Source organism: Jaculus jaculus, chromosome 3 (genome assembly GCF_020740685.1).
Source record: "Jaculus jaculus isolate mJacJac1 chromosome 3, mJacJac1.mat.Y.cur, whole genome shotgun sequence".
NCBI lineage: Eukaryota > Metazoa > Chordata > Mammalia > Rodentia > Dipodidae > Jaculus > Jaculus jaculus.
Genome location: NC_059104.1, coordinates 163151 through 218045, shown reverse-complemented (window position 1 = coordinate 218045; position 54895 = coordinate 163151). Strand labels below are relative to the sequence as shown.

Below are 54895 nucleotides of genomic sequence, written 5' to 3'. Positions count from 1 at the left end.
TGGTGACCTCGAGGTAGGCATGTCCAGTTTGCCAGCACAAATAGACTCTGTTCCAATCCACTTTCACTTAGGCCTGGCTTGGAGAATGTAAGAAGGCACAAGTGACTGAGCCTGAACCTCCCTACCTGGCTTTTTTCTTGGATCCTCAGTGAGTAACTGAATAACTGAGACTCTGAGTCAGGTATGGTGGTTTCTCTTCATGTCCTCTGCTCTATTGATGTCTGGGGATGGTCAGCACTAGGTGAGATGGTAATGAACCATAGAGGCACCACCTGCCTGGCCACATGATTGGAGATCATAAGCCAGGACAGAATGCTGAGAGGACTTGCTTTATGAGAAAAGTGTCTTGTGAAGGGTGTGGGAGCTATTGATGTGTCACTTGAATTCTATGAGCTCAAGAGCAGAAAAGTGGTATCTAGGATGAGGGGTGACTATAAATGATGTTATTTAGAACTAACATACACATCAAATAAATTATTTAAAAATTAGCCACACAAATATTTTTAAAACTTGACTAAAAACTTTAAATCACTTCCTTCTACCTACAACAAATTAATTTTTCCAAGATATTGCCTAGGCTGGTTCTGGGTTGCATGTGTAAGAGGATGATTTTGCATTTGCTCTGCTGAAGACCATCTTCCTTGTCACAGGGGGAGAAGTTACTTTACCTCCCAGTAGGCCCAGTGCATAGGTGGTCCATCTCCTGCACTCTAGGTCACCCTTGTAGCAAGATAATCACCCTAAAGCTCACAAGTGCTATATCCCTCTCTTGTAGGTCATCACCTTAAGAATATGTGAATAGTAGGAATTAAGGACTCCTGAAATATTGAAGGACAGTGTCCTTTAAGAGGGATTGTATGTAGCAAGTGAGAACTTCCATGGTGAGCAGAACCCCCTTGTACAAAGGGCCCAGGACCTCCAAAGGCCTAGCAAATAGACCCAACCAACCAACCCTGAGAGACCCTCATCACAGAAACCATACAAGCATCCTGTCCTTTCCTGAGCTTGAGTCACCTGACTTATTTCCACTGTGGCACTTTCTAGCTGTGTCTCATTCATTGTATACATTGTAGGATTCCAGCCTTCTGGAACATGTAGACTCACTAGCCAAATTTTGCAGATTTTGAAAACATCCATTCTATACTGAATGAATTCTTTTATGGCTTCCTTATTCCTGAAGATATTTCCAATGTTGACTTTTGCTCCCTAAAGCATAGTAAATATCACTGCCCATCCCCATCTCATGGCCTCAATATGTCCTGTCTCTGTCCTAAGGTGTCTGCAGTTCTGGTTTTGGCTTCTCTGTGTGACAAATTCACTGTGCAGGAACTCTGCCTCGCTGAGATGAAGCACACCTTGGGATGGAGGGCTGTTGTTTTCCTTAATGTTTGGGGGTAACCATGTTTCCTTCACTATTAGGGGTTTTAGCTAGTAAAGCAATGTGGACTTTTTCTCTTTCCCTCCCCAACCCTAAATCCTCTTGCCCAGGGGAGAAGCCCTGTCTCCTACCAGACATCCACCTCTTAGCCAAAAAGACCTCCACTTGCATCTCCTAGCACCTAGGGTCAGCATCTGAGTTCTGGCACAGAATGCGGAGGAGCTCTCCACAGTCTGGTGGCTCCTGATAATGAGGCTATCCTTCCAGCCAAATTAAGGTTGATTTCAGTGGGAAAATTGACCCAGCAGCCCAAGACCCTGTGCAAGACACAGGTGTCCCCTGGCTCTTCAGTTATGGTGACTGTACTCTCACACTATGTCAGGCTAATATGCTGTTCAATGTTTATAAGTAACTTTGTTCTTTAAAGACTGAATGAATTTGAAGCAACTTGAGATTTTTAAATGGATAAGGCACTTGCTTATAAAGTTTGATGCCCTGGATTAAATTCTCCAGTACCCAGGTAAAGCCAAGTGCACAAAGTGGGACATTTGGAGTTAATCTGTGGTGACAAGAGGCCCTGGCACACCCATAGTCACTCACTTTCTCTGTTTCTCCCCCATCCCAAATAAATAAATAAAAGTAATTAAAAAAATTTACTCTTTCATGGACTAACAATAAAGCCAGCTGTTTGGTTTTTATGTTCAATACCTTTTGTAGGGCAGGCAGACACAAAACCAAAACCTGGGATTCAAGTTGTTAAGGACATATGAAAAGAAAGATGAATATTAAGCATTTAATTAATTAGTTATATAATAAACACTTTATATATTTGATGCAATAATGTACATGATGATCTTCACAACTTCAGGGTATCATTTGGTAACCATCAAAGGCAATTCTAACAAACATTAAAGTTAATATTGGGCCCAGACACGGATTAAGGCCAGGACTGAATACTCAGGAATTATTTGTACTGCTAAAGCCAAAACTAGGTTTAGTTATTTATTTTCTACAGAATATCATTATAAACCCAAGATTTTTAAAAATTCTCTGCTTAATATAAAATCTACAAAATGAGGTGGGCATAATGGCGCACACCTTTTAATACCAGCACTTAGAAGGCAGAGCCAGGAAGATCACCATGAGTTCAAGGCTACCCTGAGTCTACATAGTGAACTCCAGGTCAGCTTGGGCTAGAGCAAGACACTACCTCAAAAAACAAGAACAAAGACTGAAGAGATTGCTTAGTGGTTAAGGCATTTGCCTATGAAGCATAAGGACCCAGGTTTGATTCTCTAGTAGCCAGGTAAGCCAGATGCACAAGGTGGTGCATGTGTCTGGAGTTCATTTGCAGCAGCTAGAGGCTCTGGCATGAAATTCTACCTCCCCCTCCCCACAAATAAGTAGTTTTAAAAGCAAGAAAAAAATAAAATCTATAAAATGTGGTGTGAACCATAGATTGGATCTTGGACATGTTTGTGGAAACCGGGATTGATATTCAACCCCAGATTGTACAGTTTTCTACTTTTAGTAGTGATTCCCTTTGTGTACAAATTCTTACTGGTATTTCAAATACTGTCTTCAGGACAAACTCTGAGGAGCTACTGGGTAACTGAGTCTTCTGTTCTTGTTTGAGAACCAAACTGAAGTTGTACCTCTTTGGGTGGGGTTGTAATGGGGTGCTAGGAGTTCAGGAAAGTCCTTGAACCCTAAACCCTAGGTCCAGCACTTGGGAGGCAGAGGTAGGAGGATCACTGTAAATTCAAGGCCACCCTCAGACTACATAGTGAATTCCAGGTCCGTATGGGCTAGAGCGAAACCCTACCACAAAAAAACAAAAGTAAGCCAGGCATGGTGGAGCACGCCTTTAATCCTAGTACTCAGAAGGCAGAGGTAGGAAGTTCTCATGAGCTCAAGGCCACCCTGAGATTACATAGTGAATTCCAGGCCAGCCTGGGCTAGAATGAGACCCTACCTCAAGAAACCAAAAAAAAAAAAAAAAAAAAGTAAAAATAAATAAATAAATAATTTTTATTCTTTTTTTGTGATGTGTATGGTGTGGTGTACTATGGTGCCCCATATTACCTGTAGTAGGGGGCACTCCCTTACCATGACCAGAGCAGAATGTTGGGTGTCTCACTCTCCTCTTCTACCCAGTCTTGATTTTAGCCAGAGTCTGTTTACTGATTCCAGAGCTTTTAGGGCTCCAAAGATTCTCAGGTCTCCACTCCCCTATCGGACTGGGGTTTCAAGCATACATGACCATACCCAGCTACTTACATGGGATCTGGAGATTGGAACTATGGTTGTCTCAGGTTCTTGGAAATGGACCTAACTGCTGAGCTATCTCTCCAATCCAAAATAAATCATTTTTTAAAAAATTTCAGGTCCCTACCAAGTCTTCTGAGGATGTTTCATTAACAGGATTAGTGAGTATAGTGGACTAGCTGCTCATAGCATATCAGGAGACTGTCATTATTTGGTTTCATTCATATTTGATAATCCAAACTCTGTCTCAATGTTAAACTCGGTTAATTTTTAAATTTTTTTAAATTTATTTATTTTCAAGGAGAGAAGGGATTGAGAGAGAGAGAAATCATGGATGTGGCAGGGCTTCTTGCTGTCACTTTGTGTGTCTGGCTTTATGTGGGTATTGGGGAGTCAAACCCAGCCTGTCAGACTTTGCAAGCAGGCACCTTAACTTCTGAGCCATCTTGCCAGCCCTTGGCTAATTTTTGTTCAGACTGCCAGCCACTGAATCGGATTGTTAGGCGGAACATTGTTCCTCATAAAATGACTCATTCTATCCTTCATGTACACAGAGCTGAGTAGGGAGCAGCACCCACTAAGTCTGTACTCAAAGTTCTAGATACAAAGTCCAGATTCTGATTTTTTTTTAAAGCAACATTAATACTTTGTGTTAACTGATTCCTCTGATTTTGTTATCTCCAAAATTGAGTCTATGGTTCCTGAAGGAAGAAACTGGTGTCAGTCTTAGAGCTCTCTCCCCACTCCCAATGGACCAAAACTGAAGTCTTCCTTTAAAGGACCCACTCTCTTCTCTCCACAGCAGATCCAGCCTGCCTTTCTCCCCCAGTAACTGGCTCCCACATGCCTACAAATCCCCCTCCCACTGACGAGTCTGCCACTCCCCAAGGGCACAGTCATAAAAAGCATCATTTCCCTTACTCTCCTCATTTTTCTGATTACACAGGTGTGTATATTTTCTCTGTCCTAATCTCTGTTCATATATGTACCTTCCTCCTCCCTAATCCCCACACCTATACCTATCTCTGTCATTTCTGCCATGATTCCCCCTTGGTTCTCACCACTTACTGCTTCCTACCATTGACCCAGTGTAGGCTGCCTCCAGTAAACACTGTGGATTCTCCTTCCCCCTCCTCTCCAAAGCTGGCCACCCTGAGCTGTTACAGTCAATTCTAGGCTCCTCACTTCCCCTTTACCCCTTAGCCTAAAGACCCTCTCCCCCAAACCGTTAATTAGATCTTCCATTTCTGAAACTGTGGTCTCAAGGCCGTTGGATTCAAGCCTCCATTTTTTTATGTTAACACCTGGCAGCAGCTATCCTTGCAACATTCTTTTGGTTTGTGTCAGGAAAGCTGTTCCCAGACAGATAAAAACAATGGCTTAAAATAGCCAAAACCTTCTATAACTGATCTTCAAGTCAAATGAAAAAAAAAAAATAAATAAAAGGAAGAAGAACACCTACCACCCAAGTTGCATAAAGCATACCAGGGCTGATGGAGATGACTCAGCACTTAAAAGTAATAGCAGGCTTTGTAAGCAATCTGGCAGCCCAGGGTTCAATTACCCAGCCACACATATAATGCAGAAAGCAAAAAGTGGTTCAAGCTACTGACATTGGTTTACAGCAGCAACAGAGCCTGGTAAACCTATACACACATTCACACATGCAAATAAATAAATATTAAAAATATAACAAGGCTAGAGAGATGGTGTAGCAGTTAAGAAACTTGTCTGCAAAGCCCAAAGGCCCAGGTTCAATTCCTCAACACCCACATAAAGCCAGATGTACAAGGTGGTACATGTGTCTGGAGTTTATTTACAGTGACTAGGAGGCCCTGGCGTGCCCCTTCTCTCTCTCTCTCCTTCTCTCTCTTCCTCTCAAATAAATAATTAATTTTTAATATATACATATATGTATATATATATATACATGTATAATATTGGTCCAAATTGTTATAAGTGACTCAAAGATGGGTCAAAAAAGATTGAGGAAGGTTTAAAGAAAGGCAGAAAATAAGAAAGGAAAGAACTAGACAGAGAAAGAGATGGCCAAAGAGGGGGAGTGGGGACATTGGCAGGAAGAGAAGAGCTGGCCTATTCTAACACGGGGTGGCCTCTGATCTCTTTCTTCACATTTCCTCTTCTGGAGTTGAGTTGTTCTTTTCAAAGCAACAGCACTGAACTAATCAAGCTCTCAAGAAGACACCCACTGGGGTGGAAGGGGACTATTGTTCCCTGTGGCTCTCAACCATTGTTCATAAGCCTCCACAGGCTGAAAGGCCTGCTCCTCTGACCTGAGAGTCATGGCAACCATCATGTGACTCTACAAACAGCCCTGCACAAGCCACAGTGCCCCAGCTTGCTTTTCTCTGAAGGAAGCCTGGGGTTTGTGATTTAAGATGCACAGATTCCCCCTGCTGACCTCTCCATGGGCCAATGGGCACTTGCAACAAGCCTGGGAGAAAGCCTACAGGCATCACAGGAGAAAGGTAGGAGGGATTTGTTAGTCCTGCGCTTGAGTGGACACAGTATATGCCTCTGGATGGAGTGTAAAAGTAGATGTAGAAAGCCAGACGTGGTGGTGCATACCTTTAATACTAGCACTCGAGAGGTAGAGGTAGGAGGATTGCTGTGAGTTCAAGGCCACCCTGAGACTCCATAGTGAATTCCAGGTCAACCTGGGCTAGAGTGAGACCCTACCTCGAAAAACCAAAAAAAAAAAAAAAGATATAGAATTGGGAGGTCAGAATTACAGTTCCTAACATGGCCCATCATGATGTTGCCATGCAACAAGACTTCTGCAAAAAATGTACGTTTCATGTGCCACATTTCAGAACCATACCATCTGCAGCCACAATATGTGTTACTAAAGTACTCAATCCCTCACCAAAGGCTTGAAATCATCTTAAAACAAAGACCCATGGGTCTGCTCTTCATCTAGGCTGCATGCACCAGAGAGATTAAAAACTGCACCTGGCTAAGAGAATTTTCAGAGGCTTCAGGTGATGATGAAGGGTCAACTCACTGTCAGGCTTGCATTGTACCCTAGCCTTATTCACCCCTTTCTGTTCTCCTGCTCTACCACACAGGCCTCCATGGGACATTCCTCCCCAGCTCTTTCCAGGGCCAATTCTCACTTCTTATACCTTAGTTCCAAGGCTACTTTTCTTAGTGAGAATCTTCTCACTAATCCTCCTCTAAGAAGCATACCACTATTTTCTGGTTCCTGGTTCTGGTATCTCATGCTACCTCATTGGATGCATTGGATGCACAAGTTCACCATGTAGACACCTGCTCTGTGAATGCTGATATATTTGGTGTGGTGTTTTCAGCCGATAGTAACAATTTAGTAAAGATCTGTTACTAGGGAGAAGACAGAATCTATAAACATTGCTTCCTCAAGTGATCTTCAAGACTAACCCTATTGCATCTTGTTCTTTTTTATCTCAGGGACTGGCAAGGTGAGATAGCCAGTCAACACATCCCAGCTTACATGAATTACCAGGCTCACTGCCTGAGACAGACACATTTTGAAAGGGCCACTAGGAAAAGAAGGGCAGGGAAGGGCTGTTAAAGCAATTAAACAGCTTAATAGCAGGCTATAGCCCTGGAGTGTTTGGAGGCAACAGCTAACTGCACAAAATGTATTCATCTTTGTAATGACCTAGAGACCTATAGCTGGGGTTTCTGGAGGATCCAACATGGCTATTGCAAGCAACCAATCATGTAGACTGGGCATCCACTTGCATGACACAAAGGTGTGAAAAGGACAAACTGTGATCTCACTGGGAGGACAAAACTGAAGCCAAAGTCAATCACAAACAGGAAGGGAAATCATACAAGGTCAAGAAGCAAATGAGAATGCTAAAGAGGAAGATTTGTGGGTGATATACATGATGGCTAAAGGCATAGCCTCTGAGAGAGAAGAGCCAGCCAGAGGAACACCCTGGTGTCCAAGCAGGGGTGTACTAAAGAAAGTAAAGAGGACCTAAAGCTGTTAGACAATAAATGATGGAAATTGGTAGGATGTCCACTCAGGTGTAGACAAAGGAAAGGGGACAGAGTGTGACTGTGGTCCAGATACCAGGGGCCTCACTGAATGAAGAGAGATGTGGGCATATGTGAGAAGGGTAAGGAGGAGCAAGGCTGAAGTCAGCAGTGAGGAACATAGACCTCTTATCCCACTCCAAACACAACCAGCTGTGATGGAAACCAATTTTCCCTCCATTTGAAGAGTAGGGAACCTCTACTCTTTAAGTAGTTAGTAATTGAAAATTGCTGAAAACACCAGGATTTTGATGCAATAGAATGAAGAGAACACTGTACCCCTAACCCACTGTTAGACCTCAGAGAACCAACTATCTCCTCCTTAGCTTGGCACCTCAGGAGGTATTTTAGGACCTGAGTGCTCTTCCCATCATGCCTCCTCCCTTCTCCAAACCCAATAGGTGCCAATGAAGTCCCTATGGCTTCCTGCTTACTGCCTTTTTTGGAATGCTTCCTTCTCCCATCTGGGCTATCTGGCCTACCTGCTCCCATGGGTTTAGTAGCAGGCTGCACACTGCTGAAGGAAGAATCTCTAAATCTGAGGATATATTAATAAAACCTGGCTTGATCTGTTCCTGCTGCTACAACAAGATACCTCATAGTGGACAATTTATAAATAGTAGACATTTACTTCTCACAGTTCTAGAGGCTGAAAGTCTAAGGCCAAGGCTTTGTTAGATTTAGTGTCTGGTGAGGGTTGCTCCCAAGATGTTCCTTTGTTGCTGGGGCCTCAATGACATAAGAAAGGGAATGAGTAGGGAGATTTCTGATGCCTTTGATAAGGGCTTTAATGTCACTCTGAGGAAGGAGACCTCATGACTTAATCACCTCCCCAAATGTCCCACCTCTTAATATCACCACAAGAGAGTTAAGTTTCAGCATGAATCACAGAGAGACACAAAAAGCCAGACCATAGCAACCTTCAAAACTGAAAAGCAAAGAGAACAAAGACTGGGAGGGAGTTAGGGGGATAAATAGATCAGAATACACTATGGGACAAATACAAACTGTTTAAACTATGAAATTATGGGAGACATTTGAAATTGGGCTAAATAAATTTTGCATGATAGAAAGAGGCCTGGGACAGAATGTTGTGGTTTCAGTGTGAATGTGCCCCATAAGCTCATGTATTTGAACACTTACTTCCAAGTTAGTGACACTATTTTGGGACTTACATAACCTTTAGGAGGTGGAACCTAGGTGGAGGAAGTAGGTTACTGGGAGAAAAGTCTTGATATTTACTTCCAGGCTCTGCTTCCAGTCCTCTCTCTGCTTCCTGACCCACTTAGTTGTGAGCAAACTGCTATAGCCACAGCCATGAGCCACTCGGGACATTATGCTTTCCTACCATAATGAACTACATCCTTTTAAGCAAAGAGCCAACATAAGCCCTTTCTCCCTTAAGTTGCTTGATCCAGGTACTTTATAACAACAAGAAAAGTAACTGTATTGGTTTGAATCAGATAGTCCTCATAACCTCATATGTTTTGAATGCTTGGTCCTGCAATGGCAACTTAGGAAGTGGATCCTTTCAAGAAGAGGTGTGTTTCTAGAGAGGGTAGACCTTGAGGTATATTAGCCCCTAGCTTGTCAATGTTAGTTCACCTCACTCTCTTGCTGATATTTTCCATCTTCTATGTCCAGCCTCTCTCATGCCATGCTTTCCACTGACATCATGAAGCTTCTCCTTGAAACTGTAAGCCAAAATAAAAAGTTTCCTCCCATCGGCTGCTTTTGGTCAGGTGTTTTGTCCCAGCAATGAGAAGGTAACTACAATAGTAACTAACATACCAGATATGTGTCAGGACTTCCACAACCCTTCCTCTGTTCAACTTGTGACAGTAGTCCACAGCATTGATTTATATCTACTCAGTTATTAGGAAGTATATTGCAAAATAAACAACAAACAGCCAGATGAGAGAGAAGCAAGAGTAACATATTAGGAAAAGGGCTCAGAACCTCCACACCTTTTCCAGGCACAGTATCCCCCAGGAACCTCCACAGAGGTAGCTATTGAAAACTAACTCCAAGCCTGTCCCTTGGGATGTCCAGAGTTTCCTTACACAAGCATGCCTGATAAAATCACTGAATACTGGAGATAGGCCAAACCTTCATCTCTACCTTCCTCAAGTTGGTTGGGGGTGAGGGCCAAATTTTCTAATTCTTTACTCATATGGTTGGTCCCTTAGTGACTGGCTTCAGTTCAAACTCATCTAGGATCCTCAGCCACCAGTCAACTCACTGGCCAACAGGAAGATACCTATGGCTTTGGAGAGATCAATTCCATAATATAATAGGAAAGGGAAGTGAAAGGCTAAATATATACATATGTCACAATATTATGCCTGTGTAGAAAGCATCTGAGCCTTCCTGAAGACCACAGTAGCAGATGTGGACAAAAAGAAAGTACAGTGTCCTTGAAGAAATGCTTGATACCATAAAGCACTTTTCCCTGAGTTTTTGTGTCCTTAACAAAATGTCATACTGTTTTCTGGAGCTAGATATACTCATCATAAAGCTTATCTGGTAGACCATGCAAGAATACTCAGGAAATGCTGGAAGTGAAGCATGCTTACAAAGGAGACTAACATAGGATGTGAGATGCTTAAAATACCACAAGGCCTCTGGAACTGAGCATGAATAAGGGACAGACAACAGGAACAAAGGAGAATATTTAGATAGATCCAACTGTATAAGAAAATCAGAAGACAATACAAATATTGTCTTTCTTAGAATACTGAAGACTGCTTACAGTAATCTCCTCACTGTGCTAGAGGCTGGGAGTCCATGATTGAGGTGCAGCATTGTGTCTGCAAACATTATTGTTGTGTGGTGGCAGAGGCAGAGGGCTAAATGCTGAGCATTGTGTCCATGCATGGGGAATACAGAACAGTTCATGTAGGCCCTTTTCACAGAAGTATAAATCTATCTCTGATGCCCCTCTCACTTTGTACTTTCTTGTTCACATCCATAGGATTAAGTTTCTAATCCATGAATTTTAATGACATATTGAAATGATAGCTGTGGTGGTTTAAATTAGATATCCCCCATAGATTCATGTGTTTTGAATGCTTGGTCCTAAGCTTGTGGCAATTTGGGAGACAGAGCTTTGCTAGAAGAAGTGTGTTGCTGGGAGGTGGGATTTAAGATGGTCTTGTACTTCATGTTGCTGGAACAAAACACCTGACCAATAGCACCTGATTAGGAAGAAAGATTTTCATTTTGCCTTATAGTCTTGAGGAGAAGCTTCATGATGCCAAAGAAAAGATGGTAGAGTAAATTCTACTAAACATTACCTTGTTGCCAACATCAGATAGACAATAGTAGCAGGAAAGTAAGCTTCTGTACTGTAGCAAGAATTGCTGGCTTAAACACCATAAGCTTGCCATCAACAACACACACCTTCTCCATCAAAGCTCCACCTCTCAAACTGCCACCAGCTGGGAACCAACATTCACAACATGAAATTGTGGGGGAAATCTGATTCAAACAACCACGGATATTATAACCTAGCTTCTACCTTACCAGAGTTCAGCTTACTCTCTTGCTTTCTGCCAGCTGCTGTGGCAAGAAGTAATGTCCAGCCTCTGCTCTACCATTATGTCCCTGCCATGCTGAAACTTCCCTTCAAGGCTGTAAGCTAAAATAGACCCCTTTTTCCTATCAGCTATTTTTGGTTTGGTGTTTTGTCCTAGCAACAAGAAGGTAACTGCAACAGAAAACTGGTACCAAAGAGTACGTCCATTGCAGAAATAAAACCAATTACGTGGTAGAAGAAATATAGAAGGATTTGAAAGTTTGGGCTGAGAAATGCCTTATTGTAAGCAGAGCTTGATGGACCATTCTGGTGAGTTTAAAAGACCCTAAATGCAGAAAGAACTGTTGACTATACAGGCTTCCATATTAGAGGAAAAAGAACTTTGCCAGAACTAGGCTACAGGCAGTTTGTGTAAGAGGCTGCTGTGCTCTTCTCATGTCCTGAGAACTTAAGCAAAGTTAAATTCAAATGTAATAAACTATGTTTGGAAGAACATAAAGCAGAATGATATGAAAGAATAAAGTTGGCACAGGAAAAAAAAAAATGAAAGTTTAGAGCTACAGATTGCAGCTTGGTTGAGCTGCATTTATTTGAGAGATTACCATCACTGAGATTGGGCCAGGTGTTCTGCATTGGTACAGTAGAAAGTGTGCTGATTCTCTTCAGAAAAGAGGAGCCCTGAGGTAATAAAGCTAAAGAATGTCCTGCTCTTCAAATTTGCTTTTCTCCCTGGACTAACAAATTTGTACCCCACCTGGTACTTGTTTTTTAATGTTTTAATTTTTATTTTTTTAGGTTTAATTTTTATTATTGACAACTTCTATACTTACAATAAACCATGATAATTCCCTCCCCCACTTTCCCCTTCAAAACTCCACTCTCCATCATATCCCTTCCCTCTCTCTATTAGTCTCCCTTTTATTTGATGTCATCGTTTTTTTTATCCTATTATCAGGATCTTGTGAAAGTATTGCTAGGCACTGCAAGGTCATGGATATTGAGGCCAATTTCTGTCCAGACTGTTGCATTATAAGGAGTCCTGCTCTTCCTTTGGCTCTTGCATTCTTTCCACCACCTCTTCTTCTTCAGTGGACCCTGAGCTTTGGAGGGCGTGACAGAGATGTTTCAGTGCTGGACACCGCCCCCCCTCACTTCTTCTGAGCACTATGCTGCCTTTTGGGTCATTCCAGTGGTCACCACCATGTGAATAGAGAAGTTTCTCTAACCAAAAGTGAGAGTAGCATTAATACATGAATATGAACATTAAGTGTAGTGCTTACTAGGCAGTTTGATGAGCATAATATATGCATTTAACCAGACAAAAACAGGCTTTATACACCTAAGACTCACAACCACCCCTGCCAATAGGCTTTTGATTAGGTTTTCAGTACCAGGCATTTATTCCCTTCCATAGAGCAGGCTTCCAGACCAATTAGAGAGCAGTTGGTTTCCCCCAGAGCAGACAGACATGCCACTATTGAACTCGTTTGGTCATTTGGCCTGTCTGGCCAAAAGTGAGACTTCCAGTATCCATTGTTTTCACCACTGATGACTTATGTCTCCCACAGGGATGCATGCAGTGCAGCTTTTTTTCCAGCTTACAGTCAGCTGGTATACAGGGAGGAGGTTTTCAGCTCAGCCCAGCTTGATTTCTCAGTAACCTTGCTGCCCAGGCATGTGAAGGCTTTGGCAATAGGGTCTTGCCATCTGTTTCTCCTGAGAAACCAAGGAACTTAGCAATACCCTTTAATATTTTGGAGGGAGCAGGGACCTCCCTGACCAATAATTCACTGGAAGGTATCCCATTCCTGGCACTGAAAATTTTCTAGTTACAATCTATGGCTTCTGGATGTGCTGTTATTCAAAAAAGTAGGTTTGCATATGTCTTATTCAGACTATCTCGAAGTTTGACTGACCCTCACCCCTACTCTTCTGTTACTCAGCCTCTTCCCCTGGCCTCATTTAGGCCATTCCACTCCCTGTAATCTATTCTTCTACTTACATATATATAATACTATCCCTTAAGTCCTTCCCTCTCCTCCCTCCCTTATAGCCTTCTTCAAGCTTACTGGCCTCTGCTATCAATTTTTGTTTCCAGCTCACACACAAGTCTACACATTTGTAGCTAGGATCCTCGTATGAAAGAGAGAACATGCAACGTTTGCCTTTCTGGGCCCAAGTTACCTCACTTAGTATAATCCTTTACAGATCCACCCATTTCCCTGCAAATTTCGTAACTGCATTTTTCTTTACCACTGAATATAACGCCATTGTGTAAGTGCATCACATCTTTATTATCTATTCATCTGTTGAGGGACATGTAGGCTGGTTCCATTCCCTAGCTATTGTGAATAGAGCAGCAATAAACATGGTTGTGCAAGTATCTCTAAGGTAGTGAGAAGACTCATTAGGTTATATGACTAGGAATGCTATAGCTGGATCATATGGTAAATCTATTTTTAGCTGTCTCAAGAACCTCCACCCTGATTTCCACAATGGCTGTACCAGACTACATTCCCACCAACAGTGTAAAAGGGTTCCCCTTTTACTGCATCCTCGCCAACATTTATTGTCATTTGTTTTCTTGATAGTAGCCATTCTGACAGGAGTGAGATGGAATCTCAAAATAGTTTCAATTTGCATTTCCCTGATGGCTAAGGACATAGTCCCTAAACCTATTTAGTATTATGTTTGCTGCAAGTTTGTCATTTTGATTTAATTTTGGTAGACCATATGAATCAAGGATATCATTCATTTCTTTCAGATTTTCAAACTTAGATATATATATATTCTTAAAGTATGTCCTTGTGATTTTCTGAATTTCTTTGATATCTGTTGTAATGGTGCCTTCTTCATCTCTAATTTTATGAATTTTTGTCTCTTCTCTCTTTCTTCTGGTCAGATTTCCTAAGGGTTTAACCCATCTTCTTTATCCTTTCAGAGAAAAAACTATTTGTTTCATTGATTTTTTTGGATTGTTTTTTGGGTTCCTATTCCATTAATTTCTGCCCTAATTTTTATTATTTTTTCCCATCTACTGATTTTTGGTTTGCCTTGTTCGTTTTCCAAGGCCGTACGGTGAAGCATTAAAATGTTTACTTGTAAGTAGTTCAATGGGAAAAAGAGATACCACCAGTGAATATACTCAATAGTGGACACTGCAAGCCTTATAATTGGCCAGCCAGCCCAAATGAGCCAACGGGTGCAATAGTGGCACATCTGTCATGGTGGAAACCAACTGCCCTCCAACTGGGCTGGAGGCCAGCTCCATGGGGGAAAACACATCCCTGATACTGAAAACTTAGAACAGCGGTAGCCACGAGCGCTAGGGGTGTAACATCTGCTGATGTCTGGATAAATGTATATACTATGCTTATCAAACTGCCCAGTAAGCACTTCTCTTAATATTTATACCCTTATATTAATGCTACTCTCACTTTGGGTAGAGAATCTTCTCTTTTCAGATGGAAGTGACTTTGGGATGACTCAGAAGGTATCATAGTGCTGGAAAGAAGTGACTGAAGTACCGAGTAACATCTCGATCACACCTTCCAAGGCTCAGGGTTTAATGCGGAAGAGGTAGCGGGAAGAACGTAAGAGCCAAAGAAGTGTAGAACTCCTTACATCGTGCTCCCTCCAAACATAAAATGGCCTGGATATCCATGACCTCATAGTCCCTGACACTACCTACACAAGACCATCATAAGAGGAGGAAAAGACCATACACCAAAATAAGAGAGAGACTGATTGAGATGGGGAGGAGATATGATGGAGAATGGAATTTCAAAGGGGAAAGAGGGGTGGAAGTGGGAGGGTATTACCATGGGATACTTTTTATAATCATGGAAAATGTTAATAAAAATTGAGAAAAAAATTTTTTAAGTAAAAAATAAAAAATTGTTTACTTGTGAATTCTCTAATTTCTTAATATAGGCACTTAGAACTATAAATTTTCCTCTAAGGACTGCCTTCATTGTGTTCCAAAGGTTTTGGTATGTTGTATTCTCATCATCATTTGATTCTATGAATTTATTGATTTCCTTTCTGATTTCTTCAATAACTCATTCATCATTCCATAGTGTACTGTTTAGTTTCCATGAATTTTTGTATGCTATGTAATTGTTTGTGTTGCTGATTTGTAGTTTAATCCCATTGTGTCAGATAGAGCACAAGGGATTATTTCAATTTTCCTAATTGAAATAATAGATATAATATATGGTCTATTTGGGGGAATGTTCCATGTGCTCCTGAGAAAAATGAATATCCTGCAGCTTTTGTATGGGATGTTCTATAGATATCTGTTAGGTCCATTTGTTCCATGACATCATTTAATCCAGATGTCTCTCTGTTTATATTTTGCCAGATGATTTGTCCATTGATGAGAGTGGGTATTGAAGTCACCCACTACAACTGTATTTGGTGTTATCTGTGACCTTAAGTCTAATAGTGTTTGATGAAACTGGGAGCCCCCATGTTAGGTGTGTATATGATTAGAATTGCGATGTCTTCCTGTTAGAGTGTTCCTTTAATCAGTATAAAGTGACATCTTTATATTTCCTCACTATCATTGTTTTCTATCCTGTCAGATATTAGGATAGCAACCCCTGCTTGTTTCCTAGGCCCATTTGATTGAAATACAGTTTTCCACCCTTTCACCCTAAGACAGTGTCTATTTTTTATTGAGATGTGAACTTCATGGAGGCAACAAACAGCAGGATCCTGCCTTTTAATCCAGTCTGCAGGCCTGTGTATTTTGGTTGGGGTATTGAGGCCATTGATATTAAGAGTCATTATTGAAAGGTGTGTGTTTATTCTTGCCATTCTTCTTGTTTTGCAGTGCCTTCTGTTTTCCTTTTACTCTTTTATTTTAACTGTTAGTTGGGTATGGTTTATTTTTGCTGTTTCCTTCTGTGTGTGCTTTGGTTTCGCTTCAGTGTAAAGGATTCCTTCAAGTATTTTCTGTAGAGCTGGCTTAGTTTTTATAAGTTCCTTTAGCCTGTTTTTGTTGTGGAATGTCCTTATTTCTCCTTCAATTTGGATAGATACCTTTGCCGGATAAAGTAATCTTGGTTGACAGTTGTTATCTTTCAGAACTTGGAAAACATCATTCAAAGCCCTTCTGGCTTTTAAAGTTTGTATTGAGTAATCTGCTGTGATCCTGATAGGCATGCCTTTATAGGTGACTTGCTTTTCCTCTCTAACTGCTTTCAAAATATTTTCTTTGGTTTGTGTGTTTAATAGTTTAATTATAACATGATGAGGAGAGGTTCTTTCTAGGTTTTATCTGTTAGGTGTTCTAGAAGCTTCCTGTAACTGCACTGGCATTTCTTTCCCAATTTGGAGAAATTTTTTTTCTATGATTTTGTTGAAATTGCCTACTAAGCCTCTGGGTTGAAGTTCTTCTCCTTATACTATACCCTGAATTCTTATGTTTGATCTTTTCATAGTGTCCTGAATATCTTAAAATTTCCATTCATATCTTCCTATTAGCTTGTCTTTCTCTTTGTTGGACTGTATTTGATCTGCCACCTGGTCTTCTAGTTTAGATATTTTGTTCTCTCCTTCATCCATTCTACTAATGAGACTTTCCACAGAATTTTCTATTTGACTGTGTTTTTCAGTGCTAGAGTTTCTGCCTGGATTTTCTTTAGTATTTCTATTTGCTTACCCATGTCTTGTAATGACCTCCTTATTTCATTAAGCTGGTTTCCTGTGTCCTCTTGGACTTCCTTCAGGAGTTTTCCTTCTTTAATTCCTTTGTTTTCTCCTTTGATTCCTTTGATTTCTTTGAACATAGATAAAATCTTTAAAAAATATTTTTCAGGCATTTCATCTAAAACAATCTCATTGGGTGTCATTTCTGATGGATTTATAATTTTTGGTGGGGTTGTATTTTCTTGATTCTTTGTGTTTCTTATTTTATAATGTAGCAGGTTTTGCATCCTGATTTGATTTGATGCCTGGGATTTCTAACTATCTGTGGTGCTCTTACAGTTGGAAATCTAACTTTATGTACCTTCATAGTAGGAGTTTAAGGTGCCAAGTGTAGTTCTTGTACTCCAATCTCACTGCTGAAATAATCCTAGGTGTTGAGTTTGCCTGCTATTCAAGTGGGCTGGGTGGAGAAATTTACTGACAAAATTCTAAAATTCAACTGAGCAATATACACATTCAATAAAAACCAGCACAGAGTGTGCAAGTGTGGGAATTACAACAAACAGATAACCTTATAAAGCCAAAATCCCTAAGGGTATGTGTTGCTCTACACCCTTAATCCTGTCAGCTGGGAGGTTGAGATTTGTGTTCTGAAATGGGTTCCACGTCAGCCTGGGCCTGAATCAGACCCTGCTCCCAATAATAACAGAAGAAAAAGACAAAGGCCCTATTAATATGAAAGCATCAAAGGCAATAATATTTAACCCCCAAATACAGCTTAATTGAGAATGGTAAAGCCAACAACGAATATGTAACCCATAACCTGCCCTGACATGGAAAGAAAGATTGGCAGTTCCAGTGAAGGCTTATGTACCTGCTTTTTCATCAGTCAGCCTTTTTATCTTTTGGAGTGGCATCCAATCTCACCAATGCTGAGTGCCCACCTCTGTCCCTCCATGTTGTGCTGTGGAGCTGGTGCTTTTATCAGCTGTGCTGGATGCCTTGCCACCAGGGATTGAATGCATTCCCCAGAGATTTGTGGTTCTGATGGTTTGGGGATGGGAGAGTGCAGGAAGCCTGGAGTTGTACTAGGACTGCTCAGCTGGTCCCACCTGTATCCCTTTTATCAGTTCCTTAGCTGATCTATGCCGTCTCCCCTTCAGGTTTGATGAGATTGGAAAATCTTGTTTGGTCTTTGATCCTGTAGCTGGGTGACAGGCCAGTGGGTGCATGGATATGTGTGGGCTGCAAGCACCTCTGTGGGATTCTGGCCAGTTTTTCCTCCTTTCTGGTAGATCTTGGTCTCTCTCTCTCTCTTGGTCTCACAGTTTCTCCACTGTGGCTGATAAAAACCTATATACCTTCAGTTTTGGGAAGAAAAGTGTACTTTGATATAGTTTTACTTAAATCTCTCCCTAGGCTCATTTATAGTGACTCCTATGGAGCCATCTTTGTTTTTTATTTTTTTAGGTTTATTTATTTGTAAGCAGAGAGATAAAGAAAAAAGTGACAGGCACAGAGACATTGGGCATGCCAAGACCTCCATTCACTGCAAAGAAACTCCATATGCATGTGCCACTTTGTGTATTTGGCTTTACGTGGGTATTGGGGAATTGATTGTGGGTCATTAGGCTTCTCAGGCAAACACCTTAATTGATAAGCCATCTCTCCAGTCTGGTACTTAGTTTGTGTTTTGTTTTGTTTTGGTTTGCTTTGTTTTTTGAGGTAGGGTCTCACTCTAGCCCAGGATGACCTGAAATTCACTATAGAGTCTCGGGGTGGCCTCGAACTCATGACAATCCTCCTACCTCTACCTTCTGAGTGCTGGGATTAAAAGCGTGCACCACCACGCCTGGCTCTGGTACTTGTTTTGGAAGTAGAACAAATTCAGTGAAGAGAGGGTCATTGGATTTGGAATGAGGTCTGCTTGGGGATGCACACTAGATAATGTGAGGCAGGGTTATTATAGTTCCTGCATGGAGGCTCTGGAAGTCCATGACATGGAGACACCAGCACTTTAGATGTGCTAGGATTATAAGATGGCCACTAAGGGAAGCTACTGGCTCAGGATGTATTTTTCTCCTGGGCTATAAGCAGCCTAACTGGAGAGTGGAATTTGAACACCAGATATATCTCCACAGATTCCAGATGCCTGAAACAGAGCTTCAGGATTGATATTTGCCCTGTTTGTTTTTTGTCTTTCATTGGTCCAATGTTTTCTTGCAATGTCTTCTTTTTGTGATAGGAAAGTTTACTCTGTGCCATTATGTGCATGTAAATTGTGTTGTGATTTTACCAGTTCACAATTAAGAGACCATCTCAGAAGAGACTTTGGACTTTTGAGAAGTGTTGTGATTGATTAAAAAAAAAAAAAAAACTTGGGGAGGGCTGCAGAGATTGCTCAGTGGTTAAGAACACTTGATTGCAAAGCCACATGGTCTGGATTCAGTTCCCCAGTACCCATGTAAAGCCATAGGCACAAAGTGAAGCATACATCTGGAGTTTGTTTGAAGTGGCAAGAGGCCCTGGGGCACCCATACTCAAAGTCTCTCTCTCTCTCCCTGTGTGTGTATAAATGCTTCTTTCTTTCTTTCTTTCTTTCTTTCTTTCTTTCTTTCTTTCTTTCTTTCTTTCTCTTGTCTGTCTCAAATAAATTTTAAAAAGTATTGGGGGCTGTAGATATGGCTTAGCCATTGAGGCACTTGCCTACAAAGTCAAAGGACAAAGGTTTAATTCCCCAGGACCCACAGAAGCCAGATGAATAAGGTGGCACATGTGTCTGTAGTTTGTTTGCAGTGGAGGCCCTGGCACACCCATTATCTCCTCTCTCTCTCTCTCTCTCTCAATAAATAAATATTTTATATTTAAAAAAAACTACTGGGACTTTTAAGTTGGGCTGAATGCATTTTTCATCATAAGGTGGCCATGTGTCTATGGGAGCCAGGGGAAGAACATGGTAGTTTGAATCAAGTGCTCCCCATAGACTCATGTGTTTTGGCATGGCTCCTTGTCCTCCATGTTAACCAGAAGTGGATTCATGTGTTTTGGATGCTTGATCCCCAGCTGATGGCAATTTGGGAGGTGGAGACTTGCTGGATTAGTTGTATTTGCTGAGATCAGGCTTTGGAATGATACAGTTCAGCTTCCCCCTTGCCAGGGTTCATCTCACTCTCTTGTTGCTTTCTTTCCATTGTTGTAGCAAGAAGTATGTCCAGACTTCAGGTTAAGATGGTGGCATAGGTACCATGCCAAAGCAGCCTAGGGGCAAAAGGGCCAAAAAAAACCCCACAAAATATGCACTTTGACTAAAAAGTGAGGTGTATTGGAAATTGAAATGGCAGCAGAAAAGTAGGAGAGATCCAGAGCCCACACAGGCCGGCAGAAGCGGCTCTGGAAGGACCACAGTGGCGGCATGCTGGGAGGCCTCCGGACTTGGCTTGAGCCACAGGAAAAGCCAGGTGAGGGGATTTTCCACTCATGCTAGAGTTCTCTGCAAACCCAAGAAATGTGAAGGGAAAATGGCAGTGAACAACAGAGGAGCAGATCACAAGGTAGAAGAACACATGGAACAGCGAGCAACATCGGCAGCCTACCCTCTCCCACCACCAGTGCCCAGCTCCCAGGAACAGAGCAGCAGTCCAAGGACATGCCTACTTGAACCAACAGTGAACCAAAGAGGGACCCAAGCAGAAGTGCAGCTAACTGAGACAAAAATCATCCCAAAAGGTAATTGGGGTTATACCAGGTCAGTTCCCACCAAATAAACCTGGTATATAGGCCTGAACCTGAAGTGCTAATTGCACCTTCCATATGAGGGTAAATTATATGTTAAATCTGATGGATGGTCAGATTTGCCATTCTTAAATAAGCTGTATTTTGGGCTTGTTATTTGTTGCTTCTTGATTTATAGTGGCTTTGTTTCATCTGTTATACATTAGGGAAGGGTCTCACCTGCTCACAAGCTGACTTGGAACCCTCTACAGACCAGAAATATTAACCTCTTTGTTGTCAGGATTAAAGGAGTAGGTGAGGCACCACACAGCCTAAGGGACAGACAGAGGATCTGGTTATCATAATACCTACACTTGGATAAATACTTGTGCTGTTTTTCATTGAAGGTGTACATTGTTTAGTTAAATTTTAGAAAATATCTGTATTTGGTTCCACTCAGTCTACTTGAATACTCTCATAGCAGGCAAACCCAACACCTAGAGTCACTTTTGTAGATACTCTGAGTCTTGAGAGCCACACCTAGTGCCTTAAGATCCTACCCTGAAGATATATAACATCAAATTGATTGATACATCTAACAATACCCAGCTAACTAGAAAATACAATCATTAAATAATCCAGGATGCAAAAATATATTCATTATAACACAAGAAACACAAAAAATCAAGACAATATAAATCCACCAAAAAGTATTAATGCATCAGAAATGACCTCCAGTGAGAACGAGTTAGAGGAAATGCCTGAGAAAGATTTCAAAAGAATGATTATAAATATGTTCAAAGAACTCAAAGAAGAAATCAAAGGAAGCAAAGAAGACACAGGACACCAATTTAATGAAATAAAGAGGTCAGTACTAGACATAAATAAGGAAATAGAAATAATAAAGAAGAGACTTCCGGTTAAGATGGCGGCTTAGGTACCACACCAAAGCAGCCTTGTGGGGAAAAAGACCGAAAAAACTCAGCAAAATACACACTTTTACTAAAGAGTGAGGTGTATAGGAAATCAAAATGGCAGTGGAGAAGTAGAAGAGATCCAGAGCTCGCACAGGCCGGCTAAAGTGGCCCCGGCAGGTCCGCTGACCATGGCAGCGGCGGCGCACCAGAAAGCTGCCAGTCTCGACTCCAGCCACAGGAAAAGCCAGGTGCGAGGAGCTTCCACTCACACTGGAGCTCTCCACAACTCAAGAAACTTGAAGGGAGAGTGGCAGTGAACAATGGAGGAGTAGATCACAAGGTAGAAGGATACGTGGAACAGTGAGAGAACCATAGCAGCTGCGGCTCCCTCCCCTCCCTCACCACCTGTGCCTAGCTCCAGTGAACAGAGCAGCAGTCCAGTACCCAGCCATGCCAACTTGAGCAAACAGCGGGACCCAAGCAGGAGCAGGGTCCCGCAGCAACATCAGCGGCTCCGGCACCAGCAGCAGCGGCCCCAGCAGTGGCAGATCCAGAAGCAGCAGCTTCAGAGACAGCAGTCACAGATCCAGCAGCAGCAGCAGAGGATCCAGCAGTAGCAGCGCAAGCAGCAGCAGCATTGGCAGCAGCAGCAGTGAACCCAGCAGAGGCGACAGACCCAGCAGTGGCAGCTTTAGCAGCAGCAGTGACATATCCAGCAGCAGCAGCTTCAGCAGCAGGGGTGCTGTTCTGCAGGGCCACAGTTGCCAGGCTTGGTTTGCCCTGCAGGAAAAGCCAGTGCCCAGATCCAGAAATTAGAACAGCAGCCCAACAACCCAGCCAGCAACTTGACTGAGACCAAAATCATCCAAAAAGGTAACTGGGATTGATTGCACCAGGGAAGGGTCTCACTTGGTCACAAGCTGACTTGGATCCCTCAACAGACCAAAAATCTTAACTGCTTTGTTGCTAGAGGATCTGGTTGTTATAATAACTACTCTTGCATAAATATTTGGTGCTGTTTTTGATTGAATGTGTACAGTGTTTAGTTAAATTTTAGAATCTAACTGTATTTTATTCCACTCAGCCTACTGGAATACTCCCATAGCAGGGAAACTCAACCCCTAGGAACAACTTTGTAGATACTCTGAGAGCTCTAAGAGCCACATATAACACCTTAAGCTCCTATCCTGAAGATATATAACATCAAATCAATTGATACAGCTAAGAATACCTAGCTAGCTAGAAAATCCAAGCATTAACTTAATCCAAGATGCAAAAATATATACGTTATAACACAAGAAACACTAAAAAGCAAGATAATATAAATCCACCTAACAGTATTAATGCATCAGAAATGACCTCCAATGAAATGAGTTAGAGGAAATGCCTGAGAAAGATTTCAAAAAATGATTGTAAATATGTTCAAAGAAGTCAGAGAACAAATCAAAGGAGTCAAAGAGGAACTCAAAGAGGAAATCAAAGGAATCAAATAATTGACGCAGGACACCAATTTCATGAAATAAAGAAGGCAATACAAGACATAAATAAGGAAATAGAAATAATAAAGAAAAACCAGTCAGAATTGCTAGCAATGAAGAACACAGTTAATGAAATAAAAAAAACTCTGTAGAAAATCTCACCAGTAGAATGGATGAAGGAGAGGACAGAATATCTAAGCTAGAAGACCAGGTGGCAGATCTAATACAGTCCAACAAAGAGAAAGACAAACTTATAGAAAAGTATGAGTGGGAATTTCAAGATATTCGGGACACTATGAAAAGATCAAATATAAGAATTCAGGGCATAGAAGAAGGAGAAGAATTCCACTCCAAAGGCATAGTAGGTGTCTTCCTCACCATATTATAATCAAACTACCAAACACACAAACCAAAGAAAAAATATTGAAAGCAGTCAGATGGAAAAATCAAGTAACCTACAAAGGCAAGCCCATCAGGATTACAGCAGATTACTCAACACAAATTTAAAAGCCAGGGAGCCCTTCTTCTCCCCACTTGGCTGCCAGAGCTGCTTGCTGCCTTCCAGCATGGCTTGAAGACCAGCATGGACTGAAGACCTGTGTCAATTGAAGATCCACATGGACAGAGACTCAGTGGCTCCTCAGGAAATCTCTGTGCCTTCTGGCGCCATCTGCAGCGCTGGATCAGGACTTCTGAACCATGTGGCCACGTGGACTGAGCAGCTACCAGGTTTCTTGATTCTCAGGCTTGCAACTGCTATTGGACTACTGGAAACTAATCCAATAAATTCCCTTTTTAAAATAATTCATTCTAGCAGTTCTGTTCCTCTAGAGAACCCTAACTAATACATCAGATATAACTTTAGTACATGCCAGCTTCTATGTCAGCATGCCGTCACAACATACAGGAGAGAGGCAGGAGGCTGGCCAGCATGATTTCAATCATAGCTCTGGGAATGGAATGCCCAGAAAGCTATCAGTTACTGAGCTCTCCAGAGCATCCATTACATCATTCTCTCATGGAATGACCGAAGGTTGATGGAACAAAAGGATAACTCAGCCTCTTCCTAGCCATGCCAAAGAATTTCATCAAAACTACCTCAGAAACCTACTTCTTCATGCTTCATGTGATGTGATGGTCAAAATGACCAAGCTTTCATAACTTATATGCTGTACTCCAGTTATGCATAATTTGGTCTCATCTATGTAAGGAAAGAACTGTAAACAATGACTGGGAGGAATAATACCAATGTGATTACAGTGATGGCTTGTCAAGTGCAGATACTAGATATGGATGATTCATGGCTTCTGAAATTTCATTTGGGGCTATAAAAATATCTTTCTTTGGTGATCATAAAATAAGAAATTAAGTTAAAAAATAGGACTATTTGTATAGGTTCGCATTTAAAAATATGGAAACTGGTTGTTATTCTAAGCCATTTTGTACTTTAGTTTGCCCATTTGCCAAGTAGGAGTAATATAAGTTACAGACTCTATGATATTAATACACAAGATAATTACATAATATGCTTTCAAATTCCTAAAAAAAAAATTTTAAAGCCAGAAGGGTGTGGAGTGATGTATTCCATGTTCTGAAAGGTAACAACTGTCAACCAAGGTCACTTTATCCTGCAAAGCTATCCATTCAAATAGATGGAGAAACAAAAAGATTCCACAACAAAAGCAGGCTAAAGGAGTATTTGAAGATAAAACCAACCCTACAGAAAATACTTGAAAGAATCCTCCATGATGGAGAAAAAGAAAAGCACAATATAAAGAACTGGGAAAAAACAAACAATACTCAAATATTAGTTAACACAAGAGAGCAAAGGTAAAACCAGAAGAACTACAAAAAAATGGCAAAAATGAATACACACCTTTCAATAATATCTCTTAATATCAACGGCCTCATTGCCCCAACAAAAAGACATAGGTTTGCAGACTGGGTTAAAAAGCAGGATCCTTCAATTTGTTGCCTCCAAGAAACCCACCTTTCTTCAAGGCCACCCTGAGACTACAGAGTGAATTCCAGGTCTGCCTGGGCTAGAGTGAGACCGTATAATAATAATAATAATAATAATAATAATAGTGATAATAGTGATCTGGAACTGGAAAGATGACTCAATGGTTGAAGTGTTTGCCTGCAAAGCCTAAGGACCTGGGTTCAATTCCCCAGTACCCATATGAGCCAGATGCACAAAGGGGTGGATGCACCTGGAGTTCATTTGTGGTGGCCAGAAGCTCTAGTATATCCATTCTCTCACTCTCACTCTCTCTCTCTCTCTGTGTTTCTTACTGCTTGCAAATGAATAAATAAAATATTTTTTTAAAGGGGAAAAAAAAAAAAAAAGAAACCCACCTTTCTACAAAGGATGGACACTATCTTAGGGTGAAAGGTTGGAAAATGGTGTTTCAAGCAAATGGACCTAGCAAACAAGCAGGGGTTACTATCCTAATATCTGATAAGGTAGACTTCAGGCCAACATTAGTTAACAAAGATAAGGAAGGTCACTTTATATTCATTAAAGGCACCCTCCAACAGAAAGACATTACAATTCTAAGCATACATGCACCTTACATGGGGACCCCCAAATTCATCAAACAAATACTATTAGAACTAAGGTCACAAATAACACCAAACACAGTGGTAGTGGGTGACTTCAACAGCCCACTCTCATCAATTGACAGGTCATCCCAGTTAAAAATAAACAAAGAGGCATCTTGATTAAATGAGGTCATAGAAGAAATGAACCTAACAGATATATATGGGACACTTCATCCAAATGCTGCAGAATATACATTCTTTTCAGCACCACATGGAACATTTTCCAAAATAGACCATATAGTAGGACACAAAGCAAATCTTAACAAATTCAGGAAAATCAAAATAATTCTTTGCATTCTATCTGACCACAATGGAATCAAACTACAAATCAATAGCAAGAAAGGCTATAGAGCATACACAAAATCATGGAAATTAAACAACACACTACTAACTGATGAATGGTCAATGAAGAAATCAAAAGGGAATCAAAAACTTTATAGAGCCAAATGATAATGGGAACACAACATACCAAAATCTCTGGGACACAATGAAGGCAGTCCTAAGAGGAAATAATAAAGATTAGGGCAGAACTTAATGAAATAGAAACAAACAAACAACAACAAAAAAAAAACAATCCAAAGAATCAATGAAACAAATAGTTGGTTCTTTGAAAGGATAAACAAGATTGATAAACCCTTAGCAAATCTGACCAAAAAAAAGAGAGAAGCACAAATTAATAAAATTAGAGATGAAAAAGGTAACATCACAACAGATGCCAGAGAAATTCAAAAAATCATAGGGACATACTATAAAAGCATATACTCCACAAAGTATGAAAATCTGAAAGAAATGGATGATTTCCTTGATTTATATGATCTACCTAAACTAAACCAACATGAGATTAATCACTCAAATAGACCTATAACAAGCATGGAGATCCAACCAGTTATCAAAAATCTCCCAACAAAAAAAAGCCCAGGCCCAGATGGATTCACTGCTGAATGTTACCAGACATTCAGGGAAGAACTAACACCATTGCTTCTTAAGCTTTTCCATAAAATAGAAAAAGAAGAAATCCTACCAAACTCCTTCTATGAAGCCAGCATCACCCTGATACCAAAACCAGGCAAAGATAGAACAAAAAAAAAGAAAATTACAGACCAATCTCCCTCATGAACATAGATGCAAAAATTCTCAACAAAATATTGGGCACAGAATACAAGCATATATTAGGAAGATTGTTCACCCTGACCAAGTAGGCTTTATCCCAGAGATACAGGGATGGTTCAACATATGCAAATCGATAAAGGTAATACATTACATAAGTGGATTGAAGGACAAAACTCACATAATCATCTCATTAGACACAGAGAAAGCTTTGACAAAATCCAACATCCCTTCATGATAAAAGTCCTACAGAGACTGGGAATAGAAGGAACATATCTCAGTAGAAGAAAGGCTATTAATGACAAGCCTACAGCCAACATATTACTAAATGGGGAAAAACTGGAAGCTTTTCCACTAAAATCAGGAACAAGACTAGGATGTCCACTGTCCCAAATTTTATTTGATATAGTACTTGAAGTCTTAGCCATAGAAATAAGGCAAGAGACACATATAAAAGGGATACAAATTGGAAAGGAAGAGATCAAGTTATCATTATTTGCAGATGACATGATTCTATATATAAAGAACCCTGAAGACTCTACCAGCAAACTGTTAGAGCTAATAAACACCTATAGCCATGTAGCAGGATACAAAATAAATACACAGAAATCAGTAGCCTTCCTATATGCTAACAACATACACACAGAGGATGAAATCAGAGAATCACTCCCATTCACAACTGCATCAAAGAAAATAAAGTACCTTGGAATAAACCTAACCAAGGAAGTAAAGAATCTATACAATGAGAACTTTAAAATACTCAAGTGAGAAATTGAAGAAGACACTAGGAAGTGGAAAAACATCCTTTGTTCCTGGATTGGAAGAATCAATATTGTGAAAATAGCAATCTTACCAAAAGCAATCTACACATTCAATGCAATCCCCTCAAAATTCCAATGGCATTCTTCACAGAAACAGAAACAAACAATCCAAAAATTCATTTGGAATCACAAAAATCCTAGAATATCTAAAATAATACTGAGCAACAAAAATAAGGCTGGTGGTATCACCATACCTGATTTTAACCTATACTACAGAGCCATAGTAACAAAAACAGCATGGTACTGGCACAAAATCAGACATGTAGATCAATGGAACAGAATAGAGGATGCAGATGTAAGTTCAGGTAGCTATAGCCACCTGATATTTGATAAAAATGCCAAAAATATTCATCGGAGAAAAGACAGCCTCTTCAGCAAATGGTGTTGGGAAAACTGGATATGTATCTGTAGAAGGATGAAAATAGATTCTTCTCTCTCTCCATGCACAAGAATTAAGTCCAAATGGATTAAAGACCTTAACATCAGACCAGAAACTCTGAAACTGCTAGAGGAAAAAGTAGGGAAAACCCTTCAACATATTGGACTTGGCAAAGACTTTCTGAATATAACCCCAATAGCTCAGGCAATAAAACCACAAATTAACCACTGGGACCTCATGAAATTACAAAGATTTTGTACTACAAAGGACATTGTGAATAAAGCAAAGAGGCAACCTACAGAATGGGAAAAAATCTTTGCCAGCTATACATCTGATAGAGGATTAATATCCAGGATACACAAAGAATTCAACCACGTTTATTGTTGCTCAATTCATAATAGCTGGGGAATGGAACCAGCCTAGATGTCCCTCAACTGATGAGTAAATAATGAAGATATGGCAGATTTATACAATGGAGTTCTACTCAGTAAAGAAAAATGAAGTTATGAAATTTGCAGAAAAATGGATGGATCTGGAAAGGATTATACTAAGTGAGGTAACCCAGGCCCAGAAAGCCAGGTGCCACATGTTCTCTCTCATATGTGTATCCTAGCTACAGATGATTGGGCTTCTGTGTGAGAAGGAAAAAACTCAGTAGCAAAGGCCAGTAAGCTTAAAAAAGAGATACAAAGGGAAGAGAAAGTAAGGGAGGAGGGTACTTAATAGGTTGGTATTGCATATACGTAAGTAGAAGAATAGATTAACGGGCATGAAAAGGCCCAAAGTGAGGTCAGGGGAAGAGATTGAGTAAAGGAAAGGTAGAGGGAGGGCTAGTCAAAATCTAAGAGGATATAAATAAATCATATGGGATCCTCTGGTTCTGGACAATGGAACACTCAGGAGCTGTAGATCATTGCTTGAAAAATTTCAGTGCCAGGGATGGGATACCATCCTGTGAGTTATTGGCCAGGGAGGTCCCAGATGCCTCCAAAACATTATAGGCCATTGCCGAGGCCCTTGGTTTCCCACCAGGAAGATGGTATGACCCTATTGCTGAAGATTCCACATACTTGGGCTGCAAGACCATTGATGAATCCTGATGGAACTGAGCTGATAACCTCCTCCATGTAGACCAGCTGACAGAAAGCTGGAAGAAGCCATTCTACATGCAGTTCAATGGGAGAAAGAGATACCACCAGTGAAAATACTCAACAGTGGACACTGCAAGCCTTATAATTGGCCAGCCAGGCCAAATGAGCCAACAGGTGCTATAGTGGCACGTCTATCATGGTGGAAACCATCTGCCCTCCAACTGGACTGGAGGCCAATTCCATGGGAGGGAATACATCCCCGATACTGAAAACTTAAAACAGGGGTAGTCATGAGCCCTAGGGGTGTAACATCTGCTGATGTCTGGATAAATGTATATATTATGCTTATCAAATTGCCCAGTAAGCACTTCTGTTAATGGTCATACTCTTATATTAATGCTACTCTCACTTTGGGTAGAGAATCTTCTCTTTTCAGATGGCAGTGACCTTGGGATGATTCAGAAGGTATTATAGTGCCGGAAAGTGACTGGAGTTCCGAGTAACATCTCGATCACACCTTCAAAGGCTCAGGGTCTAATGCAGAAGAGGTGGCAGAAAGAATGTAAGAGCCAAAGGAAGGGTAGGACTCCTTACAACGTGCTCCCTCCAGACAAAAAATGGCCTGGATACCCATGACCTCATAATGCCTGACACTAACTACACAAGACCATCATAAGAGGAGGAAAACATGATGACACCAAAATAAAAGAGAGACTGATTGAGATGGGGAGGAGATATGATGGAGAATGGAATTTCAAAGGGGAAAATGGGGGGAGGGAGGGTATTACCATGGGATATTTTTATAATCATGGAAAATGTTAATAAAAATTGAGAAAAAAAAAAGAAGTATGTTCAGCCTCTGCTGTACCATTCTTTCCCTGCCAAACTGAAACTTCTCCTTGAGACTATAAGCTAAAATAAACCCTTTCCTCCTATCAGCAACTCTTAATTGGGTGTTTTGTCCCAACAATATGAAGGTAACTGTATCAACAGCATTGCCTTAGTCTGTTTGGGTTGCCATAGCAACAGAACTTTATTTCTCATATTTTGGAGGCTGTATGTCCAAAAGCAAAATGTTGGTAGTTACCGTCCCTGTTATAAGCCATTTTCTTTTTCAAAGATAATGCCTGTCAATGATATCCTACTCACTGGGGTCTGTTAGGTACTTTTTAAGGGCCTTACACCATTTATAAGGGTTCTGCTCCAGGTCTCATCAACTCCAAAAGATACCACCTCCTAATACCATCCTAGAGTTTAGGATTTCAACATATAAATGTGGAGGACACAAATGTTCTAGCCCTACAATAGTGACTTTAACATGAAAAGTGGTATTAAGTAATGGGGCTGTTTGTATTACAAAAGGATAAAACTAGATCTATCCTCACTATCTTAATTTGAGCTGTCATAGAAAATACTAGACAGGGCAACTTTAATGGAAGAGGTTTATTTCTCACAGTTCTGAGGGCTGAAGCCCAGAGTCAAGATGCTGGTAGAGTTCAGCTCTTGGTGAGTGTGGCTTCATGACTTGAAAACAGTGCCTTCTCACTCGATTCAAATGACAGAGAGATCCAGTGCTCTCTCGTTCTCATCCCATAGGCTCAGCCTCTAATGGCTTTATTCAACCTCACCTCCTTCCCAAGGTCACCTGCTTCCAAACTCAGCACTTGAAGTTGGGTCTTCAACCTCAATTCTAAGAACATGGACAGTGTTTACCACACATACTCTATACCAAGAGAAATTCTAAATGTAATTGATATTTAAATATAAAAACTAAGCTGGGCATGATGGCTCACATCAGTAATCCCAGCACTCAAGAGGCTGAGACAGGAGAATCAAAAGTTTAAGGTCAGCCTGGGCTTCATAGTAAATTCTGTTTCAAAAAATAATGAAATGGGCCTGGAGAGATTGGCTTAGTATTTAAGGCATCTGCCTGCAAAGCAAAGGATCTCAGTTTGACTCACCAGGACCCATATAAGCCAGATGTACAAGAGGGTGCAAGCATCTGGAGTTCGTTTGCAGTTACTGGACCCCCTGGCTTGCCCATTCTCTCTCTCTCTCCCTCCCTCTTTCTCTCTCTAATAAATAAATAAATAAATAAATACATAAATAAATATACTTTAGAGGCCCTGGCATGCCCATTCTCTCTCTTTCTCTCTCCCTCTCACTCTCTCTCTTCCTTTTTCTCCCTCTCAAATGAATAGAAAAAAATTAAAAATGAAGTGAAACTAAGCTTAAAAATAATAAAAATTAACTCTAGAGGTACTAAACGCTGAATATTTTATTCTAGGAATTGGAAGTGAGAAAATTTTATTAGCCATAACTCAAAATCCTAAAGGTATAAGGTACAAATGATGAACATGATTAATATAAAGACATATAGTATGACACAAAAATAAGCAAAGAAAAAATAAGTATTAATTTGAAAAATAATTGTAACTTTAACACAAAGGTTTATACTTACATATGAAGAAATTTTGAAACTAAGAAAATTGGAAAACATCCATATTAAAATGGACAGGTAATAAGGAAAAAGTTCACGAAGGAATTTCAAATAGCTCTTAATCTATAAAAAGCATTAACTTCATTACTAACACAGAATGCAAATTAAACCTGCCCTATAATACTGTTTCTCAACGTTGAGGTTGACAAAGAGCCCACATGTTGTTGCAGTGCTCTGGGGGGAAGGCCTCCCTCATACAGTACCGGTGTGTATGCAAAAGGCACAGTCCTGTGGGAGAACTGAGCAATACCTCATAAAATTGCACATGCACTTATCCTTTACCCTAGCAATCCCAATTCCAAATAGACACTGGCAAACATACAAAGACAAATTGCAAAATATATGAATAGCACTTTTTTTGTAATAGCAAAATTGGAAACAATTCAAATGTCCCTCAAATGGGCAGTTAGTGTGCTTCACATATAAAGAATATCATGCAGTTGTTAAAAGGTATAAGACAGCGGGGCGTGGTGGCGCACTCCTTTAATCCCAGCACTTGGGAGGCAGAGGTATAAGGATCGCCGTGAGTTCGAGGCCACCCTGAGACTCCATAGTGAATTCCAGGTCAGCCTGGGCTAGAGTGAGACCTTACCTCAAAAAACAAAACAAACAAACAAACAAAAAGGTATAAGAAGGCTGGAGAAATGGCTTAGCAGTAAAGGTGCATGCCTGTGAAGCCTAAGGATCCAGACTTGATTCTCCAGATCCCATGTAAGCCAGATGCCCATGTTGGCGCAGGCATCTGGAGCTTGTTTGGAATGGCTAGAGGCCCTGGCACACCCATTGTCTCTCTCACATCCTCTTCCTCTCTCTCTCTCTCCCCCTCTGTCTGTAATACATAAATAAAAATAAATCATTTATAAAAAGGTATAAGAAGCATCTCTACATACTGCTGTAAATTTCTTTGTAGTATGCAATATACTATGGTTTGGACATGATGTAGTGTTCCCCATCACGAGGCACTAAGAGGGTGGAAACAATTTGATAATGATAGTTAGGGGTAAAGCCTTTGGGAGACAACTAATATTGAATAATGTCATTAGGATAGAGTATAAAATAAGTTGTTATGTCTAAATTAGAAGGGTGAAAATGTGTGTATTGGACATACACACTAAAATTTACATATAAATATTATGTATGTCTTTATGCTTTTTAAAATGAAAGTAACTGTAAAGTTGGTATAATTACCAGTAGAAGTAGGTAAAGGTCAAAGAGCCCATCTTCTTAGAAAAAGAAGCTTTTGGGCTGAAGAGATGTCTTAAAAGTTAAGGCACTTGCCAGCAAACCCAAAGGATCCAGGTTTAACTCCCCAGTAACTGTGTAAAGCCAGATGCACAAGGTAGCACATGCATCTGGAGTTTGTTAACAGTAGCTAGTGGCCCTAGCCCACCCACATTCTCTCTCTCTCCCTCTGCCAAAGAAATAAATAAAATATTTTTTTTAAAAAAAAAAGAAGATAAAGAAGCTCTTGGTAGATTTGCTTTGGCTGCCCTGTAAACAAAACAAACATGTTTGCTATAAAGCAAAATGAAATTATATAGCATCCCCAACTATTGAGAATGAAATGAACCTAACCTTAGAGGCAGCTCATGTCCTATCCACAGAAAGGAGCTACTCCAGGAACATTTAAAAGTAGTAATTTGTCCCTATAGTGAGATCTTTGTCTAAAGAAGAAGTAACAAAAAAGCTGAGCCACTCCCAGGATCAGGGATGTAGTAGTCAGTAGTGGTATCATTGTGGTTCTGGGTCTGTTGACTGTTCAGGTGGGAGGAGTGAATTAATGGTCCTGATAGTGCTTACAGCTACAAGTGTCAGCCTGGGAGAACATGCTCATGAAAAGGAATGAGGTCCTGACCTGGCAGTGTCAGAATGCTGGAAACAACAACCCTTAGTAGTAACCACCAAAATATGAACACCAAAGCTGTGGTCTCCATATGCCCTTTCTTGCTACAATTGGCCATGGATGTGCTGACTCCATGCTAAACTGGAGATTTAATGAGGAAACCCTATTACCTTGTCATTCTGGAAGCAATTATGGAGTCCAGGTCATTAGCATTGTGCACAAAGGGTTCCACCACCAATGGAGCTGGCCAAAAGGGGCATGAATTGAATTTACTAATGAAGCTGATAGCAACAGATTGAAACACATCAGATATTACTGTTCTGAAAATCAGTAAGTGCAGTCCCATAATTCTAGCACTTGGGAGGCTAACACAGTAGGATTACAAGTTCAAGACCAGCATAGGCTACATAGCAAGACCTTGTCAGGAAAGAAGAAAGAAAGAAAGAAAGAAAGAAAGAAAGAAAGAAAGAAAGAAAGAAAGAAAGAAAGAAAGAAAGAAAGAAAGAAAGAAAGGGAGAGAGAGAGAGAGAGAGAGAGAGAGAGAGAGGGAGGGAGGGAGGGAGGGAGGGAGGGAGGGAGAAAGAGAAAGAGAAAGAGAAAGAGAAAGAGAAAGAGAAAGAGAAAGAGAAAGAGAAAGAGAAAGAGAAAGAGAAAGAGAAAGAGAAAGAGAAAGAGGAAGGAGGAAGGAAGGAAGGAAGGAAGGAAAGAAAGAACCTATTGTTCATCATGCTAAGGTAAAGTTTGTTTTTATATTCTAGAAAACCAATTTTTAATATTTATTTTATTTATTTATTTGCAAGCAGAGGAGAGAGAGAGGAGAGGGAAGGAATGGGCACTCCAGGGCCTCTAGCCACTGCAAATGAACTCCAGATGCATGTGCCAGTTTGTGTATATGGCTTATTTGGGTCCTGAGAAATCAAACTCAGGTTGTTAGGCTTTGTAGGCAAGCACCTAAACTGCTAAGCCATATCTCTAACCCTGAAAACCAATTTTTAACCCTAATCAAGTACTGGATCTGAGATCCTTCACTGCTGTTGACAGCACAAAAATAGAGAAGTAGAAGTCCACCTCCAATAAAATGTCATGGCACTACCCATGTTTTTCTTTCTTGCCAAAGGAAAAAATTAAATTTGGAATTCTAACTGACAATTTACAGAAAATATGGGACATGCTGTCAGAAAAAAACCCAGACTGAGAAATTGTAGGATAAAAAGCCTGATTTCCCAAGAAAAGGGAGAAACTAACATTAAAAGAAATACTGTGTAAAGTTTTGTGTTTCCCCCCCCCCCCACTTGTTCTAAGTTAAGGAAACAGAGAAGGGAAGAGAAGAGAAGAGAGAAACAATGTGAATATGATAGAATGTTTGCCATTTTAAGGGTGAATGTAGTATTGAAATCATGTTGTTTCTTAAAGGGTTCCTATTTGTTAGAAACCTGTGCTGAAATCCCTAAGAGTGAATACACTCTGCAGGGCTATGAGTGCAGATGAGAGAAAGTGGACAGGGACAAATCAGATGTGCTAAAGTCTGGTTGTGTTAAGAGGCTGAGTGCACTATGGATTTATTGCACTGTTCCTTCCTTCTTTCTTTTTTCCTTCCTTCCCTCCCTCCCTTCTTCCCTTCCCTTCCCTTCCCTTTCCTTCCCTTCCCTCCCCTCCCCTCCCCTTCCCTTCCTCCTTCTTTCTTTCTTTCTTTCTTTCTTTCTTTCTTTCTTTCTTTCTTTCTTTCTTTCTCTCTCTCTCTCTCTCTCTTTTCTTTCTTTCTTTCTCTCTCTCTCTCTCTCTTTTCTTTTCCTTTATTCTTTCTTTCTTCCTTTCTTTCTCTCTCTCTCTCTCTCTCTCTTTCTTTCTTCTTTCTTTCCTTATTTACCAGGAGAGAGGAAAAAGAGAGAATGGGCACACCAGGACCCATAGCTGCTGCAAACAAACTCCAGAGGCATGCGCCACTTTGTGCATCTGGATTTACGTAGGTAATGGGATATTGAACCTGGGTCTTTTCAGGCAAGCACCTTAACCACTAAGCCATCGTACCAGTCCTCTTCTCTGTTTCTTTTTAAATCATTTTTAGATTGTTTTTTGTTTATTTTTATTTATTTATTTGAGAGCAACAAAGAGAGAAAGAGACAGAGAGAAAAAGAGAGAAAGAAAAAGAATGGGTGCTCCAGGGCTTCCAGCCACTGCAAACGAATTCCAGACGCGTGCGCCCCCTTGTGCATCTGGCTAATGTGGGACCTGGGGAATGGAGCCTCAAACCCGGGTCCTTAAGCTTCACAGGCAAGCGCTTAACAGCTAAGCCATCTCTCCAGCCCCCCCCCCTTTTTTTTAGATAGGGAATCCTATTAAAAAAAATTTTCTGTCCTGGATATTGAACCCAGGGCCTCATGCATGTTAGGCAAGTACTTTCTTGCTGAATTACAATTCTAGCTCTTTTTGTTTGTTGAAACATTATGTCACTAAGTTGGCATGCTGGCCTCAAATTTTTAATCCTCTGGAGTTAGTGCCACACAGAATTACATATGTGCACCATCAAGCCCAGCCCATGTTTGAAATTTTATGCAAGAGTTTAAAACATAATTTTGAGTGAAAATGAAGCAAAATAATAAACAATTTGATACAATTTCCATAAAATTTAAAACACAAAAACTACAATGAGATAATTATAAGTTTGCTCATAGTAGGTAGAAATAGAGACATTGGAATGGGAAACCATAAGGCCCACTTCAGGGAGGAGGTGTCTTGACAGATGCAGAGGAGAGTGGGACTGAGTAAGGATATAAAAATGACCTATTTCATTTTAAAATAACTTCAAGGGCTGGTGAAATGGCTTAGTGGTAAGGTGTTTGCCTGTGAAACCTAAGGACCCGTTTGATTTCCCAGGACCCACATAAGCCAGATGCACAAGATGCATCTAGAATTTGTTTGTAGTGGCTAAAGGCCCTGTTACACCCATTCTCTCTCTCTCTCTCTCTCACTCACTCAAATAAATAAATTAAATATTCTTTAAAAAATAAAATAAAGCCGGGTGTGGTGCATGCCTTTAATCCCAGCACTCGGGAGGCAGAGGTAGGAGGATCACCGTGAGTTCGAGGCCACCCTAAGACTACGTAGTGAATTCCAGGTCAGCCTGGGCCAGAGTGAGACCCTACCTCAAAAAACCAATAATAATATTAATAATAATAATAATAAATAACCTCAAGCTTAGAACTATTTTAGGAATAGTACAAATTACCATCACATACATATCTCTGCCCATGTTTCCATCTCTGTCTCTGACACACACACACACACACACACACACACACACACACCCAACATGACAGAAAGAGATTGAGATTTATGTATGAATAGTTTGAAAGCATGTCAAACACAATATACTTTAAAAACATATTGATTTTAGAGACACAAACACAGAGAATGGGCACACAAGGGCCTCTAGCTGCTACAAACAAACTCTAGACACATGAACCACTTTGTACATATGGCTTTGAATGGGTACATGGGTACTGGGTAATCAAACCAGGGTCATTAGACTTTGCAGGAAATTGCCTTAACTGCTGAGCCATCTCTCCAGCCCCCACAATATACTTTTGAGTCCTTAATACTAGTATGTTTTTCCAAGAGCAAACTGTTCTCTTTTATAACAACAGTTTCAAATTGGGGATATTTGACATTGGTACTTTATAGTCCTCTTTCTAATTGTCCCAATTATGTCCTCTATAGCATTCCTCTCAAGGTAGAACCCAGTGCCACACATTGCCTTTGGTCTTCATGTCACCTTAGGGTGCTTTAATCTGCAATTCCCTGACTTCTTGACTTTTTAAGGACATAGAGCACTTGTTTCATAAAATCCTCAGTTTGTATTTGTCTGGTATTTTCCTATAAGTAAATGCAGATCTCACAGCCATGTATGGAAGACAACAAAATGTAATTATCAGGTTCAGTTCTGAATCTAGAGGTGTACTGTGGACACCTGTGTGTCACTGGCAATGAGGTACTGCATTGTGGTCATGGTTTCTATTATAAAGTAAACAAATCTTGTGTCTGGATTCTAAGCAAAGGTTCTAGAAAGCTGCATGCAATTATCCCAGATTAAACAGTGTCCCACTCAGAATATACTGGCTGTGCCACAACCCCAGTTACCATCTCATCTCTGTCTTGGTGTCACTATGTATAAAAACAGGGTATGGGGGTCTTTGTTTTTCCCCTTTTCCTCCCCACCCACAACGGCCTCAACAGGACTTCTGCCTGGAATTCCATCTCTGCAGCTCAGACCCTGAAACACCACAGTGCCCTGGCACCACTTCCTGCCTCCAGTCTGGTAACCATGTCACTCCTTGACCTTTGTCTCGCAGTGGTTCCAATTCTGAGTGTGTGTGGCGGATTACCTCATTCTCTGGCCCTCTGATGTTTTGACCTCTGGTTGCATCTTCAGTCCTCAGTTCCTTAGTATGCTGCCGCCACTGGTTTGACTCCTAGATGCACATATTATGGTATTTATGTATATTTTTGTTGATGGTGCATGCTTGGCAAGTGCTCTACCACTAAAACCAACTCCAACCCCACCCTGCATCATCATTTTAGACATGCTTTGGGGATATTCCTTGCCAGGTAGGCTCCCAGTGCTGTCACCTTCAGATTATCAGCTTTTATTATATTGTGGTAGTCAGTGATCTGTCAGAAAGAATCTAGAACATGAAGGGTTCTTTTACAGCAAACAAAAACATGCATAAGTCTTATGGATGTAATCTGTCACCAGTTAAACATTTCCTCCTTAGTTATGTATCTCCTAACAGGAATTTATGCAGGGATTGTTTTTGCAATCAGCTTATGATGAAGATACCCTCTGAACACATTGCTATGGCTCAGACAGTCCTGTGAGACAGATACAGGACATGGCTTGCTACAAAAGAGTACTTACCACGCAGTACAGGGCAGAAATGACTGTTTTTAACACCTAATCAAACATTACTTTGCACTTCTGTGACTACCTCACAGCAGAGCACGGGTTTATTACTGAGGGCTGCCTCCAGGGTTTGTTCAAATCCCATGTCAAACCATGAGCATCAGTTAGAACTTCCTTTAGGGGCTGTTTGGAATCTTCCACACAAGATTCTAACACCAGTGATGCAGAAGCTGCTTGGATGGCCCCTGAGGTCTCACTGCCTACTCTGCCACAGGTGCAGAATGCCCAGCCAGTGGTGGACACCCATGCACCTCCAACGTTCAGCCACCTCCACCTGAAGCTCAAGAGGCTAAAGGTACACCCCCTGCTCACTTCTAGCCAGGGTCTGAACCAAACAGGCAATGCCAGTGCAGAACCACAGGAATGTGCATGGACAGGGAGACTGACTTGTCAAAAAGACCAAGTGTCACCTAGGAGGCCAGCTAAGCTGGTGAAACAGAACCGTCCATTACATTGCCCTGCCATGTCTCAGGTGACTGGGACAATTTGAACAGGGCAGCTACAGATAAAAAAAATTAGCACTATTCCTTCCAACTGGACTGTTTCTTAGCTACCTCAGGATGTATATTTCTTCTTTTTTAAAAAAGTTAAATAAGGATTTATTAGAAAAAGAAAGTAAAACAAAAACACTCCAAATCTGGGTGGGGCCTCAAATGGGTATCCAGAATATATAATTCTTGAAATATAGGCTGTGAGGGAGAGTGAGCACCACAAGGTCATATTCACAGTGAACCCCAAGGTGAACCAACTAAGTGATAGCATCATAAATGAGCTGAGAGCTGATCATGGTAGTGCAAACCTTTAATCCCAGCACTCGGGAGGAAGAGGTAAAAGGATTACCTTGAGTTTGTGGCTGCCCTGAGACTACATAGTGAATTCCAGGTCAGCCTGGGCTAGAGCCAAGACCCTACCTCAAAAAAACCAAAGGACAAAGAAACATAAGTAAACTGAACAAAAAGCTAAGGAGACGTTAGGGAGATGACTCAGTGAATAAAGGCCACTGCTTGCAAAACCTGCTGGCCCCAGGGTTTAATTCCCTAGTACCCAAGTAAAGCCAGATGCACAGCATATGTATGTGGTTTGTTTGCAGTAACAGGAGGCCCTGGCAAGCCCATACTCACTCTTTCTCTCTCTCTCTCTGTCTGTCACTCTCATTCTCTCAAGTAAAAACATTTTGAGCCAGGCATGGTGGCACACACCTTTAATACCAGCACTCAGGAGGCAGAGGTAAGAGGATAACAGTGAGTTCAAGGCCAGCCTGGGACTACAGAGTGAGTTCTAGGTCAGACTGGGCTAGAGAGTGAGACCTTACCTCAAAAACAAACAAAAATGCTGGGTGTGGGGAAGTTTGTGGGAGAGGGGGCAGAAAGAATGTCAGAGCTACATGTTGGGTCATGATACGCAGAGACATTGCCTCCTACCCATAACTGATGGCTAATCCCACAATGGATGACCCATATTCCCCAGTGAGGAGGATCCCTACAGAGAAGGGAGGGCAGAGAGGAGGCTAACAATGAAACCAACTTGAATGTATACAATGAATACAAAACTAATAATAAAATTTTTAAAAGCTGGGTATGGTGGCACACACCTTTAATCCCAGCACTTGGGAAGCAGATGTGGGAGGATTGCCCTGAGTTCAAGGCCACCCTGAAGCTACATAGTGAATTCCAGGTCAGCCTGAGCTATAGCGAAACCCTACCTCAGAAAACCAAAACAAAACAAACAAAAATAAAATAAAATAAAAAATCCAAGGAACATCTGAACAAATCTGTAGGTCAATTACTCTAAAAATCTGAAGCAACAGACATATTCTTTTCCTCCCTCTGGGCTCAAATATTCTTCTGATTAGTGTAAAACACCTCTTAAGATATATTGTAATTTCCTTATTAGTATCATTGCCTCGTGTCAGTTTGAGAGGGTTATCTCAATTTGTAAGATAGTGTATCTCCCTGCTGTTACTACAACCCTGTGCTAGCATCTTTCAGCTCACAGATAGTGGCCATGCCTGCTTTTGTCTCAGCTACCAAGTGACTGGTGTTATGGTGTACTTACTGCTGCTGCTGAGGCTTTGGGGACCCATGGACTATGGTTGTGGGAAGTGTTCCAGGAGAAATCTGTGCAACTGGGGGTTTCCTATGCCCACAGCTGGAGGAGGAGAAGCTCTCCACCATCGACCGGGACAATCACCTGCTTCTGGAGAGGGTGGCCTCTGTGATGAGGACCAAGGAACACACTGATAGCAGAAACAACTCCATACAGAGAAGGTAACAGAAAGGTTCCTAACTTGGCCAGCCTCTTGCCTTAGTCATCCACAAATGTAGGCCTAGGCTTTAGGGAAAGGGTATGGTAGCAAGGCATTTTACCCGCTCATGAGAGCCAAAGTTAGTAAATGCTATCTTAAAGTGGAAACTGACTCCCAGCTCTCCTTGAGACTCTGGGCTATTTCCCAAGCCAAACACAAAAGGGAACCAAGTTGGTAGCTACCCTGGCTATGTGCCTGCTCTGTGTAAGGCACCATTCATTGAGCTTCTCCAGTCATCATCCTCAAAAGAATCAAGCAAGGTAGGGGCTGCTGTACAGATGAGGAAACCAAGGCACAGCACACCTGCAAAACTTAGCCCAATATAACATTGTAAAGCTACTTAAAATATTATGATATATTTTGTGATATTTTTGGTAACTATATGTGTGAGTCTCAAACGTAACAACATTTTACCACGTCAAAGGGTAGAACACACCTGCAAGAACAGATAACTCCAGTGCTCCTCAAACCATCCAATAAAATAGAAAAGGAAGGAACAAACCAGTGTCACCTTTATACCAAAAGCAGATAAGAGTCAGCTAGGTCTAGAACCTTTGCTAGTCCAATACAGACTGGATCTTCCATAGTACTCCTTTGGGTCCAAGAAATGAACCACTCAGAGGCATGGCAGAGAAGCCTGCCCTCTCCCAAGCTCACCTAGCAGCTTTTTCTTCAGAGCTGGACACTTCCTATTGCCAGGGCTAGGGTTGTAGCTCAGTGGCAGCACCCTTGCTTAGCACATATAACACCATGGGTTCAATCCCCAGTGTTATATTTTTTGTTGTTTTATTTTTCGAGGTAGGGTCTCACTCTAACTCAGCTGGACCTGGAATTCACTATGTAGTCTCAGGGTGGCCTCAAACTCATGGCTGTCCTCCTACCTCTGCCTCCTGAGTGCTGGGATTAAAGGCATGCACCACCATACCTGGTTTTATAATTTTTAAAAAATAAACATTGAGAGCTGGAGAGATGGCTTAGCAGTTAAGTGCTTACCTGTGAAGCCTAAGGACCCCGGTTCAAGGCTCAATTCCCCAGGACCCATGTTAGCCAGATGCACAAGGGGGCACATGCATCTGGAGTTCCTTTTCAGTGTCTGGAGGCTCTGATGCACCCATTCTCTCTCTCTCTCTTTCTCTCTCTCTCTCTGCCTCTTTCTCTCTGTGTCTGTTGCTCTCAAATAAACAAAAAAAAATTTTTTTAAAATACATACTGAGCTGGGGAGATGAGTCAGTTGGTAAAGTGCTTGCCTTGAAAGTATGAGGACCTGAGCTCAATACCCAAAACCTGCATTAAAAATGTCAGGTGTTGGGCTGGAGAGATGGCTTAGCGGTTAAGCGCTTGCCTGTGAAATCTAAGGACCCCGGTTCGAGGCTTGGTTCCCCAGGTCCCACGTTAGCCAGATACACAAAGGGGCGCACGTGTCTGGAGTTCATTTGCAGAGGCTGGAAGCCCTGGCGCACCCATTCTCTCTCTCTCTCTCCCTCTATCTGTCTTTCTCTGTGTGTCTGTTGCTCTCAAATAAATAAAAAAAAAATGTCAGGTGTGGTTGTACTCACTTGTAATCCCAGTACTGAGGAGGCAGAGAATGGTGAATCCCTGGGGGTCTACTGGCCAGCCAATCAAGCCTACTTGTCAAGTTTCAGGCCAATGAAAGACACTATCTCAAAAAAAGGTAGATGGTACAATACCTAAGGTTTTCCTCTGCCTGCACACCCTGTTACTCTCTCACACACAAACATGCACAAATAAATACATATTAATTTGCAAAATACCTCAAATATTTGAAGGAAGGTTTTCAATTTTCTACCCTCTTATCTCTCTTCAAATCATCCTTCATTTATCCCTAACCTCAATGTGAGAAAATACTATACTATATATAAGGAGGCTCTCTATAACAACACCAAGTTTTACCCATCACTTATTCTGGGGCTTACTGGAGCCTTAGTTAACAGGAACACATGTCACTCTAATTTAGTGTCCCACCCCCAAACCCACCCACAGACAAAATAAACAAAAACAAAACAAACACAAATGATCCGCCAAGTCTCCTGAATGATGGGTAGTGGTTGTGTACCTGCTTCAAGCTCCTCCAGGCAGCACTATGGTCTCAAACAAAAGGACACATCTCCAGAAGTTATGTCAGAGTTAAGTGAGCAACATCTGCAAAGGTGGCTATAAAGTGTCTGCCACTTACTTGGAAACAACAAACTTGAGCTTCTTGACACCTATACTGCATACTTTGTCCCATGAAATCAAAACTCTGAGGTCCAGGTGACATCCTGAAACCAAGATGGACAGTTTACTGATTCAGTATGAAAAGAGACTCCATAACAAAATTGAAATAACAAAAATGATCTGATCATTTGAACATACATTTCTCCAGAGAAGCTATACAAATGGCCAATATGCACATAAAAAGATAACCAGTGTTGTTGGGGAAGTAGAAATCAAAACTATGGTGAGATGACCTTCCATGTCCACTGAGATGACTGGAATGCCAGGCACTTGCTTGTAATGTATGTGAAGAAATTGGGGCCCTCATACATTATTGGATGGTACAGCCACTTTGGAAAATGCTTTGCTGGTTCCTCAAAATGTTAGACAGTGAGTGAGCATCCATGTAACTCAGCAATCCCACACTAGGCAGAGAAAAGAATGGAAAATACATCCACACAAAAATGACACACTTGTGTCTGGAGAAGCATTGTTTATAATGGCCAAATGTCCATCAACTGATGAGTGGGGAAACAAAGTAAGAAACTGAACTGAATTCATACAATTGAATATTACTCTACCATAAAAGACATGAGGCCCTGCCACTGCTGAATTGTAAATGAAACATAAAGACATCAGTAAAAGAGCCAGACACAAACTGCCACATATTATCTTATGCCTTTCACATAAAGTATATAGGACTAATCTGTTTCCTGTCTCTAGGACTTTTCTGACAGACTAGTGGTTATTAGGTGGCTGGGAAAGGATATTAAGTATAGCTTGGTGGGGAGTGGTTGATGACATTGTTCACAACTGAATATCCCCAAACCTCCAGAACATATATTTTAATGGTGATACAGAATTATAATACAGAATTACTGTATTTCAGCCAAACTGCTTTTAAAAAGGGATCTGGTTGGGCATGCTTATAATCCCAGCACTTGGTAAGTAGAGACAGGAGGATCAGAAGTTCAAAGCCAGCCTCAGCTACATAGTATTAGAGGATTTTTATACTACAGGGCATTTTCCCCCTTGGCCTATCAACCACAACTTTTAGATCCTTGTCCATTTTATCAAAGAATTGAGAAAACAGACTCTGAGAGAGTTAATTTTTTTTGTTTTTGAGGTAGGGTCTTTCTCTAGCTCCTACTGACCTGGAATTCATTATGTAGTCTCGGGCTTGAACTCACAGTGATCCTCCTACCTCCAACTCCTAAGTGCTGGGATTAAAGGTGTGTGCCACCATGCCTGACCTAGAGTAAAATCATTAATTGTGAGGTTTATTTGGGGAAAGTTAGTATCCAGGGAGAGACTGGGATAGATATATACACACACATGGAAATTTAAAGGGACACATACACACACATGTGGAAAGTAGGGCATGAGAATCCTGGTACCTGTTCACATCAAAGTAGGATCTGAGAGCCTATGATGGAAGCAGAACATGAGGATGGAGAGATATGAATTCAGGATTTCCAGGGAAACTGAAGAGCCAAAACTTAGAGAAAGGTATACGCCTTTCTATTTCACATTAGAAAAAAATAAGCTAAGAGATCAGTTAGTAAAGGTCCCATAGCTTAGAAGATAGTAACAAAATGAGAAGTAAAAAGTTTTCCTCCCTCACCTTCTCCTAGCCAGTCTGGCACTTGGGAAAGGCTCACCAGAATAAGACCCCAAGATTTAGGAGTCCAGAGGAGAAATGAACAGCCAAGACCCCTTGTTCACATGGCAAGCCTCTTATAATTCATTAGGATGGACTTCACCATCATGCTCAGGAGAGTAGGAGAGAGAGCTGATTGGTTTCTTTTTTAAGCATACCGAGGTATGTGAGATTGGGAAAGAAATAGGGGGCTCTGTCTATGAGGGATAAGACTGGATCAGATGCTGAATTCCAGTTTTGTCAAGGCAGGCAGGGCGACATTTCTTTGTTCCCTCTCTTTGGACCTTTCCCTAGCTGTCTACCTATTAAAAAAAAAAAAAAAAAAAAAGACTACCTTGCTCCTGTTTCTCCCTCAATAGCAAATTTAAGTCCATATTGAGTTACTCTGCTTCAAAAGCAAAACAAAAGGATTAATGTGTTTCTTCTAAATAAAGATTGTTGTTGAAATGTCCATTTGCATGTATTCTGGCAAGTTGACATATTTTTCTGTTCTTATCTAGGGAATGTGATTGTTTATTAAGAATTTTGGGTCCAGCTAGGGCCAGCACTGAAGCTCAGCAAGGGAACAGCCTCACGTGGATGTCAAACCTGAAGTGGAAGAAGCAAAGGTTCAGAAGCCAGCCACAGAAAAAGATCCGAACCACAAAGATGGCTGAAAGCAGCATTGGCAAGGTCCTCCTGCATTCCCCAGAGGAATGCACAAGTGGGGCTGGCAGTCTGGCATCTAAGGTTAAGCTGGCTTCCTATATTCCCCATTCCCCTCCCGGGACAGCTGTAAGGGTCATGATATAGCACTCTGTAACTTCGGTCATGACCTTTGCCATATGACAGAGCAAAGCTATTTATTGTGCTTCTCAGACTGATAACTGAAAACAAATTATGCAGAGAAACACTGGAAGTTATAGGATTTTGAATTAGACTTTCTTTTCTATCTAATGAGGCTTACTCTGAGTTACAATAAGCTGAAGTGCATGTACATAATTTCCTTTAAAGGCTCTATGACTATTACTTTAGCAAGTAAATATGTAAATATTTACAGACTAAGCACTTCAGTCCAATTCTATAATACATAACTTGAGAGGTAAGGATCCAGTGAATTTTGAAGAGCAATTAAGGGCTATCTTGGAATCCTTACTCTGTCTATTTCCCCTGTTTTCATGTAAGATCACATTTAAACTATCTTATAACAATGAGCCTCTATCCTCTGTCTAATAATGACTTAAATAATGCATGCAAACCTCAGTTCATTCATCAAGTGAAGTGCTATGGGGAAGCTTGAGAATCAGAGATGGGAAGGCAGCATACTCTATGACAGTTGAGGGCTGCTCCCTCAGGGAATGCATGTCTAATTACTCTTTGCTATGGGTAATTAAAGGGAAGGGTGCAGATTTCATTCCCTTATGCTCAAATCATTAAAAATTGGTATGCTTATGCCCATTGATAAATGCTACCCTCATTTTTTATTAGAGAAGCTTCTTTTTACAAATGGTAGTGAAAACTGGGGAGACTCAAGGCTCATCAAGGTGACAAGGTAAATAAAAGTTATAGTGCTTAGCACTAGACAAGTCATCTCTACCAAACCTACCAGGGCTCAAGAAACATTGCATAGGAGATGGAGAAAAGAATTTTAGTGCAGCTCTCATGCCTGGACAGAGAAGCTTTTCTATGGAGTTGGTGGTAGACATTGAGGAAACTCAAAACTCAACAAAACTGAAAATAGGAGGCTGTTGAGAGCTTAATATTAAACAAAACACCTCTATCATGCCCAACAAGGCTCAAGGAACATTGCATAAGAGGGGATAGAAAGAATGTAAAATGGCTGAAGAGATGGCTTAGTGGTTAAGGCATTGAGAAGTCCCTGAGAAAGTTAAGGACCCATGTTCGACTCTCCAGATCCCTCAGCCAAATGCACAAAGGTGAGCCAAGTGCAAGTTTGCACATGCCCACTAGGTGGCACAAGCGTCTGGAGTTTGATTTTTAGTGGCTGAGTCCCTGGAGGACCAATTCTCTCTCTCAAAAAAAAAAAAAAAAAAAAAAAAAAAAAGAATGTAAGAGCCATAGGGAAGGAAGGAGTACTTTGGGGTACTGTTAAGGTATGAACAGACTAGTACATTCATGACCTCACTTGGTTGTCATTACCCTCACAAGACCTGCACAATTCTGAGCCCATTGACATTGTTGTTGGTTGTTTAAGGCAAGGTCTTACTTTAGCCCAAACAAGCCTTGAACTCATGGTGACCATCCTACCTCACCCACCTGAGTTCAGAGATTAAAAAGATGTTTCACCATCTTTGCCCAGCTCTCAGGAACATGTTGACATAGAGAATGGAGGAAGACAAAAATTATGAGATTTCTTTATATTAAGTGTTTTGTTTGTTAATTTTCAAGTAGAGAGAAAAGAGAGAGAGAGAAAATGAAAGACAGGGAGAGAAATAGGTACACAAGGGCCTCCCTCCCACCATTGCAATCAAACTCCATATGCATGTGTCACTCTGTGCATCTGACTTTATGTGGGTACTGGCTTTCAGACCTTGCAAGCAAGTACCCTTAACCACTGAGCAGTCTCTCCAGTCCAAGAATGAGCTTTCAAAACAGAAAGACTACATGGAAAAAGGAGGATACCCAATGGCATAGGGATGGAGGAGGGGGAACAAAAGAGGGTAACCAGATGGAAATGTGATCAAAATACAGTATGTTCATGTATGTAAATTATCAATAAAATATTAAAATATACATATACTTGACAGTTAATAGTTAGTTCCACCTGGGTCCCTGGATTCCAGAGAGAAAAATTTCAAGCTCTCCACTATGCTACACTAATAGCATTTAAATCTACTATCCTTAAATTATAGACCTCAGAAACAGGCAAAAATGTGAATTCTGATCCTTCTGCTATGCCACTGAACCTTGTAGAAGTCCTCACCTGAGCAGCAGGTAGCACTTGAGTTCATGTGCATATTTGGCTTCCACATACTGTAGTGAAGACTAGACCTTTATTAACTGTCCAAACCTATGCCCGATGTGAAACTTCTCAGTAGCATATGTGTCCTAGATTTTAAAGCCTCAGATTTGCATCTGCTTCTTAATGGTGGTATGTATTTGTGTCCCTGCTACTTCCACATGTCAGGGACCATAAGACTCTCCAGAGTGCTTAAGGCCTTGGGTTCTGCTGACCTCATCTTTATAGGCTGCAGTGAAGTAAACAAGAACATCATTTCCCTTCTTGTTCTCCTGTTCCAGGGAGCCAGCAGTATATAAAGACTGCCAACACATTCCACAGAGCCAAAGTACAGCTTTACCTTTCCATCACAGGATGGCATCTACTCATGTCGCCTTTGAACTTTATCTTATATTAATTTCATCAAGTTTTGCATTGCTTGCACACTTTCTGGCTGGTAAATCAATCAATGTTGCCTAAATGACTTTTCTAAAATTGCACTTGGGCTCCCTGGGCCTCTATATTAGTTAGCTTCTCATTGTTGAGACAAAATATCCAACCAGAAGAAGCTTATGGGAGGAAAGGGTTTATTTCAGGCTTACAGTTTCAAAGGGAAGTTTCATCATGGTGGGGGAAAAGCATCCTCCTCACTACATCACACATCCATGGCAAAAAGAACAGTAAACACAAGCTGGCTCTGAACACACATTAATTGGATTCCTCAATCCCAAGGCTCACCCCCAATGGAATACCTCCTACAGCAAGGCTCCACTTTCAAGATAGAGACTAAATAGGAAGACCACAAACACTTGAGGCTATGGGGGAAGTTTACATTCAAACCACACCATTCAGCCCCTGGCCCCCACAGACTCAGGATCATTTCACAATGCAAAATGCACTCAATCTCACTTTAAAAGTCTCCATAGTCTTTATCAATCCCACCACAATTCAAAAGTCCAAAGTCTTGGGCTGGAAAGATGGTTCAGTGGTTAAGGTGCTTGCCTACAAAGCCCCAGTAACCACATAAAGTAAGATGTACAAGGTGGTGCATGTGTCTGGAATTTGTTTGTAGTGGCTAGAGGCCCTGGCAGACTTATCCATTTTCTTTTCCTCTCTCTCATAAATAAATTATATATATATATATTTTAAAAGTCCAAAGACTCATCTGAAATTCAAGATAGTTTCTTAACTGTGAGCCTGTAAAATCCAGGCCCAGATGGATACACTGCTGAATTCTACAAAACCTTGATTGAAAAACTAAAACCATGTTTTCTCAAGTGATTTTACACAATTGAAAAGGAGACAATATTCATCCCCTGACTCCTTCTATGACACCAGCATTACACTAATAACAAAACCAGACAGAAATAAAACACGAAAATTATAGACCAATATCCCTGATGAACTTAGTCACAAAAATTCTCAATAAAATTCTTGTAAGCTGAACCCAAGAACACATAATTTATCTCAATCAAGTATGTTTCATCCCAGACATGAAGGGATGTTTAAATATATGGAAATTGACAAACATAATACATCATATAAATAGACTTAAAGACAGGAATCACATGATCATTTCAATTAATGCAGAAAAGACCTTCAACAAAATACAACATCCCTTCATTATTAAAACACTGGAGAAAAGGGATAGAGAGCTTATATCTCAACATAATAAAGGTTATTTAGAACAGACCTAAGGCCTATATTATACTAAATGGGAAAAACTTGAAGCATTCCCATTAAGGTCTCGAATAAGACAGCAGTTTAGCCCACTGTCATTACTGCTTTTGAACATAGTACTTGAAGTCTTAGCTCAAACAATGATATAAGAGAAATAAATAAAATGGATACAAATCGGAAAGGACACAGTCCAACTAGCCCTATTTGCAGATGATATGATTCTATACATAAGTGACCTAAAAAACTCAAGCAAAAAATTCCTAGACATGACAAATTCTTTCAGCAAAGTGGAAGGATATAAAATCAACACATAAAAAATCAGTAGCCTTAGATACCATTGACAAACATACAAAGAAAGAAAGTTAGGCATGGTGGCACATGCCTTTAATCACAGCACTCAGGCAGAGGTGGGAGAATCATCATGAGTTCAAGGTCACCCTGAGACTACATAGTGAATTTCAGATCAGTCTGAACTAGAGTGAGACCCTACCTCAAAAAAAAAAAAAAAAGAAAGAAACCAAACCCAAATATATATATATATATATATATATATATATATATATATATATATATATATGGAAAGCAATTGGAGAAACAGTCCCTTTTACAGGAACCACAAAAAAAATTGGAGCTTGGAAAGATGGCTCAGTGGTCAAAGGTGCTGCTTGCAAAGCCTTACTGCCTGGATTTGATTCCCCAGTACCCATGTAAAACTAGATACACAATGTGGCACACATATCTAGAGTTTGTAATGGCATGAAGCCCTCCCTGGCACATCTATTCTCTCTCTCTCCTTGCAAATAGAATTTGAAAAATTAAATATCTTAGAATATCTCTAACTAAGGAAGTGAAAGACCTACACAATTAAAACATAAAAACACTGAAGAAAGGGCTGGAGATGTGGCTTAGCAGTTAAAGTGCTTGCTTGCAAAGCCAAAGGACCCAGGTTTGATTCCCCAGGACCCACATAAGCCAGATGCACAAGGTAGCACATGAGTCAAGTTTGTTTGCAGCAGCTAGACACCCTGGGGCACCTATTCTCTCTCTCTCTCTCTCTCTCTCTCTCAAATAAGTAGATAATAAAAATCTTTAAAAAAAAAAACACTGAAGAAATTGAGGAAGACATGAGAAGATAGAAAGATCTCCCATGCTCATGGATCAGAAGAATTAATATTGTGATAATTGCCATCCTACCAAAAACAATAAACAGATTCAAAGCAATTCCAATCACAGGAAGAAATATAAATCACCAATAAACACCTAAATAAACACCTAAAGAGATGTTCAACAACTTTTATCATCAGAGAAATTACTTTGAGTTTCTATCTCACTCCAGTCAGAATGTCCATCATAAAAAAATAAAATGACCAAAAAAAAAAAAAAAAGCATACTAAATCCAGGCTTGACGGTGAATACCTTTAATCCTAGCACTTGGGAGGCAGAGGTAGGAGGATAGCTCTAAGTTCAAGGCCACCCTGAGATTACATAGTGAATTCCAGGTCAGCCTGAGCTAGAGTGAGACCCTACCTCAAAAATCAAAAAACATAAATAAATAAAATGACAACAAATGCTGGCAAGGCTGTGGGGAACAAGGAACCCTCACCCACTACTGGTGGGAGTGCAAACTTGTACAGCCACTGTGGAAATAAATATGTAGGCTTTTCAAAACCTGAAAAGAGATATACCATCTAATCTAACTATACGACTCCTGGGCATATACACTTCATTCTTTTTTTACAGAGATACTTGCTCAGCCATGTTTGTTGCTGCTCTATTCATAATAGTTAGAAAATAAAATCAGCCCATATGCCCATCAACTGATGAATGGATAATGAAGATGTGGTACATATACACAATGGAAGAGGAAAAAGAAAAGGAAATAAAAAGAAGAAGAAGCCAGGCATGATGGCACACACCTTTAATCCCAGCACTTGGGAGGCAGAGGTAGGATTGCTGTGAGATCAAGGCCTGCTTGGAACTACATAGTGAATTCCAAGTCAGACTGGGATAGAGCAAGACCCTACCAAAAAAAAAAAAAGAAGAAAGAAAGACAGACAGGCAGAAAGGAAGAAAGAAGAAAGAAAGGAAGGAGGAAAAGAAAAGAAAAAAGAAAAAGGGAGAAGAGGAGGGGGAGGAAAGACAAGAGGAGGAGGAAGAGAAACACTTGGCCTGGGTTGGGTGTCCGTGCTGGTAACCTTCAGTCCTTGTGTAACATTCACTGAAGAAGCTTAACCTAGGGCTCACATTGAATAAAGGATGGTAACACAAAGAGGGCAACTTAAACATTAAAAGTGAATTTCTCTCAGTTTGAGATGAAAGTTTAGGACCAAGGACCCACAAGGCTAGATTTTCCTGAGGCTTGTTTTCTTAGTTTGCATGTGGTCATCCTCCCTGTGACCTCACATGTCTTTTCCTCTGTGAATATCCCCAGTATCCCTTCCTCATTTTTTTAAAGAAAGATTTATTTTTACTTTATTTATTTATTTGAGAGTGACAGACAGAGAAAGAGGCAGAGAGACAGAGGGAAAGAATGGCTCACCAGGGCCTCCAGCCATTGCAAATGAACTTCAGGTTCATGCACCACCTTGTGCATCTGGCTTACATGGGTACTGGGGAATTGAGCCTCAAACCGGGGTCCTTAGGCACCATAGGCAAGTGCTTAACTGCTAAGCCATCTCTCCAGCCCCCCTCCCTCTTCTTTTTTTTAAAGGTTTATTTATTTATTAGAGACAGAGAGAGAGAAAAAATCGGTGCGCCAGGGCCTCTAGCCACTGAAAATGAACTCCAGATGCAAGTGCTCCCTTGTGCATCTGGCTTACTTGGGTCCTGGAGAATAGAACCTGGGTCCTTAGGCTTTGCAGGCATGTGCCTTAACTACTAAGCAATCTCTGCAGCCCTCTTCTTCTTTTAAGGATATCAGGTCTACTGTATAGGGGGCCCCATCCCTCTAACTTCATTGCCTCAATTACCTATGAAATGTTCTGTCTCCAGACACAATCAAATGGGATTATGAGTTTTCCACATGAACTTAGAGGAGACATAGTTCAGTATATAGAAGATGTTTCTAAGAGTTTGTTTGTTTCACAGTCTCACACTGAGGCTGCATTAGGGGTGGGAAGCAGAAAGCTACTAGAGGCACACCGGATCCCAGGACCCACTCACTGTATCAGACATATGCAGAATCTTCTATACATGAGATCTTAATATTTATGGTTGTCATGTAAAATGCTCCCAGGATATCTAGGAGTGAGTGCAACATCATCCGTACACAAGCTGGTCCTCCCTCCCCTCTGAGGTTAGTGGCTGTGCTCACTGACCCAACTCTCTTCTCCCCTCAGTATCTTCAGGAAAATTCCCAATTCTCCACCAAAAACCAACTTGTGAAGGCCAGTGCTGGACACTCCTAGGCTAATCCAAGGGATAACTTTCCTCCTCATTCATGTGACTGTAGTGCCTGTTATCTCCTCTGAAAACTCTAAATATGCAAGACCCAGAGTCTGACCTTCCTCCACTATACTCTTCTACGGAAGTCATTAATACTTGCCACCATATTCTACAGGCCAGGGGCCTAGGATCCAGCAACTCTTTCCTCTTCTCTAGGTGTCAACACCTTGGAGACCCTATCCAGTCAAAAGGACCCAAATTTCACCTACAAATTGACAGCTTCAAAATTTTAACTCTAGTTTGACTCTCTACCCTGAACTCACACAGCATGGTATTCCTCTGTTTAGATGTCTAAACATCTGGACTCTTGAGTGCCTTTCAATAAATACAGTCATACTGCTAGCCACTAGGCATATTAACCAACATTAACTTCATGCCCACCTGATCCACCAAAAATCCTCAGGTCTTTTAGGTTTGGACTGACCTCCCTACTCTGTACACACTGTCCTAGCCTGCTATGTTATGACAGGAATCTCCTTGATGAAGGCCTAGTCAGAGCACCCATCACATTCTTCCATCATTAAGTCATGCTAAGAACTCTGAAATTAACATTCTTGTATGTATGCTAGTTACTATTTGAATAATCTTGGGACTTTGAAATTAAACATTCTAGTATTTAGTACTGTATAATGAAATATTTCAAATGTCTCAATGAGTACATGGGAAAAGACTCTGGTACTCAGTATCAAAAGAAAGGTAAAAAATTAAATAAATAATCAATGTGCTCTTAAAATATGCAATTCATCTTGCTGAAGTTTTGTAGCAAAGCTCTAATATATGAAATATATGAAAGAGCTGAACATAATAATTTTTTTAAAAAATAAATGAACTTCAAACATAACTAGGAAATTCCAGCATGATTCAGCTACTAGTTAAGAGCTAACATTCCAAACTAAATTCACAATTTAATCTCATCTTTTTTTTTAAATTAGTGTTGCAATCAGATTCACACTGCTGATAGAAATCATCCAACCAAGAGCAGCTTGTGGCAAAAAAAGGTTTATTTTGGCTTGCAGGCTCAAGGGGAAACTCCACTATGGAAGGGAAAATAATGGCATAAGCGGAGGGTGGACATCACCCCCTGGCCAGCATAAGGTGAACAATAGCACTAAGGCCCAAAAGAGTCTACATTCTTCCTGTTTCCCCAGTTCAGATCAGCTAGCCCAATATCAAAGGTTGTAATCTCTCAATTGAAGATGAATGGGCAGCAGTTCACCCAAAGATTTTTCTTCCTATGCCATATCCCTCTGCTCACACCAGTTCATTTCTACACAAAGCAACCCTGCACAACTTCTCAGGACACAAGAATACCAGTAAGCTTCTCACACAAACTGCTAGCCCAGTCCAATCAAAGCTCTTTCTCACTCTCATAAGGCAAAACCTTACAGTCCATAGTTCTTATTGCATTCAGGTCTTACAGCTCTGACCAGAATAGTCAATCAAGCTGTGCTTGCAGCTCTGCAAGGCATCTCTTAGGCCAAGGTTTCAAATCCTTCCATATTCCTCTTGAAAATCAGCTCCAAAAGGCCAAAGGCACAGTCAGGTGTCTAGCAGCAACCCCACTCCTGGTATCACTTTACTGTTGCAGTCAGGTACCCATTGCTAGTAGAAATCACCCAGCAGCTTGTGGGTAAAAGAGGTTTATTTTGGCTTCAAGGGGAAACTCCATGATGGCAGGGTAAACGACAGCAAGAGCAGAGGATGGACATCACCCCCTGGCCAACATAAGGTGGACCATAAATACAGGGGAGTGTGCCAAACACTGGCATGAGGAAACTGGCTATAACATGCATAAGCCCACCCCCAACAATACACTGCCTTCTGAAGGTGTTAATTCCCAAATCTCTATCAGCTGGGAGCCTAGCATTCAGAACGCCTAAGTTTATAGGGGACACCTGAATCAAACCACCACAATTAGTTTGATGGAAAGAACATGTTAGATTATCGTCATGAACTTAATCATCTCAAATAAGTGACATTAGCTAGGACATATAGGCTCATTTTTTTTTAAATTTTTCATTTATTTATTTGAGAGTGACAGACACAGAGAGAAAGACAGAGGGAGAGAGAGAGAATGGGTGCGCCAGGGCTTCCAGCCTCTGCAAACAAACTCCAGACGCGTGCGCCCCCTTGTGCATCTGGCTAACGTGGGACCTGGGGAACCGAGCCTCGAATCGGTGTCCTTAGGCTTCACAGGCAAGCGCTTAACCACTAGGCCATCTCTCCAGCCCAGGTTCATTTTTTTAAAAGTTTAATAAAGACTAGGGCTTGCTGGTAAAGCTGTTGCTGGGATTGACCTCCAGCACACACAAAAAAAAAGGTTAAATATCAAATTGAGAATGACAGGTCACCTGGCC

General features: G+C 40.9%; 1 protein-coding gene across 1 annotated transcript; it reads left to right on the top strand.

The window, feature by feature from the left end:
• Window positions 1-6044: 6044 nt before the first annotated feature.
• Window positions 6045-40568, top strand: Cfap97d2 (CFAP97 domain containing 2). Its single transcript, XM_004663429.2, has 3 exons — window positions 6045-6135; window positions 38512-38592; window positions 40446-40568. Exons 1-3 carry the CDS (start codon window positions 6046-6048, stop codon window positions 40566-40568), a joined length of 294 nt encoding a protein of 97 aa, XP_004663486.1. The 5' UTR covers window position 6045.
• Window positions 40569-54895: the final 14327 nt, after the last annotated feature.

What these genes read in the sequence shown, in the direction of transcription:
- Cfap97d2 (XM_004663429.2), top strand. Translation starts at nt 6,046, where the DNA reads ATGCACAGATTCCCCCTGCTGACCTCTCCATGGGCCAATGGGCACTTG. An exon ending in ACAGGCATCACAGGAGAAAG is followed by an intron (nt 6,136 to 38,511) that starts GTAGGAGGGATT and finishes ACTCTGCCACAG; the next exon opens with GTGCAGAATGCCCAGCCAGT. An exon ending in TGAAGCTCAAGAGGCTAAAG is followed by an intron (nt 38,593 to 40,445) that starts GTACACCCCCTG and finishes CTATGCCCACAG; the next exon opens with CTGGAGGAGGAGAAGCTCTC.